We start from the raw sequence: 72,089 nt of genomic DNA, 5'->3' as shown, positions 1-72,089 counted from the left end.
TTACTTCATCTGCTGTCCTGATTCTCAGGCCTTCTGACTCAGATTGAAACTATACCATTGGGTCTTTTGGGTTTGCAGGTTGCAGACTGCAGATCTTGGATTCTCACTCTCCAAAATCATGTGAGCCAATTCCTTATAGTAAATCTCCTTATTTATATAAGTATGAATATACACATATATTTATATTCATATTTACATATGCAATGAATTTAAATATATCTCCTTTCTGTTTCTACAGAGAACCCAGACTAAAATAGGCACAAAGACAGGATATAGGAAAATTCTTAGTAGGCTATTTTAGGACTTCATTTATGAGATGATGGTGACGTGGATTAGATGATGGTGACGTGGATATGAAGAGACATGTACAAATTGAGGAAATAGTTAAAAGGTGTAATTGACAGGATTTGATGATGAACTGGATTTAGATGTAATGGAAAGGAAGGTGTCAGCGTTGGTTCGTGGGATGCTAACACTGGGACCTGAAAGGATGGGTATCACTGGTTAGGTCTGATGGTGAAGATCTCAGCACAGTTTGAGGTATTGAGATACCAAATGAAGATGTCTAAAAAATAGATCTGGCCTGGACATATAAACTTGTGAATCTTTACAGATGTCAATTGAAACTTAAATGATATTTTTAGAGAGAGAAAATAGAATTTAAAAAAAAGAGCACTAAGACTGAGACTTGAGGAATTCCTACATTTAATAACCGAGCAGAAAATCGGAAGCTAAGAAAAGAGAATGACAAGGAGTAGCCAGAGAGATATGAGAAAGACGAGCAACGTTTGCCACCACAAAAGAAAGAAGTGTTTTGGATGATGAGAGAATGTTGCCGGAACAAACTATGCTGAAAAGTTAGGTGAAGACAAAGATTTATTTTGATATTAAGGTTATTGTTATTCTCAGGTAGATCTTAGAAAGAGATATTTTGCTGAAGGGAGAGGTCAGGTTTCAGAGGGCTTTTGAGTCAAAGGGGACCAGAAATAGTGTCAGTTGGGAGTTTCGTTGTAAAGAGTGTTAGGGTCCTACTAGGAGGGGGATGTGTGTCATAAGAAATTTATTAAAAATTAGGCTAAAGACAGTGTGGCAATTCCTTAAAGATCTAGATCCAGAAATACCATTTGACCCAGCAATCCCATTACTGGGTGTATACCCAAAGGATTATAAATCATTCTACTATAAAGACACATGCACACATATGTTTATTGAGGCACTATTCACAATAGCAAAAACTTGGAACCAACCCAAATACCCATCAATAATAGACTGGATAAAGAAAATATGGTACATATACACCATGGAATACTATACAACCATAAAAAAGGATGAGTTCATGTCCTTTGCAGGGACATGGATGAAGCTGGAAACCATCATTTTCAGCAAACTAGCACGAGAACAGAAAACCAAACACTGCATGTTCTCACTCATAAGAGGGAGTTGAACAATGAGAACACATGGACACAGGGAGGGGAACACCACACATCAGGGTCTATCATGGGGTGGGGAGCTAGGGGAGGGATAACATTAGGAGAAATACCTAATGTAGATGACAGGTTGATGGGTGCAGCAAACCACCACGGTACATGTATACCTATGTAACAAATCTGCACATTCTGCACATGTACCCCAGAACTTAAAGTATAATAACATGAAGAAGAAGAAGAAGAAGAAGAAGAAGAAGAAGAAGAAAAGAAGAAGAAGAAGCAGTAGTAGTTAGACTAAAAGAGGCTTGAGTACATTTAAATATGAATAGAAAAGACTTGCTTTCAAGGAAAAGCTAGGATATGAGAAGAATGTCACTGAGAATAGAGAATTGCTTAGGATGTTCCTGGAGGATCTTTTGGAATCAGAAGTAGATTACTGAGATGCTGTTGAAGCTTGCATGCAGGTATATTTTTGGCCAGCTTTTGAAAATTTTAAACTCGTCGTTGTAATTTCGTTTCTCATTATTCATAAATATACAGCAATTTTAAATTTTGTATTCAAAAGTTTGTGTGATTATTCTTAAAGAGGATCTCCCTAATTATATAATCGTTAGACCACACATATGCTGGATCCACCCTTTTTGGCAATTCAATTTTTGATTACCTTAATCATGCTTTTCCCCAGAACTTACTAAAATAGCAGAGTTTACAGTCTGAATGTGTTTCCTCTGCTTTGATTTCTAGAATCTACTTTCCTCATTCTAATGGTCTGTTATTTTTGCTTGGGTTACCTTCCCTTTAAGTAGAACTAATTACAGTATTTTACAGGAATCCTCCAGAGAACAGTTTTCCTGGAAATTTTCTTTAACATGCATTGACAATTCTGTAAGCTCAGCTAGAGCTTTGAAAGTGAAAGATCTTGGGCCCCAGTTCAGTAGTTTCAGAAGAAAGGCATCCATATAGTGTCATAATTTGCTGGTGTCTGAGCAGCAAATGGAATGGAAAGAGAAAGAACACTGGATGGGTTCATCATGTAGGGAGGAGGAACCTGTAAGTCCAATCCAAAATGCTAGCTGATGTTTTCAAAGTGACATGGCAGCAAAGAGATCTGCTTTATCATTGACACCTACTACTTTATTTGTAAATCTGATACTCTTATATTGAGAACTGAGATCAACAATCTGCAGAGTAATGTTAGCAAGTCCTTTAGCCCTTTATAAAGGACACAACATGCATTTCCAGAAACTTCAGACATCACAGAGGAATATTACTTCTATCTCCAGGTGCCTTTCAGAATTGTGACAGTTCTTCCATGCAAACAGCAGCTGAGAATGGCCCAGGAAAACTTCCAGGTCCACCTACCTCTCCGCAGCTTCCCTTTCTCTATTCCTTATTCATCTGAGACCTTTCCTTTATCCAGTCAAAAAGAAGGAGCAAATAAAGAGTGTTTTTCATGGGAACTTCACTTTGGAATGTTACAGTATTTGAAAACAACTAAAAGCTCCACGTAAAGTACTATATATTTTAAAAAATACTTTTGAAGTGGAAAGAATTATTACTGGACTATCTAGGAGGGCAAACAGCAATGTATTTAAAAATTTATGTGTCAAATGGACATAGCTATTGTTTAAATCTATTTGGCTATAATCTATCTTTTGATTTAATCTTTCTATCTATCTTTCTATCTTCCTATCTATCATAAGCAAGATGCCTGTTAGGTCACGGTGTCAGATTTTGGGTGAGACTTCCTTATTCTTTGACCTTTCCTTCCTTGTTTCTACCCCTCTAGGCTGCACTTCTTCCTGTGCTGTCAAGTCTCTAATTTATCCTTGTACCTTCTGTGTCTACAGTGTCTGTCATACAGTAAATGTTCAGTACATTGACTAAGTAAATTGATTTTTTTTTTTTGACGTAGTCTTGCTCTGTTGCTAGGCTGGAGTACAGTGGCACAATCTCGCCTCACTGCAACCTCCGCCTCCTGGGTTCAAGTGATTCACCTGTCTCAGTCTCCCGAGTAACTGGGACTACAGGTACATGCCGCCATGCCCAGCTAATTTTTATATTTTTAGTAGAGACGAGGTTTCACCGTGTTGTCCAGGATGGTCTTGATCTGTTGACCTCATGATCCACCCACTTTGGCCTCCCAAAGTGTTGGGATTATAGGCGTGAGCCATGGTGCCAATCCAAATTGATGATTTCTAAACTTTTTAAAATATCTAATGAACAACACTACTACATAAAATGCTTCTATTATATTTTTGATTAATCATTAAACATGTTCTTTAATATAATCCTAAAAATATTGACTATATCTTCTTTCATTTTGTTAAATGAAATAAATTCATTTTTTCCTCTATAAGATGTACATACACACTGGAATCTCAAGACATTGTGCAAGCATGAATGCCCATGGTTTAAATTTTGAAGTATTGCATAGTTTATTTCTTTAGTTAATTATCTATTCACTGAGGTAATGTCAGATGTATTAGTAAGGACTCTTTGGGGTCCTTAAATCAACTTAAGAAAACAAAACAAAATAAAAAAAGACTTACAGTTTCACGTAATTAAAATTCTAGGAGTAAATCAGGCATACTTCAGACACACTTGGATCCATGGTGTCAAATTGTATCATTTACAATCACTTCTCACCATCCTGCCAACCCAACTTTTCTCTCTCTTTTTCTCCTCTTATCCCATTCCTTGTTCCTCAGCCTTTTGTATGTTGGTCTTGCTTCTCCTACTGAGTATTTCCTTTAGGTATATAGTAATATGGAGTATTGTCTTGGAATCATAATATGTATATGAAATTTCTACTCAATCTAACATTTTATTGTGAGCACAATTTAGTTAAAATTACATTATGAGAATTTCTTAATATCACTAAATATTCTGTAAAACATTTTAAATTCAACTTTTATAAATTATTGCCTTTTACATTTAATCGTTTAAAAAAACTCTTCTTTTTATATTGAAGAAGCATTACTTTTTAAATAGAAATATACTGATTAATTTTTGGCTTCTTGTTGACTTATACACATTTTTTTTTCAATGAGGTAATTTGAGAAGAATATAAAAGCTGAAGAGTCATAATATGCTATTCTTTGTATATGAAAATGGCAGTCCTGACCTACCATTAGTCGGGGCACTTATGGCTGTGATAGATTTTTCTGGGTCCATCTGCCTTTCCTTCCAGCCACCCCAGGCTTCTCAGGACGAAAAGTGTAATCGGTGACCTCAGAACAGAGCAACGCTAATGAGGATGACCCTGACCTCGGGAGAATAGTGTTCTGACCCTCTGACCCAAACAAAAATAGAAAAGCTTGGGCAGTACATTCAAGAGTAACTTTGGGATTAGTTCTACGAGTATAAAGATAAATGAAAAAATAAATTCTACTCACAAGTAGAAAGACTAAGGTAATTGTGTAATATTTGAAACATAAAACTTAAACTGAAAACTATTACACTGGTAAATTGAATTACATTATCATTCCTTTTAACTAACATGACAATTACCTTCCCTTTAATGTTTCCTTAGTTAATAAGAACCAAATCTTATAATATTTAAAGCTACTAGAAAATGCTTTAAGCCTTTTTCTTTTTCAAAGATGCATCTATTAGGTCTATTTGAAGAATATACTGAAATTGTACTCTCTTTAGACATTTTGAAATATCATTTTTATCAATTGATGTATATTTAGATTATAACTGAGTAGAATCAAATAATTATTTTTACTACATGTTATGAAGAAGACCCTCTTCAATCTGTAATTAGACACCTATCATACAGCTTCTCTACTAATGTTGGTAATTCTGAATTTCTATGTTGAATTTGTATTACTACAATGCTTGCATAATAAATTCATTAATATATTAATTATTTGATGGTGTATGGAAGGAGAATTATTAGCAGAAATTAAAAATGTGCTATACCTAGATACAAATTTTGTGAAAACACACAGAATAAAGTTATTGCTCAAGTTTGTTTTTGCTTCGGTAAGAGGTAGGGTTAATTTTCATGATAAATCATAGGCATTTACATGCAACATATTTTTTGACCTTTGAGGTAAGAAACGGAGCTGTGAGTTGGTCTGCGGTGAAGAATCATGATCTGTATTTTTCTCTCGTAAAAAATAAAACAGGCCAGACGTGGTGACTCATGCCTGCAATCCCAGCACTTTGGGAAGCTGAGATGGGTAGATCACCTGAGGTCAGGAGTTCAAGACCAGCCTGGGCAACATGCTGAAACCCCATCTCTACTAAAAATACAAAATTAGCCAGGTGTGGTGGTGTGTACCTGTAGTCCTAGCTACTTGGGAGGCTGAGGTAGGAGAATTGCTTGAACCCGGGGGGCGGAGGTTGCAGTGAGCCAAGGTTGGGCCATTGCACTCCAGCCTGGGCAATAAGAGTGAAACACCATCTCAAAAAAAAAAAAAATTAAATTAACAAATTAATAAAAAAATATAGGGGTGGTGGAGATGGTTAATGGGTACAAAATATAGTTAGAAAGAATGAATAGGACTTGCAAATTTCATAGCACAATACGGTGACTATTGTCAATAATAACTTAATTTTACATTTTAAAGTAACTTGAAGACTGTAATTGCATTGTTTGTAACTCAAAGGATAAATGCTTGAGGGGATGGATACTCCATTCACCATAACATGCTTATTTCACATTGCATGCCTGTATCAAAACGTCTCATGTACCCCATAAATATATATACCTGCTACGTACCCACAGAAATTTTAAAAATGAAATTAAATAAATAAATTAAGCAACTGTCCCAATGAATCCTGGTTGCACGATCCACTACTTGTACAGATTTTTTTTTTCCCCCAAAAAATGGTCGCTTCAGTTCTGGGTTGCCTAACAGTATATGGATGCAAGGCACTTTTTGACAGTAGGCATCAACTTTCAGACAAGACATAAAACCAGAGTTCTGGTGCTTTCTGGAAGAGTGAAGATGCTAGCTCAAGTGTCCTGGACAAATTTCAATTTGGGTAATTGCATTCTGCTTCCTTTAAAGGCCCCTGGTTGGTTCAGTTCGATGAGGAGGCCTTCGCTTCCTGCCTGAACAGTTAAAGAATGTGGTTCTGCTCTGGGAAATGGTTGCAGGGTGTGTTCTTTAGATGAGTGAATGTCAACAATGCAACACACACACGCGCGCACACACACACACACAATATATGAGTGGTGAATTGAAATCTCCATATGAAAGACATGCTTCTGCACACTTTTACATTTTCATAAAACTAGATCCCATTGTATCACTGATACTATGGAAAAGGATCTTTTTTTGTTAGTATGCAAAAATATTCCAGTTATTGAAGTCAATAATTTTTTAATTTTTAAGGTTAAATTATAACTAAAGTCATAATACACAAAATAAAAGAATAACTTATTAGGAGAGAAGAAATGTGTTGGCTGCTCCATCTTGTGGCTTTAGCAGTAGCTCAATTGATAAACACATTACTGTGACTTACATTAAGAAAGCTTCAACATATGTGCAGAAATTTTTAAAGGAGATTTCCAGTGACCTCTAACTACTCCAGGTTACTATTGACAATAAGAAGAGTAGGATTTTAGAAGTCTCCCTAAAGAAAGTAATAGCAGGATTTAGTTCCTAGTGGATTACAGCCCACATTATGAAACTGCTGCACATTTGGCACAATTATGCACCACTGGCAGCCTTTTCTCAAAGGAAGCCTCATGTTAAATGAACACTTAGAATCATTTTGGAACTCATGCATCTTGCAGCTAATACTGTGCGAAGTTAAGCAGATAACACTGTGCCCATCTGGAAGAGAGAGAATATCAGGGCTGCAATGTCATCAGTCCTTTCCCCTTAAAAGCTTTGATTTCATTAAAAATGACCTGTCAAAGTGCTTTAGAAAATGACATACTCTAAAAAATGTGCTGAAAAGGACAGAGGAGCATTCAGTACATAAATTACTGTCTTTCCTATTGTTGTTTTTAGAATTTCCCAGGATTATGCAGGTGGGCCATTTCTCTCTTTTGGTGTACTATGAAGCCAGTCTAGAAGATATTCAGTGGTCACCAAAGGGTTGAGTGATAAGATGTACTGGCCATTACTCTCCAGTGTGTGGTTGGATGGTATATTACCAGAGGAGAATTCAGAAACCTTAAAAACAAAATTCAGGCCTCAATTCTATTCTAGAACTAAACATTTGGGAAACTGAATTTCAAAAAATAAGCACAGTTTTATTTCATAGTGTCACCACTCTCACCACATAAAGGTGCTTTAAAAACTGTGTCACAAATATTTTACAAAAAAAAAAAAATGCAATCACACAACCATATGTCATGAATTCTAACCTCAGCCACTTCACAATAATACCTGTTTGGAATATGGCACAAAATGTGAATCAAGCAAGTAAGACTCCTCCAAAGAAAACCAATTAGGAAAAGTTCAAATTGACTATTTCTTATCAAAAAGCCTCTGGAGTTACTGCTCAGGCATGATTTATTTAAGTTATTTTTTAAAATAATTTATTTTTACTTAATTCACTGTGCCCCGAACTCAATTATCCATGAGAAAAATTTAGAAAGAGCAAATGACAACAAGGGCTGCCAGCACTGAGCCTATGAATATTAGTGAAAAATTATAGCTTTCAAAATTTCAAAAACCACAGCCGCCTTTAAAATTTTATTTATTTTGCCATCAGTAGATTTCAGAATTTATTTTGTTTTATAAAGTAAAATAATGTTGACCACCATAGTTTGTTTTTTCCTTATGTTTGTGTATTAGTTTTAGAAATAGAGTTGGAATTGTCATGTAGGTTTAGGTATGTTATACTCACAAGTTTCAAATATCCATGTAGACTATCAGTCTGTTCCTCAGTATACTTAATCATTCAATAAGAATAGTGTTATTTCACAGGCATTGATAAAAAGCAAAGTTGAATTTCATACTTTGACAGATTCTGAGTGTATCACTATTGTTATTATTATTTTTCTGAGACAGTTGCTCTCTGTCACTCAGGCTGCAGTGCAGTGGCATGATCACTGCAGTCTCAATCTCTAAGGCTCAAGTGATTATCCCAGCTCAGTCTTCTGAGTAGCTGGAACCACAGTTACTTTTATTTTATATATATATTTGTAGAGATGAGATCTCCCTGTGTTGCCCAGGTTGGTCTCGAACTCCTGAGCTCAAGAGATCTTTTTGTCTTAGTTTCCCAAAGTGCTGGGATTATAAGCCTAAGCCACTGTGTCTGTCCTTACAATTTTTGTGTAATAATACTTATTTTTATGTAACTGAGTAAAATAAAACAAATAATCTTGACTGAGCAAGACTATGTTTAGAAAGTCAAGGATGGTTTTTATTTTTAAAAGGTTTTCATTTGAATTAATTAAACTTTAAACTGTTAACTTTATGGTGATTTTTCTGCTGTTCTGAAAATGAAACTACCAAGAACTTCACAATCAAGGGTTCTAGGTAGCTTATATCATACTCCACAAAATATTTTTGCTATTTTATTTCTTTTAATAGAACCCAAGATAGTATAAAGTTACCAAAAAAAAAAAAAAAAGCCATGACCACCATAGTTATTTGCTTTTCTCTTATAGTCTATTAATTTTTAAAATACAGACTGAAACCTATAAGCAGGTTTATGTTTTTATATTTTTCATAACTTATGAATCTGTTCTGTTCTTTTCATCATTTTGATTTGAAACCTTTATTTGTGTTTTAACTATCAATTTTTTTTCTGATGCTTTCTTCATATAACCTCTTTCCAAATTATAAAACACAAATTTATATTATTGTAATTACAAAATTATTTCACAAATGCATGCTCATTGTAAACACTCTGAATATTAAGAAGTTAGTAAAATAATAAACAAAAGTTTTTTGTTTTTTTTTTTGAGACAAGGCTGCAGTGAACTGGGCTGGCACCACTGCATTCCAACTTCACTGTGCCACACAGGTTGGAATGCAGTGGTGCAAACACAGTTCACTGCAACCTTGATCTCCTGAGCTCAAGTGAGCCTCCTGCCTCAGCCTCCCAAGTAGCTGGGACCACAGATGCATGCCACTATGCCTGGCTAATTTTTAAATTTTTTGTGGAGACAGGGTTTCACCATGTTGCCTAGGCTGGTCTTGAACTCCTGGGCTCAAGCAATCCTACTGCCTCAGCCTCCCAAAGTTTGGGATTACAGGTATGAGCCACTGTGCCTGGCCCAAAAGTCCATTTTTAATCCTTTTTATCCCCATTAAGTAACCACATTGAATTTTAAAGCTTACATATATTTTCATGTGTGTTTTATATATTTAATTTACATGCATGCATATACATTTTTATATAAATGGACTTACACTGTACTTAAGATTTTACAACTATAAATATGTTTTGAAGATTCTATATTATTGTATGGATACATAATTTATTTTTAAAACCATTGACTAGTATTAGGTTATAGTTACAGTATAGGTGTAAATGTAATATTTATTTTCAGTTACTTCACCATAGACATTTAAACTTTTGATAGTTACTAAATTGCCCTCTCCAAATCTGTGTCAATTAGTATTTCCATTCTCCAGTATATAAAAACGCAAAATTTTTCATCAATTACCACACTGAATAATATTAATCTTTTATATTTTCTCTAAACTCATAAGCAAAAAATGATTATGTTTTTGTTTTACTTCTTAAGTTTTTATTGCTAATAGTGAAGATATTTTTATATGTCATTTATATGATCCATATATGTCTGAGCTGCTTATTCACATACATTTAAACATACATTTTTAAAACCATTAAAAATTAATCTATCTATCTATATGTATACAATTTCACCCTCTAAACAAGACAATACTTAGTGTACCTTTACTCCTTCTGTTCCTTAATTTAATTTCTATTAAGAAAGAAGTTTTCTTAAAATATAGGTAAATTTTTCCTTGGGAAAAGATTTATGACAATGTTTAAGTATAGTAACTACTCAATCAATTATTGTGGCTTCAATGATCAATCAGCAACTTGTAAGTTAATGCTTTAGATAATATACTATATCTATGCACACAATTAAACCAATTAGAATACCATTCACTGACTTAACTTTAAATTTTGCATTTTTATTAATCTAAAAAGTTTTCCTCATCTGAGAAGAGAAAGTAGAAATGCAGGCTAGGATACAAGACGATGTTGAGAAGTGAAAGAAGAAAAAGGCAATGGAGAAAGAAGAATTAAAGGGAACAGAAGGAAAAGGGAGAATAAGGTGAACAAAATATTGAAGGAAGATAGAACATACTTATTGTTTCCTTAAAAATTAGGTTAAGAATTGGAAAATGTGGTGCAAAAATGTGTTTTTGACTGAGGTTGGATTCTGTGGTAGATTTTATTTTCCAAATATGGCTCCCAAAATATTTGCAGTTCCACTTGCTCTTCTAGAACCTCTCAACTCCCTACTAAGAGGTAGATTCTGTTTTCCCTCCCCTTGAAATGGAGCATGTCTTTGTGACTGCCTCAATGAATAGAATACAGCAGAAGTAACAAGGTGTGACTTGCAATGCTAGGTTGAAAAAGGTAATTTAACTTCTGCTTGGTCTCTCTCAGGAACTTCAAGTCAGTAAGTAAGAAATCAGGATACCCTGAAGCCATCATCCCTAAATACTACATTGAATTAGAAGAAGATAACCAAGGAATCTTAGCTATTTTAGACCCCAGAAAACGGACATATGAGTGGGTGATCTTAAATAAAGCTACCCTAGCTGAAGTTGAGTGGAACAAAACTGCTTTCTCCACAGATTTCTGCCGAAATTACAGATTATGAGTAAATTAAATGGTGCTAAATCCGTAAATTTAAGGGTGGTTTGTCATGTAGAAATGCATAAAACAAATAGATATCATAGGCCAGATGTGAGATATTGCTATAACAACAACAAGAACAAAAAACCCTAAAACATGTGGGAGGGACTTTGGAACAATGCAGTGGTTAGAAGCTAGAAGAAACTTAAGGAAAGCGCTATTGAAAGAGTAAAAGGCCACCAGGGAATGGTTAGCAGAAAGCTAACCAACAAGATGGCTATCAGTGAGAGTCTAAAGAAGAATGAGAAAAATATAATCCAAAATCTAGAAAAAGCACTTCTGTGATTATGTAGTGACAGAAAATTTAGCAACACCATCACCTGAGGAAATATTGCAGATAGAAAATATACCTAATGAACTGTATTGTTTATCTAAGGAGATTTCCTAGCAGAGTGTCAATGAGATCCTTGGGTTCAACTAAGTGCCTATAGGTAAAATGTGAGAAAGTAATTTTCAACCCAGAATTTCATATCCAGCCAAACTAAGTTTCATCAATGAAGGAGAAATAAAATCCTTTACAGACAAGCAAATGCTGAGTGATTTTGTCACCACCAGGCCTGCCCTACAAGAGCTCCTCAAGGAAGCACTAAACATGGAGTGGAATAACCAGTACCAGCCACTGCAAAAACATACCAAATTGTAAAAACCATCAATGCTAGGAAGAAACTGCATCAAGTAACGAGCAAAATAACCAGCTAACATCACAATGACAAGATCAAGTTCACACATAACAATATTAACCTTGAATGTAAATGGGCTAAATGCTCCAATTAAAAGACACAGACTGGCAAATTGGATAAAGAGTCAAGACCCATCAGTCGGCTGTATTCAGGAGACCCATCTCACGCGCAGAGACACATATAGGCTCACAATAAAGGGATGGAGGAAGATCTACCAAGCAAATGGAAAACAAAAAAAGGCAGGGGTTGCAATCCTAGTCTCTGATAAAACAGACTTTAAACCAACAAAGATCAAAAGAGAGAAAGAAGGTCATTACATAATGGTAAAGGGATCAATTCAACAAGAAGAATGAACTATCCTAAACATATATGCACCCAATACAGGAGCACCCAGATTCATAAAGCAAGTCCTTAGAGACCTACAAAGAGACTTAGATTCCCACACAATAATAATGGGAGACTTTAACACCCCACTGTCAACATTGGACAGATCAACGAGACAGATAGTTAACAAGGATATCCAGGAATTGAACTCAGCTCTGCACCAAGCAGATCTAATAGACATCTACAGAACTCTCCACCCCCAAATCAACAGAATATACATTCTTCTCAGCACCACATCGCACTTATTCCAAAATTGACCACATAATTGGAAGTAAAGCACTCCTCAGCAAATGTAAAAGAACAGAAATTATAGCAAACTGTCTCTCAGAACACAGTGCAATCAAACTAGAACTCAGGATTAAGAAACTCAGTCAAAACCACTCAACTACATGGAAACTGAACAACTTGCTCCTGAATGACTACTGGGTGCATAACGAAATGAAGACAGAAATAAAGATGTTCTTTGAAAACAATGAGAACAAAGATACAACATGCCAGAATCTCTGGGACACATTTAAAGCAGTGTTTAGAGAAGAAGGCTTAGGAAAATTCTTCCATATAATAAAGTCCAAATTTACTGGAATTGAAAATAAAAGTTTTCCTCAATTCCCATACTCTGCAGAGGGCAGACACAGAGATCAAATCCAAGCAGCTGTCAGAAAAACCAGGATCTAAATATGAAGCTAAAGTGTCACTGCAAAACTCGTTGCTAACACCTCAGAAAGATTTGAGATAGCATATCAAACAGAATAAACTTCCTCTAAGGATCTTAAAGGTGTGCTCCATAGCCACTCCTTATCAAATGACAGGGCTTTTAAGAATTTTAAAGGTCTTGTCCCACAGCAGCCTTACAGAAATGACAAAGTTGAAAGGAGCCTATATTAAAGAAATGTGTGTATGAGGCTTTTCTTTAATGGAACAAACCCAGTGAGATTTGTAGAAAACCCACACAAATGTTAAGGAAATTCTACTGTTGGAAACCTTGTCTGCTTGAATAAAAGAGATAAAACTACAGATTGAAAAGACTATGGAACCTTAAATCACTATGGCAGGCTGAAAAAAACTACTCTTCCATTCATTATGAAAAATGATGATGATCTAGATGGTGAAAACAAGAGCCCAAAGTAATAGAGAATCATTTTAAGAAAGTGGGTTAATCATAGTTAAGAGACTGTCAACGTGTCCTCCAAGATTTCAGAGTTGCCAAAATAAATCTCAAACTATTTGTAAATAGCTGATTTGAGAAGAATGAAAATAAACCGGAGCAAACATGTCATGATTTGAAAGACAAATCATGTTACTTATATGTTCTATAAATATTAATAACCTAGGTTGGGGGATATTAGACTACTATATTTGGTCCTTTCCTTGAGGTCATAAGACCAGAGTAGACAACAAATCTGCGTGTGTGTGTATGTTTGTGTGTGTGTGTGTTTGTGTTTAAGAAATTTCTCCCACATGAAATGTATATTCTTACTTTAAACCATATTATGAAGAGATAAATCCTGAGGCAAGAAATCAAGACTCAAGAAGTACATGAATAAGTTAATGCATAGAGAGGAGATTCTCTTCCCTTGGTCAGGAGTTACTTTGACCTAGACTGAAGCACAGAGGTGCCCGAAGTCCTAACAGTGGTAGTATTCTTGGGAATGAGTTGCTCCTTCAGGTAATGAAGTTGAGCTTTCACTTTTGGTAGTGAGAGCAATATGACTCAGGCTCCTTGGAGTCAGGGATCATTCTACAGAGAGCCCTGAACTTCACACACGGGGACCTGCTGGGGGCTGGGGGGCTAGGGGAGGGATAGCATTGGGAGAAATACCTAATGTAGATGATGGGTGGATAGGTGCAGCAAACCACCATGGAACATGTATAGCTATGTAACAAAACTGCATGTTCTGCACATGTACCCCAGAATTTAAAATATAATAAAAAATTTCAGAAAAATTGAAATAGTATCAAGCATCTTTGTTGACCACAATGGAATAAAACTAGAAATCAATAATAAGGAATTTTGGAAACTATACCAACACATGGAAATTAAACAATATGTGCTAAATGACCAGTAGGTCAATAAAGAAATTAAAAAGAAAACTTAAAATTATCTTGAAAGGAATTATAATGTAAATATAAAATATTGAAAATGATGGGCTACAGAGAGAGTAATACTAAGACAGACATATATAGCTATAAAGCATCTACATCAGAAAAGAATAAATAAATAAATAACCTAATGATACATATGGAAGGATGAGAAAAGCAAGAGCAAACCGAACGCAAAATGTGTAGAAGAAAAGAAATGAAGATCAGAGAAGAAATAAATGAAATTCAAATGAAGAAAATGGTTCAAAAGATAAATGAAACAAAAAGCTGGTGAGAAAGGATACACTACAGCAGATAGTGCAGAAATTCAAAGCATCATTAGTGGCTACTGTTAGCAACTATATGCCAGTAAATTGGAAAATCTACAAGAAATAAGTAAGTTCCTAGACACATACAACCTACCAACATTGAACTATAAAAAAAGAAAAAAAACCAAAACTGTAACAGACCAAAGACAAATAATGATATCAAAGTCATAATTTAAAATATTTCACTAAAGAAAAGCCTGAGACCTGATAGATTCACTATTAAATTCTACCAAATATTTAAACAAGAACTAATACCAATCACACTCAAACTGTTCCAAAAACCAGAGGAGGAGGAAATACTTTCAAATGTATTCTATGAGGTCAGTATTACCCTGATACCAAAATCAGACAAAGACACATAAAAAAAAAAAAAAAAAAGCATGACAATATCTATGATGAATATTGATGCAAAAATTCTCAACAAAGTACTAGCAAATTAAATCCAACAATACATTAGAAAGATCATTTCTCATGACCAAGTGGGATTTATCCCAGGGATGATTCAACATATGCAAATCAATCAATATGATATATCAACAGGATGAACGACAAAAACTATATGATCATTTCAATTGATAGTGAAAGCATTTGATAAAATTCAACATTATTTCATGATTAAAAAAACTCTCAAAAATTAGGTTTAGAAGGAACATACCTCAACATAACAAAAGCCATCTTTGACAAACCAACACCTAGTATCATATGGAATGGCGAAAAACTGAAAGCCTTTCCTCTAAGATCTGGAACATTGCAAGGATGCTCACTTTTATCACTGTTATTCAACATAGCTCGGAAGTCCTAGCTAGAGCAATCAGAACAACAACAACAACAACAAAAACAAAAACAAACAAAAACAAAAACAAAAACACGTGAGGACATCCAGATTGAAAAGGAAGAAGTCAAAATATCTTTGTTTGCAGATAATATGATCTTATATTTGGAGAAACCTAAAGACTTCACACACACCAAAAAAAAACCTGTTAGAATTAATAAACAACTTCAGTACAGTTGCAACATACAAATCAACACACAAAAGTCACTAACATTTGTATATGCCAATAGTGAACAATTGTAAAAGAAATTTAAAAAGTAATCCCATTTATAATAGCCACAAATAAACACCTAGAAACTAACCAAAAATGAAAGATCTCTACACTTAAAACTATAAAGCATTGATAAAAGAAATTGAAGAGGACACAAAAAAATTAAATGAAATTCCATGTTCATGGATTAGAATAATCAATTCTGTTAAAATGTTCATGCTACCCAAAGCAACCTACAGATTTTGTGCAATCCTTGTCAAAATACCATTGACATTCTTCATGAAAATCGAGAACACAATCCTAAAATTTACATGGATTATAAAACACCCCAAATAACCAAAACTATCCAGCGCAAAAAGAACAAAACTAGAAGAATCACATTACCTGACCTCAAATTATACTACAGAGCGATAGCAACCCAAACTCCATGGTATTGGCATAAAATCAGACACATAGACCAATGGAACAGAATAGAGAATCCAGACACAAATCCACAAACCTATGATAAACTTATTTTTGAGAGAGGTACCAAGAACATATATCAGGGAAAAAACAGTATCTTCAATAAATGGTACTGTGAAAACTGGACATACAAATGCAGAAGAATGAAGCTTGACCCCTATCTCTTGACTTATACAAAAATCAAATTGAAATGGATAAAAGACTTAAATCTAAGACCTCAAACTATGAAACTACTACCAGAAAACATCGGAGAAATTCTCCAGGACATTGGGCTGGGCAAAAATTTATTTAATAATACCCAACAAACACAGGCAACCAAAACAAAAATGAACAACTGGGATCACATCAAGTTAAAAGCTTCTGCAGAGCAAAGGATACAATCAACAAAGTGAAGCTACAACCGACAGAATGGGAGAAAATATTCGTAAACTATTCATTTGACAAGGGATTAATAACCAGAATATGGAAGAAGTTCAAACAACTCTATAGGAAAAAAAATCTAGTGATATGATTTAAAAATGGGCAAAGGATCTCCATAGGCATTTCTCAAAATGAGACATACAAATGGCAAACAAGCATATGAAAAGGTGCTCACCATCATTGTACATCAGAGAAATGAAAATCAAAACTACAATGAGATCTCATCTCACCCCAGTTAAAACGGCTTTTATTCAAAAGTCAGGCAATAACAAATGCTGATAAGAGTGTGAAGAAAAGGAAATCCTCACACACTGTTGGTGGAAACGTAAATTAGTACAACTGCTATGGAGAACAGTTTGAAAGTTCCTCAGAAAACTAAAAATAGAGCTACCACACATTCCAACCATCTCACTATGGATATATACCCAAAGTAAAGGAAATCAGTATATTGAAAAAATATCTGTACTTCCATGTTTGTTGCAGCAGTGTTCATAATAGCTAAGATTTGGAAGCAACCTAACTGTCCATCAACAGATGAATGGATAAAGAAAATCTTATACACATGCACAATGGAGTATTATTTGCCATAAAAATGAATGAGTTTCTGTCATTTGCTACAACGTGGATGGAACTGGAGTCATTACGTTAAGTGAAATAAGCCAGGCACAGAAAGACAAACATCACATGTTCTCACTTATTTGTGGAATCTAAAAATCAAAACAATTTAACTCATGGAGATACAGAATAGAAGGAGGGTTATCAGAGGCTGGGAAGATTAGTATCGGGGGAGGGGGAGGAGGATGACTGATGGGTAAAAAAATATAGTTAGAAAGAATGAATAAGATCTAATATTTGATAACACAACAGGGGGATTGTAGATAATAATAATTTAATTGTACATTTTAAAATAATAAAAAAAGTGCAATTGGATTGTTTGTAACACAAAGGATAATTGCTTTAGGGGATAGATACTCAATTTTCTATGATGTGATTATTACACATTGCATGCCTGTACCAAAATATCTATTACTCCATAAATATACACACTTACTATGTACCCACGAAAAAATAAAAATTTTAAAATAAAAAAAGATTGTATGTATGTCATGGAATTCGTGTGGTTGTTAAATAAAATTCTGTAAATGTACTGGTCCAGTGGAGGCCTTCTTTTCTAACTGGGCATTAAAATAAGTCTCATTAGAAGTTAAATGTAACAAAATCAGAGCACTCAGAAGAAAATATAGGTAAGGGTTTTTTGTGATTTTTTTTTTCTATTATTAGGTTTTAAAAGAATTCTCAAAGTGCAAAGGTGACATGACACTAGCAAAGGGGGAAGATTAATTTGACTTCCACCAGATTAAAAAAAAGTTTAATATTAGAAATTGAAAAAATAATATTAAAATAGAAAACATTAACAAAAAAGTGGATAAGGGCTAGGTATACACAATTAACATAAACATCAACATAAATATTTAATAACATATAAAAAACTTTAACCTCACTAATCAAGTGAATATCAAAATGCTCTCACTGAAACTATTGTATTGGAAAATTCCAACATTGAATAGAGTTTGAAGATACAGAAGCTTCCTTATTTTCATGGAATAAGCACAAATTGGTGAAAACGTTCCAGACTCTAAAGATATTCTAGAATATAAAGAATAATTTGATGATATGTAAGAAAAACTGAAAAATAGCATATGATTGATCCAACATTCCACTTGAAAGAATGTACTTTTATGGAATAATCAGAGACAGAAAATGATTTATATACAATGATTTAAAATTAAAAATAGTACAATAGTGCATATTAATAGTACATTAATTCAAATATATCACAAGTACATCAGTTATACTGATGTAACATTACATTGCCATTACATAATAGTATAGTGACATAATAAATCATTAAGCAGCAGATTTCTGAGAGGCAGAATAAGGAGTAAAAGAAGGAATAATAGGACACCGTCCCAAAATATGCAAGACAAAAGAGACTGAAACAAAATATTACAAAATAATTGAGTGATTGATTTTTAGATCATTTTTATTTTCTTTTTTAACTTTTTTTTTTTTTTTTTTGAGACGGAGTCTCGCTCTGTCGCCCAAGCTGGAGTGCAGTGGCCGGATCTCAGCTCACTGCAAACTCCGCCTCCCGGGTTTAAGCCGTTCTCCTGCCTCAGTCTCCCGAGTGGCTAGGACTACAGGCTTCTCGCCACCTCGCCCGGCTAGTTTTTTGTATTTTTTTTAGTAGAGACGGGGTTTCCCCGTGTCAACCAGGATGATTTCGATCTCCTGACCTCGTGATCCGCCCATCTCGGCCTCCCAAAGTGCTGGGATTACAGGCTTGAGCCACGGCGCCTGGCCCTCTTTTAACTTCTTTATAGTTGACAAACTTTTTACAAATAACATATTCATCAAGTCAGAAAAAGATTTAAATATTAGAATTTATAAACATGTTGGATTAGAACACAGGAGATAAAAATTTTAAGCTTTCTATTTCAAACCATCCTTCTATTCTGTATCTCCATGAGTTCAATTGTTTTGATTTTTAGATTCCACAAATAAGCGTGAACAAGTGGTGCTTGTCTTTCTGTGCCTGGCTTATTTCACTTAACATAATGACTCCAGTTCCAACCATGTTGTAGCAAATGACAGAAACTCATTCTTTTTTATGGTAAATGATACTCCACTGTGCATTTTCTAACACTTTGATTTACAGATTAAGTTGTAATTTAAGTGTATTGAAAATTCTCAGCTGTGATAATTGAAAGTTTTGTTGTATGGTCCAAGTACCACAAGTAAAATTACAAGTTGAGGAACCAGCTCTTAAACAAAAAATAAAAGGGGCATCAGCTGATAAATTTCTGCTGGCAATAAGAGAGAGTCCTGACTTTTATTATCAAAGTATATCTGAAAACTGCGGAACTAAATGGTTACCTGAGTGGAAGTCAGAGTTTGAGAGCATTAATTTTGTTCCAGTTGCCAAGACAATCTTTTCTTTTCACTATATGCTCAGATGATGGCTCATGTAGAACCTGCCTTTTAGTATGTCTGGACTCCACTCCCACTTTCTAACACCCAATGGACGGAGGAATGGACAAAAAAGAGCAACAAAAATGGCAAATACAGCTATGTATATTTAACTGTAACCTCAACAAATTATAATATGGTAGAATATTGACATGTATCTTCAAATCCGTATTAAATAGCAGTATGTTAAAATTTATGTATATAAAGTAGAAGCTTTAATATTTACCTTTATATATGCAAAATCAAATTTTAAAATATATTTTAAATCAAATTGTTATTTAAAGCACATGTATTTTAAATTTCCAAAATATCTTTTAGAAGATATTTCATTTAAAATGGTAAATGCATTTCATTAAAAATATTCCATATAGTTTCATATCTCATGGTCACCAAATAAAAACCTGAAATTAAACTTTTTAGAAATTTGAAGGTGAACACATTAATGTGGTCTGGATTACCTCAAAATGCATTTTACAATCGCAGATAGTCTTAGTTACCTATCTAATCTATCTCTCTCTAGGCACAAAGCTGTAGTTTTTACTTTCTCACTTATGAGATTTTTACGTGTGAGGTATCCAAGATATTACAGAATGTATAGAAAAATGTATTTGCAGGCTGGGCACAGTGGCTTATGGCTGTAATCCCAGCACTTTGGGTGGCGGGCAGATCATCTGAAGTCAGGAGTTCGAGACTAGCCTGCCCAATATGGTGAAGCCTCGTCTCAAATAAACACAAAAAATTAGCCGGCTGTGGTGGTGGGTGCCTGTAATCCCAGCTATTCAGGAAGCTGAGGCAGGAGAATCGCTTGAACCGGGAGGCGCAGCTTGCTGTGAGCCAAGATCGCGCCACTGCACTCCAGCTTGGGCTGTAAGAGTAAAACTTCATCAAAAAAAAAAAAAAAAAAAAGAAAGAAAGAAAGAAAGAAAGAAAAATGTATTTGCGAATAAATATTGATACTGCAACTTTGATGTGAGATCAATACAATGTTATTTTGGGTTCCATTTATTGGAATTGTGATTCAGAAAAGTCCTCAGGATTGCTGGTATCTTTAGGAAGTCAGTAATTTTTCCTTATCCAACTTGACCAGAAAGGGAAAGCTAAGGCCAATTAGAGACCTTTATTATTTATATACATAATATTAGAGAATGGAGTTTCTGTCTGTAGGCAAATGAAATACCTAATGTCATACTCCAGAATTACACATATTTATCCATCCAAAGACATAATTAGTTCAAGGATAACTCTGCCTTATCTAAAATATATGGCTTAGAAGAGCAGAGCTAAGTTTATTCTTACTGTGGGAAACTTCTCACCTTTCCAAACTTGTTAATTTGGTAAGTCATTCCTTTATAAGAAGGGGAAGTGAATGGCAAGGAGTGGGGGATATGGCCAGTGCTGTCACTTTAGTAGGCCCTCTTCCCCATGGATGAAAACATCAGGAGTGGGAAACAAGTCACCCTCCCTAACACCCCATAATATGAGTCTCAAAGGATGAGGTTTAAACCCAGTTTTTCTACTTCCTCCTGAGAGAACATGGAAAAAATTTTTTTTCTTTCTATGCCTTATTTTTACATTCATATTGTAGAAATAAGAACAGTTCCAACTGTTATTAGAACAATTAATTAAGGTTTCATAAAAATGTTTAGCGTTACTTGACACTGGTATATTTAAAAGCTTTTATCTGTTTTATTAGAACTACCACTACTAATGAGTAATTAAAAGCATTAGGTGAATTAATGTAGTTACAGATATTTTTTATCTACTGTTCAAAGACTTTAGTAGCATGTATTTTAAATAATTAATAGAATAGTAATAAATGGTCCATATCTATTTATTATGTCCCATGGGGGAAAAACTGATTCTTAAGTGCACTTCATTAAAACTAGTTTGTATATCTAGAGTAGGAGGATTTTAGCTGAAGTAGAAAAATATGTTCAAGGTCTTTAAAAAAGACAGGCTCATAACTGTGAGATATCACGTTTCTGATACAGGGGGTCCACGTTGTCTGTGTGTTGAGTTTACTACCATACTGATTTAAACACCTACTTCTGAAAAAAAATACCGAAACAAATGTTTTAAACAGCAATTTTGGCAGTTACAGAAAACAGTAGATTAAAAAAGTGATAAAATAGAGGTGTGATTGAACCTAGTAAAATGATTAAAGAGATTTAGGGGTCTTTTAATGCAATAATTCTGAGGGATTCTAGATTCTGTATTGATCACATAGTCTATATTGACCTTCTAGAACCCATGACCTCTGCTTTCTAAGAGAATTTCCTTTTCATCCTCCCTGTTCAGTGCACCAGGTGTTCATCAACATTGATTTAACACACCACCATCTAAAGGATGTGATAAGTTCGTGTTTATACCTGTCAAGGGACCAAGGAGATAAAAACTAGGCACCACCAAAAGGTGTAATTTTAGGTTGTTGGATACCCCTGCATTTTTCTTAATTATTTCTGACATTTTATCTATTTCACCACGAGCTTCCTTGGAGGATACAGATAAAGAAAAAATGTTCTTCATGACCTAGAAGAAGAAATACATCTTCTCTTAATAAATCCCACCTGAAATCATGTAGGGGAAGGAAAGAAGGAACAACAGTTAACATTTATCACTTGTACTGTTTCATTTGCTAAACTCTTCTTGGAAACTGAAAGATGGTTTCTTTTCAGCCTGAAGGAGATTTCAGATAAAATGTGAGGGTTTGAGAAAAAGAGTTTTGGATAGCTGTATGAGAATATGTGCAAGGGGATATTGAAATGTGGAAGCTGCATGCTCTGCCTGTCCTCATTCTAAGCTCTCTGAAGATAGAATAGTCTTATGTTAATTGGTGTATCTTTAGCACTTAGCGTGGTTTCTGACACATATTAACTATTCAGAAAGTATACCTTGAAATACAGAGTTTCAAATGACATTTTAATTAAGACACCATGAATTCTTCCAAATATTAATGTACTGAACAAAAAGAACAATCAGCATAAATTAGGCATAAAGAGAGGGTCTCTATTGCATACCACTCATTTTTGTGCCTGGTGTGAAAGTTACTCTTTGTGACATGCAATAGAGAATGTTGTTGAAGCTGGTTCAAAAATTAAAAGTGTTAAGAAAATACTCAAAGACAAAGGCAGGCAGAGTGCAGTGGTTTATGCCTTAATCCTACTGCTCTGGGAGGCCAAGCTGAGAGGATCACTTGAGGCCAGAAATTCAAGATCAGCCTGGCAACATAGCAAGATCCCATCTCTACAAAAAAATTAAAAAATTAGATGGGCATGGTGGTGTACACCTGTAGTCCTAGCTACTCAGGAGGCTGAGGCAGGAGGATCCCTTGAGTCCAGGAGTTTGAGGCTATAGTGAACTATGATTACACCACTGCACTCCAGCCTGGGTAGCAGAGTGAGAACCTGTCTCCAAAAACAAACAAACAAACAAACAAAAAAGAGGCAAAGGCAAAATACATGTCTTGTAGATTGTGTTTGTTTTTCTCGGCTTGAGAGGGTATGAAAGATGGCATAAACTTTTCAAAAGTGGCCTCCAGAGAACCATGGCTCCTGGTACTAATATATTTGTGTAGTCTCCTCCTTCATTGCATCTAGGCAGACCAAATAAAATAAACAAAAGGCAGTAAAACGTACTTGATGTGACTTTAAGGGTGGATCATAAGAAGCCTAGCAGTTTCCTTCTTGCTCTCTTAGAAGCAGCACTCTTGGGGAACCAGTCACAGGCAAGAAGGTTCACTATCTAAGGCTGCCATACTGTAAATAAGTCCAAGCTAGCCACATGAAAAACTCACATGGGAAGACAGAGATGCCCAGTCTGTCTCCTAGCACTCTAGCCTTCTCAACTGAAGCACTAGGCATGTGAGAGAAGAAACTATCTCAGATATGCAGCCCAGTCAAGCTTTCAGATGACTCCTGTGCTGCCATCTGACTGTAACCACATGAGAGACCAAAAGCAAGATCCACATACTGAACTCAGTCAATTCGTAGAATTGATTTTGGGATGAGTTGTTATGTGCAACAGAAACTACAGTAATTTCTTATAAAATCATCAGAGTATAGTAGAGTTCAACCATATTCATGGGTTACCATTTATTAGAAAGAATTACAGATGATTGTAAAATAATCTTCCGAATTAAAACATAATGAATTGAACCGAATAATGAATAGTCATGCTCAAGCTTGGAAACCTTCTGCTGGGACTTGAAATGGGAAGGGTGAGTAGTAAAGGGATAGTTTAAGGAAATTTCAATTACCATTAATCAGAACACATTCATACTATGCTTCTCAGGCCCAGTAGTACATAGAGGTACAATAGATCAGCAGATTTTCAGAAGCATAGGTTATAAGTGTAGGTGTAGGCCGGGCGCGGTGGCTCAAGCCTGTAATCCCAGCACTTTGGGAGGCCGAGGCGGGCGGATCACGAGGTCAGGAGATCGAGACCATCCTGGCTAACATGGTGAAACCCCGTCTCTACTAAAAAATACAAAAAAACTAGCCGGGCGAGGTGGCGGGCGCCTGTAGTCCCAGCTACTCGGGAGGCTGAGGCAGGAGAATGGCGTGAACCCGAGAGGCGGAGCTTGCAGTGAGCTGAGATCTGGCCAGTGCACTCCAGCTTGGGTGACAGAACGAGACTCCGTCTCCAAAAAAAAAAAAAAAAAAAAAAATAAGTGTAGGTGTAACTAAGGAAGTTTTATCTAATATTTAATTATATTTAATATCAGGATTATGTTTAATATTAAACTGATATTAATTAAATACCTTAATTATAATTATTTTCTATTTCTAGATGGCATCTGGAGATTTCTGTATGTTCTACTGTTTTCAATTAATATGATTTTACATAGGTTTATGTTAAGAGTAGATGTCTGCTATTAAATACGATTATTTTCCTTTTCCTAGTATGTATTGGGGAACACAGATCAATTGAAGGTAAAACTTCCCCTGCTCTGTCTGACAGGTTACATGAAGCAAGGAGACGAAAATGATGTCTTATGTGTGAACAAATATTGTACTAATTACTTGTTTTATAGAGGTCAGTACTAAACATGATGGCAAGTAGTCTCAGTCACAGATTCGAAATCATGCAAGAACAAGAAGAAAAGTGAATACCTATTGGAGAATATATTGTCCCGACTAATTAATTTTGCTAACTGATTCGTTTAAACAATGGATACTTATCCATTAGGCATGGTGCAGAGTGCAGAAAGAAGACAAAGAAAGAAGACAAAGGAAGCCTTTTTCCTCAAGAAGATTGTGGTCTAGTGTTGGAGCTGGAAAATACAGGTAAATAAACAAGCAGAAAGTCAACATAAATCTCCTTCAAGATGTCTAATTCTACAGCATGTTAGAAATTCTAGGTAATTCTCTCATACCTGTGGAGAATATAATCCTGGAAAAAATAGTGGAGAATATAATCCTGGAAAAAATATTCCATATCGGTTGAGTTGTGAAGACAATTCGTTCTTAGACACTTTGGCATATATGTATATTTGCCTCCAAAATGCACACATATGCATATACAGGCATGTAATGTTTATGTATGCATATGTTCATACATGCTTATTTGATTCATGAATAATATCACACCTTTTCTAAGGCTTGATCTTCAGTTTGAATCTAGATTTTAGCTTAATTTTACTCATCCAGAAATACAGATACCAAAAGGTAATAGTTTTGCTATTCATTTCTAATTTGCAAATTGACTTTTTAAGTCTTTACTAGTAAATCCTAAAAGTCATTTTATAAAATATTGTACCTTATTCTCTATTTTAGTTTCTTTCATTGCCAGTTGTCCTTGTGACTCCCACTCTTTTCTCTAAATATTTAAAAATTCATCTGGATATCTCTAGATGGTACCACACTTTTAGGTTGTCCTAATCAATTTTAGTTTTAAATTAAATGCTCATAGTGATTTCTCTCTTTTAGTGAAAGTGGCACTAAGGCCCCAGTCTCATAGATTTAAAAACTTCAAAGCTTTCTTTAATATTTTGTTCTTACATAAAATCACTTGCTAACTCCCAGGCACAATCACCCTCTGTCTCTTGAAGTTATGTAGTTCTTTCTGTGCTTAACACTATTTCCTAAATTCTAGGTTCATAATTATTCATCTGCACCCACCACCATTTTCCTGATACACTCCCAATTACTTTTACCTATACTATTTCTGTTTCAATTGCAGTCATCAGCTTCTAACATATGAGAATATCCATTCATATCTCATCAAATATGGGTTATTTGATGTCTTTCCCTGCTAGAATATAAATTCTATAAAGGTGAGATCTTTAAAGTATCCCAAACACTTAGGACATTACCTAGCACATAGTAGATCTCAATAAGCAGTAGTTGAATCAATACAAAATATTGTACCTAAGTCATGTTGCTTTCTGTAAGAATTTAAAAAATACTTTTAATATTTAATACTTCCTTCTTTTCCTTTCTCTCTCACAACATCTACAAAAGGATTTGTGCCCATCATGTGTTCAAGATATTTGCTTGAAATTAAAAGTGTATACTTAGGCCTCTGGTTCATAGACGTGCAAAGAATTAATAGTTTTAATCTAAAAATGCAACTGTCTCCAGCTTTATTTCTTGTGTAAAAGACATCATTACAAATAACATATCAGAGTTACCTTCTTATCTGAAAATTGTTTTTGTTAACATATCTTACAGGTTCTGTGTCTCACACAATTCTTAGGTTTATCTAGCAGGTATTTCATTTAGCTATGATATTCTGACTTGGTCTCAGTTCTTGGTATTGCATTTTTAAAAATCCTTACACCTCTTAGTGTGTGCCTGTACTTAAGCCAGTAATCATATTACATTTGTTGTATTTTTTTCTTGAGTTGTATTACATTGTTCTTTGACCATGGAAGCCATTTGGCAATGGACAGTGAGGTAATTTTAAAATTGTAATAGCTTCAATAATTGGCCAAATAAAAACAAATTGGTATAAGAGAACATTGATTAAATCTGGCAATTTTTTGTATTTGTAGTCATTAATACAGCAGTGCATTATTTATTTTGTAGCTCAAATTGCTTCCGTTTTGACCACTAGGAATTCTTATCAATCAGCCCCTGTGTGCCCTTTATATGCTCTCTTTCTCTGGTTTTTGAACACTTTCTCACTTTCTGGCAAAGCAAGGTGCTCCACACTCAATATTCCCTGGCTCAGTCATGGAATCAGACATTTCTCTAAGAAGCTCTAGTTCCTATTATTGGAAAATGATATTTAGAACTAGTGCGGAGTGTGCTCTTTGCTACTCTTTTATTCATTTTATTTTTAATTCGTGTGGCAATCTTTGGCTTGGAAATGGAAAATGTAGTTTATTTTCACTAAAATTATTATTAAATTTGGATTTAAATCTACTATTTGAATATTTATTTTATATTTGTTCAACTTATTCTGTTTCTTTAATTTCTTATGTTATTTTCATCTGATTAAATCCTTATGATTCTGAGTCTCATTTATTTGTAAGAAATACACTACTTAGACAATATTGGTGTTTACACTAGAATTAAAGCATTCATTCTTGACTTATCAAAGTCTAATAAAACTTTACTCTCTTTATGGACAATGCAGAAACCTTATATCCCTTTCACTCTATTTACTTCATGTAAGTTTAAAAAGAAGTAGAAAAATAAAAAGAAACTCAATTATTCCTATTACTGTTCATATTTAATTGTATTTCTTTTAGTTTTAGTTTTCATTCTTCTGTAGTTTTTTAAAAATAGCAGCTTGATTGAACATAATAAATCTCTTTCTGGACATTGTGAAAACCTTATAAACCTTTCACTCCATTTATTTTTCTCCTAACTTGCATACTATTTTTGTCATTTATTTTGACATTCTCTACAAGCTGTATATGTTTTAGACACTGTTTCAATTATTTTATATAGTTTGTATTAATTTAGGTTTGTCCATACTTTTACCTCTTTGTTCTTTATTCCTTTCTGCATATCTAAGTTGCATCTGGAATGAAATGATTACCTTCAATGAAGCTCTATTGGTGATGAATTTTTTCATTTTTTTTATGACAATGTCTATAATTTGTATTTTTAAAGAATATTTTCCACAGAAATAGAATTCTTGGCACATAGGTATTTTCATTAGTACTTTAAAAGTATTTTAATATCGTCTGGCTTTATTGAGAAGTCAGGTGTCAGTCTAATTGTTGCTCCTTCTTAGATATTATTTCATCCCTCCTCCTTTCCCCCAGATAATTTGAATATTTTCTTTCTGTCATTGGTTTTCAGAACATTTAATATAATTATCCAAATCTCTGTGTGTGCGTGTGTGTGTGTGTGTGTGTGTGTATGTTTGTCTGTGCTCACATGCTGTTCTAGCTTTTTGGAGTTTGTATTTGTAAAGCTTTTTGAATCTGTGACTTGATTTTTTTGGTCAATTTTTTTGAAAATTCCCAATACCTGTAATTATCTTTTAAGTGTTGCTTCCTCCTGTCTAGGTCTCTCTGTTTTCCTTTTCTCTTTCTTTTTATCTATTCATATCTATATTTACATCTTCTTTCAGTTTTTTGTTCTCTTTCTGTTACGACTTCATTCCAGGTATTTTCTTTTGATTTACCTTCCAGTTTATAAACACTCTGCAGTTTTGTTTTAGCCACTAATAAAACTTTCATTGAGTTCCTAGTATAATTTAATTACTATAATTTTTACATCTAAAATTTCAGTTTTGTTATTTGTTGTGGTTTTAAGTTCCCTAACAAGCTTTTCAATTTTCTTGTTTACCTTCTTACGTTTAGTTGTGTTTCTTGTTTATATTAAGAAGATAAACAAGAAAATTGAAAATGATTTCAATTTTGTTTTTTTCTCTGTATTCCATTATCTTGACATCCTGTAAAACTGTTTCTACTCACTCTTTTTTCTCTTGGTTTTCATTCATTTGTTTTATCTCAGAGTATGTAATTTAGTTTTCATTGAGAGTCAATCACTTATATGAAACACTGTAGTGTTAATTGAATCTTCTAAAAAGAATTTACTCTTGCTACTAGTGAGTGGTTAGGATATTTAAAATTCCAGATAACTGAATTACGTTCAGAGTGTTTGATGCTTCCAAGCTAGGCTTTAGCAGCTCCCATAGAAAGCCTACTTTGAGTTTCTCTTCATTCTTAGATAATAGCCTTGCAGGGTCCTATTTCAGAAGGCATTTATGAGAATGTTTACCAAAATATTCTCTCTTGGTAGACACTGGAATTCATCTTCCTAGTTTGGAAACTAGTCAAAGTATTGATTAGGTTATTAACTTGTCAGTCATCAGCAGATGTCTCTAATGGAAAAGTGACATCACCTCAACACAATGCTTATCAATCTGGGAATCCTTCTTTTCTTGAATTGAAGTTTTGTGAACCTTCACTATCTTCTTAGTTCTCTGATGTATTCAGCAGATTTTTAAAAAGTGTTTTATCTAGTCTTTCTTGTGCTTCTCAGTAGGAAATGGGTTCAAAATGCTCATTCTAATATTATCAGAAGCAGAAGTTTGCCATCCATATTTCCTTGTGGTCTTATGAAACTTTAAAGAAAACCCAAAATTTGGATAGATCATCACTCAAAATTTTTTCAAATATATATATGTGTATTAGTTTTTATAAACTACATATATAACTTTCTTTTTCATAAGAAAAATGTTTTTTTTAACCTGATTGTCTACAGGTTTTGTGTCCAGATCCCAAAGACACAGACTACATTCAGAGGGACGCAACTTTAATGTGCAATAATCTGGTCTTTCTTGTGTGTAAATTATTAGTTAGGTACAGAGTAAAATTATTTACAGAATTTTTTTCTTAGTAAATTATAATTTAAAATTAAAGTTCAAGGTTCTTTGGTAACACACAACAGAAACGAACTTTGATTGTTAAGAGCCTTGAGTAGTTGTAAGGATTTTAGAAGTAGGAGCTAATAGATAGACTTTTCAGAGGCATGCTTTGGGTTGAATAAACTCCAAACATTTTTATGCATTGGATCTCTGCTCAAAACACTTGTTTTGCCTTGGATTCCTATTAACAAGGAAAAGTACCACTCAACATTTAAAAAATATAACCATTTACAGAAAAATTTGTTTTTTCCAGACACTGTTATAGATCTCATTTTATTGCATATTCATAACAACTTTGCAAGATAAATATTACAATTATCATAGTATGCAAATTTTAAATAACTTGCTTATTTATTTTCCTGGAGTCAGATAATTATGAGTAATGCAGATCTCACTTTGGAGGAAAAAATAGGCTTAAAGAGTTTAAATGATGTTCTTAAAAATATAGGATCAGTAAGTGACAAACCAGGATTTCCACTTTGATTTCAGTCTTTCTTCTGTACTACATTATATCTTTATATCTGAAAACTGCTCATTTTTATGAAATTCATAAAGAAAAGTTATGACAGAAAATTGACTTTCTTTGCTGACCTTAAGAGAGTGACAGAAATTACAAAATAATTTCTGTCACTCTCTTAAGGTCAGCAAGAAAGCTGTGTGTTCATTTTGTCACTTCATCTTCAAGACTATAATCTATATTGGGGTATAACTACCCTACAACAATTACAATGTTTTAAAAAGATGACAAAAATAAAATAGTATAAAATATGTATATTCCAGAATGGAGCTGGACATCATATTGCTGGACGTCAAGAGAACAGGATCCGGTACTGATATGGAACAATATTACCATTGATTAGTTAATGTTAGTCATTAGAAACTCATTAATAAAATCAGGCTTTTCTATACTAGAACAGGTCCCTTTAGAGAAATTTCTAGATTAAAAATGTATTTTATTATTTTAGCTGAGAGTAAGCCTTTTGAAAGTCACAGGAATTATATAGCTTGTCAATAGTGCTAGAAATCCTCAAAATCCAAACTAATTTTCTCTGGCAAAACTTATAAGAATTTGAAGTACACTTGAAATCTAATTTTCTCTATGCCCAACTCCCAAACATTCTTTGAAAGCCGTCTTATCCAGTAGCTTAGTATTCTTTTTATTTCACATAATTTTTTTCTACATTTATGATAAAGTAAAAATTGGTTACCTATGACTGAGCCATAATGTCAATAATTCATGTGTCACCTTATTTGTGTGACATCCCATTTGTAAACTGATGCCTGAAAATCTCCACCTACTCAAAATCCTGAGCATGGTAACCTGATTTGTTTTAGTTCCCTCCATGAAATTATACACACAAAACTTTTTTAAAAAGTTTCTAAGTCAGATGCTTTCTTTTGTCGTGGTATCAAATTATAATAATTTAACTTTAGCATATCTTTATTCATATTTTAAGGTCTCCCATGCTAATAGAATATTATTATATATTAAAATTATTAAAATTAAAATATTATTTACAGCACAGTGAGACTCTGTTGGATATTTATATTCATTAAATCCATTTTCAGAATTTGCAAGTATAAATTATAATGTCAGTGTATAATTAGATGTAAGTACTTTTTTCACTAATGTAAATAACAAAATATGCCTAGATAGTTAAGGATGTAAAACTAAACTATTGAATCTAGTAATTTGATAACAATGTATTACTTTAAATATTATTAATGAGGTTATTTTTATTGTTATTAAAATGAAAGAACTGCTAGAAATGAAGACTAATTGCTATGAAAAGATGAGATTGTACTTAACCAGAAGGCTCTCCTGGCAGGCTTGGTGCATCTTGGTGCATATTTCTGGTACGGATAGGTTCAGGATGGAAGTCAGCACAAGCAATAGATCCCAGAGAAAGAGGAACAAAATAGTATACAATGACCTTCCATGCCAGCTGGGAGGAATGCAACCTACAGATACTAGCATAAAATACAGGGACTTTATATGCTGACATAGCCTAGAATTCTCACTTTCTAAATATAATACAAACACAATATATTCGTTCTTTGTGCTATATAGTGTTGCACATTCATTAAAGTTTCTTTTATGTTGTTATTACATCTTGCTCAGAGAGGTATTTTTCTGTATTTTGAAGGTAGCAATTTTGCTATTTAGCAATATTATACAAAACTAATTACATGAAAATGTTAAGGCTTTGTTTCCCTGAGATAGCTATTTTATAATGCTATTACACTTAGGTTATCTTCTCACAACTGCTCCTCTAGGAATGTATTATTATCCTTCTTGTAAAGACTCCTGTTTGGTCGGGTGAAGTTCTCTCAGCCAATGCATTAGCAGAACCATTTTCTAAACCCAGATTTTTCTGGCTAACCCTTAATGCTTTCTGCAGTCCAGAATGATGCAAAAATTACTGTTTCCCAAAAACCGAGACTATGTATACTTTCAACTAATATATTCTTTTCTGTATATAGAGGTTGTGTAACAAATCCATCATCATTATAAAGTGAATTCATCTGCAATTTTGTTTCTGTTTTCTCCTCCAGTGATGGTTATAGATTCCTTCTATTTTGTTTTAAATTTTTTATTGCTTATGCATTTGCAAAATGGCTGAGTAGGCAGTTACACATGAGTGAAATTGTATATCTTATAAAAGATCAAATCTGTAAGCTTAACATCAAATAATACCATGCTCTGATCTTCGTAGTGATATTTTTGCACCAAAAAATCATTACACATATTTTTGACTATCATAGGATTGACTGAGTTTGAACAGCCCTTGCAAAAATATATCTTTAGACTACCATGTATATTTTCAGTATTTTCTATACAGCTTTCTGTCTTTTTCACTCTTTTTCTCAGTCCACTTTACTTCATTTTGTATTTTTTCATAGGCTGGTTATCATTTTTTAAATATGTTAGCTGATCATATTTAAAATAAAATATGGTTTCACATAAAGTTCTGAAGAATGGAACTATAACACTAAAATACCAAATTATAGAGTTTCTATTTTAGATGTCTTCCTTTATGTCCTCCTCAAAGCACAATATATGTGGTTGGCCAATCTACTAAACTGTAAATTGAAAAAAAAAAGAAAGAAAGAAAGAAAGAAAATTATGTGTATTTGTTTTTGTACAAATCTCTATGTGTGTGTGTACTCATATATGCATGAATAAATACTCAGAAAACTACCTTTATGCATATATATACATATATATAATATACTAACAGGTGCTGGTAAATGTTTCTGCATAAAAATATAATCTATTTCCTCTGACCATTCATAAGACAAGTTCTAATTTGAAATAATTTAAGAAAGACTTTGAGAATAGTTAAATATTTAATCATTTAAATACACAAAAAGTAAAGGTAATTGAGGCAGAGAAACGTCAGAATAAAACTTACAGGAAAATATAACCATAAGATCTTTCAGCCAGTTCCACACTAAAATGCCAGAAAAAAAAAAAAAACAAAAACTAGATTTTACTCAGGCATTGTATTTTACTCAGGCATTGTTTTCTTGATATTATATCCAGTGTTAGTTGCAACATCTACATTAAAAATAATTAATTTTTTAACAATACTAATTTGTTAATAGCACTTATGAGTCAAAAAATTATGCTATTAGGTTGGTGCAAAAGTAATTGTCACTGAAAGTAATGGCAAAAACAACAATTACTTTTGCATCAACTGAATACACAAAAGTCAATGCTTTTTCTTCTTTTGAAGTTATTTGCCAACAGGAGATTAAATAACACATGCAAATGGGAAAACTAAGCCAACTAACCACTATTTTTAAATGATTATATTTAAACAACCACTCTATTTACCTTTAATCTAGTCTGAATAGATGCTTTTTAATTACTGCTAATTATTTAAGATGTCTTTACATCCCCCAGAAGATTTAACCTAAATAAATTTAATGTATTTAAAATCTCCTCCAGTTATAGGCAAATACAGTAAGAAACCCCACAGGTATGGCAGTGATACAGTCATAAAGACAGACACATTTAAATGAGTAGTGCAAGGAAGTCTTCCCCGAAAGAGGGGAAAAAAAAAAAGCTGTATGGTTGGAGATGCAAGAAGCAAACATGAAGCACACAGTTGAAACACTTAAGATGACTGTGAAAAAGGTCTATGTTCACTTGTTAAAGAATGTGCTAGGGCAGACTAAAGCATGTGAATAGTTCTTTCACAGGTCACAGCATCCATTCAGCCCATGGACATTGTTATTACCCGACAGGAATAGATGGGCCTAATTAATATTCTGAACATACCTGAGAGAACATTCTCAAGGAAATCATCCTCTGGTGGTTTGGAAATTTAAAAAAAGAAAGAAAGAAAAAATAAGAAGAGAAAAGGAAAGAAAAGAAAAAAAGAAAGAGAAAGAAAAGAAAGAAAAAGAAAGAAAGCAAATAAAAGGAAAGAAAGAAAGAAAGAAAGAAAGAGAAAGAAAGAAAGAAAAACTTAACAGTAAGCATTAAAAATTGGATCAAGATAACAAAGTCAACAGCTCTAGATGTTTAATGCCAGCTATGAACAGGAGTCTTGTTTGTGTACATTTCTTAGTATTAAGGGTTGTGCTTTGTAAATTAAAGTTGAACAGTAGTTTAAATTTACTAGTAATTATATTCTTGACATTTTTTTGAATAACAGGCAAAAATCAGCTGCAGAACATTTCTCATAGGAAACTTGCAAATTGATATAGTAATGAATAATGAAGCAATTAATTAGTTACATACTTATTAATATAAAATGTACACACTGAAAATGCAATATCAGAACACACATTTGGCATTTAAATGGAAAAGTGGGAATGTCATTGGAGAAAAACTGCTTACAATGAATATTTTAAATATTTCAAAATGTTTTCTAGATAAATTGTTAAATATTAATTTCAGTATTTGATTAAATCCACATTTCTCATATGCAACTAGTATATAATCAGCAATGAACTTTTCAGTTTTTTTATTTTGAACATTTATAATAGAATATCATTTATGCAAGATTACCTTTAATTGTACTTATAAAAATATCACTGTTGTTAACAGTGATTTAAAAGTGTAACAAATTTATAAATACAATAAAAATAAGAATATTTGACTTAAAATAGAAGTCGAAATGCATGCATATTTAGATATTAATGAAATAAAAGGATATCACCATAAAATATTTTATACAATAAGATGAAAGTACTCACTGAAGAAATTCATTGTTAGAGTTTCCATTCTATTTAAATACCTGCATTTAACAAACTAATTCATTCTGAAATGGGAGTCAAGTGTTTAGTGCCCAAACCCAATACAGTACATATAAAACAAAATCCCTTTTGAAATGAATGGAGCCATTCATTTCCAACACACAAAAAGCTGCACTTCCTTTGTCGTGCTTCTCTAAAGCCCCTTGATAGCATTATTCCTTTTTATGGTGCTTTAGTTATAGATGTTTCTCTGCTCGAAAATCACAAAAAACCGACAAGTAGCAAATACCTAAATATGTAACAGATGTATAAGTGTTCCTTGGGATAAATAGATTATGGACAATTAACTGTCATCATATCCCTGTCTCTGTTTCTACATGCTCCTGTAGTGTACACCTGTGGCTTATTAGGAATATCACCAAAGTGGTAACACAAATTCCAGGTTCAAAGGTAACCTAGGAAAATCTGCTTTCTTACTCCTTGAGTGTTTCTTATAAAAAGAACAATAAACAGTGTAGAAACAAAGCAACGTATGAATATCTTTTATATTTGTCTGATTGTAAGTATATTTCAAATTGGCTAATCAAAGGAGGATTTGACACTATTTTAAAAGGTGCTAAATGCAATTGATGGTCTATTTTGCATTCTAACAAACCAAACCAATTGTTAAACATTTTATGAAACAAAACAGAGAAATTTGAATATTGGTTAGGTTTTTGATGACACTGAGGAATAATTACTTTTTTCATGATTTTGAGACACACATGGTGAAGTATTCATGGGTGAAATAGTGTGCTTACCAGAATATTCTTCAAAATAGTTGGAATGGTGACAGGTAAGTGGATGAAAGTATTGTGTTGATTTAAAAATTTGTCTAAAACTTATTTGATAATCCTCTTTTCAACAAGTGGAGACTGATTCCTCTCTTCTTGAATGTGAGCAATGTTTAGTGACTTACTCCTAATAAGTAGAATGTGACAGAAGTGACAATGTGTGATTTCCAACACTAAGTCCTTAAAAAGCTTGGGACCTTCCTCTTTGTCTTCTCTCTTGTCTCTCTTGCTCTTGCTCATGTATATCACAAAGATATTGCAGTAACCCTGTGTGGTAAGGAACTGAGTCAGCCTGCCAACAACCACTGATAAACTGAGCCTTCCTGCTGACAGCCATGTGAGAGAAACACCTTGGAAGTGGATCCTCCAGGCCTGGTCATCCTACAGATGACTGTAGCCCAAACTAACATCTTGAGTGGAGCCTCATGAGTGACTCCGCCAAAACCACACAGCTGAGATATTTCCAACCCACAGATACTGAAATAATAAATGTTTATTGTTTTAAACTACTAGGTTTCCTTTCTCTTCTCTTCTCTTCTCTTCTCCCGTCCTCTCCTCTCCCCTCGTCTCCCCTCCTCCCTTCCCCTCTCCTCCCCTCCCCTCTTCTCTCTCCTTCCTTCCTACCTTCCTTCCTTCCTTCCTTCCTTCCTTCCTTTCTCTTCTTCTCCTCCTCTTCCTGCTTCTTCTTCTTCTTTTCTTCTTCTTTTTCTTCTTCCTCTTCTTCTTACTCTTCCTCTTCTTCCTCTTCCCTTTCCCTTTCCCCTTCTTCTTTCTTTCTTTCTTTCCTTCTTTCTTTCTTTCTTTCTTTCTTTCTCTCTCTCTCTCTCTTTTTCTCTATGAAAATATCAGGTGTACTATATTTTACCTGCCATGATATATATTTGAATAATTCCATAATAAAACTTTTTAAAATTCACTTGCATTTTCCTTTATTTTTCTAAGGATTTAATTCAAATAATAACTATTAATAATTTCGTTAAAATTTAATTTCTTTAAAAAGAGTCATTTTGAGCCGCTTTACAATTTTCCCCAATAATATTTACATACATTTGAATTTTCCTTACCATCATCCAGCAACTTTCTAAAAAAATAAATCTTAATAGAAAAGTCACACTAATAAAAACATGTGGGATTATAAAATAGATGACACTATAAAGGAACTTGGAGAAGTGATTTGATTACCTCCCCACAGCATAATATTTATCATTCTCCCACAGATAAACATATTCTGTAAGTAAGACTGTTTTCTTGGCAAGCACAGCTTGCAGATAAAATCCTTGAGCTCACTGTAGCAAAAAGCAAACAAGAAATTACAAATATGAAAAAATATTAGCTATAAAGATTTACTTAGTAGTCTTGAACTAAGTGCTAAATGAAATTGAAATACATTTTATTCTTAAGGAAAACGAAGCTTTTGTTTTTTAATTTTCTTGTAGCGTGAATTCCAAAGAAATTAATTTTTAAAATTTTGAGTCTTTGGTTCCTGAAAATGCAAATTCTGCATATCATATTATATAGAAAGTATATGTAAATACATTTTGCTATCAATTATAATTAAACATTGATAAAGGAAAAAAAATGTGTATTAGGCACATATGTCCCAAGCATATATTGAGTTCTCCTATTTTCCCATGATGCATTCTTTTATTTTTTTACACATTTATAGAGAATGAAAAATTTAGAGAGGCAAATTTTCTTGTTTAGAATTACACAATAAGAAATTAGTGGCTCCTGATTTCAGATTTGAATTTGCCTGAATCTAATTCCCCAAATCATATGGAGCACCACTGTGTGCTTCGCACAGTACCCCGTTGTGTGTAGACAGAAAAAAGGATTACAACATAGCCCCTGCCCTCAATACACATTTAAATTTTGAGAAAATAAAACATTAAATAAGAAATATTGGCAGGGCACGGTGGCTCACACCTGTAATCCCAGCACTTTGGGAGGCCATGCTGGGCAGATCACTTGAGGTCAGGAGTTGGAGACCAGCCTGGCCAGCATATTAAAACCCTGTCTCTACGGAAAATACAAAAATAAAAATTAAAATTAAAAAATAGGAGGGCACGGCAGCACATGCCTGTAGTCCCAGATACTTGGGAGGCTGAGGCAGGAGAATCACCAGAACTGGGGAGGGAGAGGTTGTAGTGAGCCGAGATCATGCCATTGCACTCCTGAGTGACAGAAGGAGACTATCTCCCAAAAATTTTTTTAAATAATAATAAAAAAATTGGGGCACAAAAATATTGGTGGTATATTGTATGGGACTTTTGTAGTTGAAATGAAAATCTACAAGGACTAGAGATATGTGTGGTCAGCTGCATTGGAGAAGTTTTCATAGAGGAGGTGAGATTTTAGGTAAGCTTTTTTTTTTTTTTTTTTTTTTGAGACAGAGTCTCGCTCTGTCGCCCAGGCTGGAGTGCAGTGGCCGGATCTCAGCTCACTGCAAGCTCCACCTCCCGGGTTCACGCCATTCTCCTGCCTCAGCCTCCCGAGTAGCTGGGACTACAGGCGCCCGCCACCTCGCCCGGCTAATTTTCTGTATTTTTTTAGTAGAGACGGGGTTTCATCATGTTAGCCAGGATGGTCTCGATCTCCTGACCTCGTGATCCGCCCGTCTCAGCCTCCCAAAGTGCTGGGATTACAGGCTTGAGCCACCGCGCCCGGCCTAGGTAAGCTTTGAACAATCAGTAATATTCAGATATACAGAAAGAACAATATGGATATGTTTGGTTGACTTAAGCTTCATTTCCAGACAACTTCCAGTTGGAGAAACTTCACAGAAGAGTTCTGAATGATGACATGGCAGTGAAAGTCAGCTCTGTGATTCCTGGGAAGCCTGTTGCTTTCCTGATACAGCACCCCCACCCACTGTTTTTGCTGCTTCTTGTTGGAATGCAGATGTGATAACTGGAGCCTGCCAAGAGAACATCTGAAGGCTGGGGGTCACTTCACTATGTCACTCAACCAGCGCCAGAAACTGCTCTTCTCCAGACTTCTCATTATGCAACAAAAACAAATCCTTATTTGTTTAAGGCTCCCTAACTGGGTAGTTTATTACATGTGGAACGAAATTTCCTAATAGATAAGGAAAAAACATACAATACTGCAAGTAAGAGAAATACAACAGAAAATGCACTCATCTTGGGAGTAAGAAAGTTTAAGCTTCCATAACTGATAATACTTAGATATAATTTAGTCTGATACCAAAGTTCAGTCTTTGACCAACAAATCATGATGGGTGCCTGAGACAATCAAGGTTATTGTTTCTTTTATGGTTCCATCTTTTAATCTTCTTCCTATAGTGGTATCTGAGATCATTCACTAAAAAAAAGGGTAAAATGAAGATTATGAAATTGTATGGAGAGAAAAAAATCTGAATAAACTATATGGGAATATGACTAGAACTCCTATAAAATGAAATAAAGGAGTAACTTAGTAAACTAGTCTTTATTACGTTTGGGAAGTTCTGTGCTCAGCTGTGGTGGTTTGGTTTAAATTAGGTTGTGTGAATTTTCTTATTTCTGATATATTTGAATAGAATAGATGTCAATATTAAATTTAGTTTTAAATGAGAGATTTTAAAAAATGATTTGGGCTTTCTATTTTTAAGAGATTGATAATGCTAATACCTTTGACTGAAATGAAGCTGTCTGAAACAAGTGTATGTTTTGGAAGGAAAGTAGCAGTTTCTCTGAGGGATACATTGAGTATGAGCTTCCTTTACATAGACTTGTTTTGTAAGCTGCTGAGAAGAGGCACGGAGACAAAGCCAATGGGTCATAAACGGAGTTTTACAGTTAGAAATAATCAGAAAAAGAAGTAAAGTCCATGAAAATGGATGATTTAATAAAACTGCTAAGCTAAAATTGTAGGTATCAAGAACAAAAATGTGAGCTTCCATAATGGGAAGGCAGCAGTCTAAGAAACACAAGAAGAGAGAGAAGATAGTTACGAAAGTGAAATATCAAGAAAGTTACGGTAGACTGCTTTGAAATTCAGGAAGTCAACAAAGTGTAAGGTTAGGATTCTGGAAAGACCTTCATATAAAAACGCTCTGGTGAGTAGTTCTGGTAGTGCTGAGGTGGTGAAGAGCTTGCATTGCAGGAGTTGGGTAATAAAGGGAAAGAGAGAAAACAGAGAATGCTTAGCAGAAGTAGTGTGAATGAAAACTTTTAGCTCTGTTCCAAATAAAGAGCTCACCCTCCAAGAGCATGTGAGAGACTTATGTCAAGTTTTAGGAGAGTGGAAGAAGCTTTATTGTTATTTTGGTAGTTTTTGGAGAATACAAATATTGGAAGCATAAACTTTTTTGGCTTAACAATTTAAAATGATATCTTTAAAATTCTTTGTTATATTATGATAATTGCTTTTAAACTTCTGAAAAAAATTATGTGAACATTTTGAGTTGTGCAAACATTATAAAAATGTTTCTCCATTTTATAATAATTGACTTAAATGTGCTAACACAAAAAGTTGCAAGTGTTCAGATCTTAATGAAAAAGTTTATTTCTACTTTTAAAAATCAAAGAGTTTGTATAATACGTTTAGACAGAAAAATGTCTTTTGTTCATAGAAAAACTTTAAGTGAATTTCACTTATGCTTTTGTATTCCTTTTTTTATAAAATGTAATTTTTCCTTGATATATGCACTTTAATCATTATTGTATGGCATCAGAAAGCTACAAACCTACACCTTATTATCATGGCTCCCCACAAAATTGCCTTTATAGGATGATATACAACAATTTAGGATAATTTTTAAATTATGCCATTACTTTTATCTAGGAGCTATGTAGAAAATATGAACAAAATATCTACATTAAAAAATAAAATAAAAATGAACAAAAATGACTATAAAAAGATGGCATGCCTTATGTTATTCATTTTCTTATATTTATGTGATTAATTATTTTTATGAGGATCATGCTAAACATAAAGAAAAAAAGAAAAAGTAAAATCTTGAAAACATCGGTAAAACTTGTATGTTTTGGATTTGAGTTTCCCAAGACAAAACAAAAAGAGTTGTACTCTCTTTTGGTCAAATGAGAATTCTATGAACCATCACGTTTCTTGTTTCCTCTTGGCTCTCAGGAAGCTCAAATTAATATTTTGCTCAAATAACCTTAAACAAAGTAGTTTATTCCAGTATAATTATTTTTATATTTATCTTTAGTACTTGGACTTTCTGTTGTTTCTTGGAACTTACTGGTTTTACATTCCATGATACGTGTTTTAAATGCCATCAATTTTGTTATGATTTTTTTGGAAGTAGGCAGAACACAGATAATAAATAATAAAAAGTTATGTCATTATCAAATCCCACTAAAGGTCAACAAATAAATGCATTTTAGGCAAAATAGTAAGATAAATTGAAAAAGAATCAACTTGCCTTAACTTAAAAGGACATGTTAAGTATCAAAAATGTTGAAAATCAGCTTTATTAATGGAATTGTTATCACCATTAAAATAATCAATAAACAAAAAGAGGACAATAGAATAAACTACTAACTTGAAATGTTCTAGAGTGTATAGGACATAAAATAAAAAATAATAATATTGATTAAGGATAGCAAAAATCTCCCTGGTCTGGGGAACCTAAAATCCACTTCTTATCCTGACTATGTCATTTACAATTTGGCTGAACTTGACTAAGTATTTACCTTTTGGTACTTCAGTTGTCTCACTGATAAAATAAATAAATTTGACTTACTAATCAGTAAGCCTCCTTCTAACTGTAAAATTTATTTCCTAGAACGTTTTTTGAAGTATTTATATTGTAGATGCCCTATTTATTTTTTGTTTTGTCTCATTTTACTGGTTATAACAATGGATTAAGGGAGGCAAAAAAATAAATATAAAAACCACACAGGAATAAAAGAACATAAATTTATCTGCTTTTCCTACTTTTCTTTTGAAAGAGTACGCTTATTACACTTTAGTAAACTTAAATTCTAAATATTTAACTTCCAAAAGTTTGTAACATTGTAACCAACAGTAAATAATACTTAAAACCAGTTGCATTTTGTCATAAAAGATGGAGACTGGGAGTTTTTTAAGAGGGTGTATGATTTTGACATCTTCCAAAGTTGCATTTTGGCTTGGAGAATTATGCCAACAATGTGTCATAAGAACACACTTTCTTTTAGAATTTCAACAAATCTATCCCAGCAAGAATTAGAAAAATAGAGTTCCATAGAAATGAAAACTATATATTTCAGTATAACCCTTCACTTTTCCTCTCTCAGTTTTCAAAAATGTTTTATTCTAATTTGATTTACATTTGAAGTAATTTGGGAAGTAGTTTACTGGATTGTCCACCCTGTTTCAGATTGACAGCAGGACAGCATTTAACAACCACAGATCTAAGGCTGCAAAATGAGCTATAATTGGAAGAAAACCAAGGATCTGCATCAGCAAAATTTCCATTTTGCTTTACTAGCTGCCTTGGCTTCTTGTTTATGTCCTTTTTAAAGTGTTTGAGTGGTTTTTCTCCTTTGCATTTTATAACTTTTGTACATATTTATAATAATTTTGTCTACCTCTGGAAAAGGAATGGAATCCAAAAGAGCAAGACCATTTTGACCGAATCACCAGAGAGCTGACAAAAATCACCAGCTTTTATATCTAACACAGTAATAATGTACATCTAGTTATAATATCTCAGCTTCATTAACATTTTTAACTATCCTCTAACCTATTGATATAACAGTAAAGAGGCTGATGGGTACTTATATAGAAAAAGAAAATTACTGCTTACAAGCACCAAGATGTTAGACCAGTTATTGAAGCAATTGATTTGGTCTCTACAGCTGCAAAATTGATAGTTTCCAAGTGTTAGATTAATTTATGTAACAGTTGTACAAAAGTTCCTCTTGAGTTTTTCTTATTTTTCTAAGGAAAATATTTAATACCACCAGCATCCCAGAGATAATTGTTTAATAGACTCAACAAAACCAAAATTCAAAGATCAACAAATTTGATGAGCCTATAGTTAAACTAGGAAAAAAAGAGAGAAGATGAAAATTATTAAATTCAGAAATGAAAGTGGCACTTTACTACAAATATTACATAAACTAAAATAATGTTAATTGTACACTGACAAATTTCACAACCCTAATAAAATGGACAAATTTCTAGAAACACACAAATTACCAAACTAACTCAAGAGCAAATAGAAAACTTAACAGACATATAACATTTACAGAGGTTAAAGCAGTAACCAAAAACTTCTTAACAAAGAAAAATCCAAGATCAGAGGATTACACTGGTGACTTCTAACAAACATTTACAAAAGAATTTACACCAACCCTCTTCAATTTCTTGCATACAATAGAAGAGGAAGAGACACTTCCTAATATATTCCATGAAACCAGCATTACCCTGTTACTAACAGACAAATGTACCAAAATAAAAGAAAACTACAAACCAATATTGACTGTGAATATTGATGCAAAAGTCCTCAATAAAATGCTAGCAAACCAAACCCAACAGCATATTAAAAGGATTATACACCATGACCAAATGGGACTTATCCTAGAAATGCAAAGATAAGAAAACATAAGAACATAAGAAAACAAACTAATAAGAAACAAACATAAGAAAACAAATTAATACATCATACAGATAGAACAATAACAACAAAAAAGATAGAACAATAGCAACAAAAAAACACATGATCATCTCAATAGACACAGAAAAATCATTTGAAAAATTGTAATACACTTTTATGATAAAAGTATTCAACAAACTGGGCATAGAAGGGAATTTTTCAACATTGTGAAAAACTAACAGCTAGCATTATACTTAACAGTGAAAGGCAAAAAGCTTTTCCTCTAAAATGAAAAACAAGACGAGGATGCCTGATTTTTGCCACCACTATTAAACATTGTGCTGGAATATCTGGCCAGATCACTTAGAAAATAAAAATAATAATATCCAAATTTGCCCCACTCAATAGCAGGACTGCAGCATTCTGCCTTGGGTCTGGAGATCAACTATCCCTGCCTACCATGGCCAGCCCCCTAATACACCACCAGGGACCCTGAGGACAGGTCCACCAACCTGGATGTTTTCCCCTCCCCACCCCAGTGCTAGAGCACACTATCTAAGGGCCTGAGAACCACTGTGCCTAGTGCACAACCATTGGCACCTAAGCACTCCTCTCAGGAGCCAAAGGTTGGGTCCATTTGACCTTCTGCTACCACCACAATGGGCACCCACCTAGATGTGCTGCCTCTGGGCCTGCAGACTGGTCTACCTAGCCCATCATAGCAACTACCAACACCAACATGAACCACTTGAAACCCAGAGGCTAGTCCTACTGCTGCTACTGCTATCAACCACACCATGCCCACTGCCCAGAACACTAAGAACATGCCCACTCACCCACTCCACTGCTGCCACTTCCAGCACCTGAGAAAGGCACCTGGAAGCCATGAATTGGCCCATCTGAACCTGCTAACACCAATGACAGTGTACACTTTCCTGGGACCCAACAACAGACACACTTGGTCCACCACTCCCACCATTGAGACACGAGGACAAGTAGACCTGGCATCTCCATCCTAAGAAAAACTTCACTACACCCTCCACTAACAACCACACTCAAAGCCATTGAGAAAATCATAGAGACCACTGAGACAGTTTACAGTCAAATAATTCATATGGAGACCACACTACTGCACACATTTGTAATCACAGCCAAAGTGCTCTATTTACCCAACACCACAGATATATCTTCAGGAAAAGGTTCTCCCCTACAAAAGCAAATTCAAAAAAATGGAAAAAATAACTATTACACCAAATATGCACATATTATCATCAGAATACAAGAAACATGACAAGACAAAGAAATATAACACTTCGAAAGAGACACTTTTGAAAGAAATTTGTTGTTTGTTCTTCATCAACAAATTTCAATCAAAAACAGAGTCATGAAATCCTGAATAAATCATTCAGAATAATGAAACATAAAAATCTCTGACACAAGACAACAAACATAAAAAATAAAAAGAAATCAGAAAAATAATTCAAGATATGAATGAGAAACTTAGCAAAAAGATATTATGAAAAATAACCAGATCAAGTGCAGTGGCTCATGCCTGTAATACCAACACTTTGGGAGGCCACGTGGGTGAATCATGAACAGGAGTTTGAGACCAGCATGGCCAACATGGTGAAACCCCATCACTACTAAAAATACAAAAAATTAGCTGGGCATGGTGGCAGACACCTGTAATCCCAGCTATTCGGGAGGCTGAGGCAGGAGAATCGCTTGAACCTGGGAAGCAAAGGTTGCACTTAGCTGACATCGCACCACTGCACTCCAGCCTGGGTGTTAGTGTGAGACCCCATCTTAAAAGCAAGCAAACAAACAAACAATAAAACACAACCAAAAAGAAATTCTGGAACTGGAGAATTCATTAAATGAAATACAAATTACATTTGGAAGCTTTAGAAATAAATTAGATCAAGCAGAAGAAAGAATTTCAGAACTTAAAAACAAGTCTTTTGAAATAACTCAGCCTCATAAAAAGAAAATAATGAAAAAGAATGAACAAAGCTTACATTGCACATGAGATGCCATAAGCAACCAAATATTCAAATTTTCAGTGTCCCTGAAGGTGAAGAGGAAACAAAAAGTTTAGAAAATCTATTTAACAAAATAATAGCTGAAAACTTTCCAAGTCTAGCAAGAGATTTAGGCTTCCAGATGCAGGAATCTGACAGATCTTCAAACAGATACAATGCAAAAAAACCTCTTCTGCACAGCACATTGTAGTCAAACTGTCAAAAGTCAAAGACAAAGTGAAAATTCTGAAAACAGCAAGAGAAAAGCATCTAGTCACTTACAAGGGATGCTCCATCTGTAGAGAATGAAATTATGTATTTGAAGTGCTGAAAGATAAAACAAATTGCCAGGTAAGGATAATCAACCCAGCAAAGTTATTTTCCAAAAATAAAGGAGAAATAAAGGCTTTCCAGGACAAGTAAAAGTTGAGGAAATTTATCAGCACTAGACTTGTCTTACAAAAAATGCTTAGGGTCCTTGCTCGGGGTTGGCCTGTAAAAAAAAAAAGAAAGAAAGAAAAGAAAAGAAAAAGAAAAAAAAAAAAAACTGCTTAGAGAAGTCCTGTACCTGGAAGCAAAGGAACACAATCTACCATTATGAAAACTCACAAATGTATAAAACCCACTTGTACAGCAAATACACAAAAGACAAAGAACTCAAATTATACCACTACAGAAAACCACCAAATCACAATGATAAACGATAAGAGAGAAAAAAAATGACCAATGGATACATGAAATAATCAGCAATCATTTAATAAAACAACATAAATAAGACTTGCATATCAACAACAATCTTGAATGCAAATGGATTAAACTTTCCACTTAAAGATATAGGCTGGCTTAATGGATTAAAAAATGTGACCAACTATATGTTGCTTATATGACACCCATTTCAACTGTAAAGACACATATACGCTGAAAGTAAAAGTATTTTTTAAAAGATAATCTATGAAAATGGAAATTAAACATGGGCAGGAGTAGCTATACTAATATCAGATAAAAGAAACTTTAAGTCAAAGACAATGAAAAGAGACAAAGAAGGTCATTATATAATGACAAAGAGATCAATTCAGCAAGGGGATATAATAATTCTAAACATACATGTACCCAACACTGGAGCATTCAGATATATAAAAAAAGATTAGATCTAAAGGAAGAGATATACTTCAAAACAATAATAGTTGAGGCCTTCAAAACCCCACTTTCACCATTAGACAGATCATCTACATGGAAAATTAGCAAAGAAACATTGGATTTGAACTTCATGTTAGACCAAATGGACTTAATAGACATTTACAGAACATTTTAACTAATAGCTGCATAATACACATTCTTCTCATCAGCATATAGAACATTTTCCAGAATAGACCATATGTTAGAAAATAAAACATGTCTCAACAAAATTTTAAAAAATGAAATAATATAAATATATTTTCAGACTATAACAGAATAAAACTAGAAATCAATAATAAGAGCAACAGGAAACTATAAAAATACATGGAAATTAAAAAAAAAAGTTTCTAAATGACCATAGTGTCAAGGAAGAAATTTAGGAGAAAATAAAAATTTATTGAAACAAATGAAAATGGAAACCCAGCATACCAAAATCTATGGGAAACAGAAAAAGCAGTGCTAAGAGGAAAGTTTATCGGGATAAATGTCTACATCAAAAAAGTAGAAAAATTTCAAACAAACAATATAACCGTGCACCTCAAAGGACCAGAAAAGCAAGAACAAACCAAACCCAAGAGTAGTGGAAGGAAAGAAATAATAAAGATTAGAGCAGAACTAAATGAAATAAAGACTTAAAAAAATGCAATGGATCAACAAAATGAAGTCTGATCTTTAAAAAAATAAACAAAATTGATAAACCACTACCTAGGCTAACAACAAGAAATAGAGAGAAGACCTAGAAAAACAAAATCAGAAATGAAAGAGAAGGCATTACAACATAGAAACACAAAAGATCTTCAGAGAGTATGAAGAACACCAATACACTAACAAACTAAAAAATCTAGAATAAGTGGATAAACTAATGGACTTATACAACCAATAAAGATTAAGTCAGGAAGAAATAAAAAACCTGAACAGATCAATAATAAGTAATAAGATTGAATCAATAATGAAGAATTTCTCAACAATGAAAAGTCGAGAACTGGATGTCTTCACTGCCAAATTCTATCACACTTTTAAAGAACTAACATCAATTCTCCTTAAACTAGTTCAAAAAATTGAAAAGAAAAGAATTCTCCCTAACTCATTCTATGAGGCTAGCATTATCCTGAAAGCAAAGTCAGACAAGAACACAATAGAAGAAGAAAACTGCAGACCAATATCCACAATAAACATAGATGCAAAAATCTTCAAAAAAGTCACTAGGAAACTGAATCCAGCAGCACATCAAAAAGAAAATACACCATGATCAAGTGGGATTTATCCCAGGGATGCAAGGATGGTTCAATATATGCAAATCAATGTCTATGATATATTACTTTGACAGAATGAAGGACTAAACCATACGATCATCTCAATAGATGCAGAAAAAGCTTTTGATAAAGTTCAACATTCCTTCCTGATAAAAACTTTCAATAAACTAAGCATTGAGGAAACATACCTGCTTTTTTTTTTGTTTTCCATTTGCTTGGTAGATCTTCCTCCATCCCTTTATTTTGAGCCTATGTGTGTCTCTGCATGTGAGACGGGTCTCCTGAATACAGCAGACTGATGGGTCTTGACTCTTTATCCAGTTTGCCAGTCTGTGTCTTTTAATTGGAGCATTTAGTCTATTTACATTTAAGGTTAATATTGTTATGTGTGAACTTGATCCTGTCATTATGATATTAGCTGGTTATTTTGCTTGCTAGTTGATGCAGTTTCTTCCTAGCATCGATGAACTTTACATTTTGGCATGTTTTTGCAATGGCTGGTACCGGTTGTTCCTTTCCATGTTTAGAGCTTTCTTCAGGATCTCTTGTAGAGCAGGCCTGGTGGTGTCAAAATCTCTAAGTATATTCTTGTCTGTAAAGGATTTTATTTCTCCTTCACTTATGAAACTTAGTTTGGCTGGATATGAAATTCTGGGTTGAAAATTCTTTTCTTTAAGAATGTTGAATATTGGCCTCCACTCTCTTCTGGCTTGGAGAGTTTCTGCCGAGAGATCTGCTATTAGTCTGATGGGCTTCCCTTTGTGGGTAACCCAACCTTTCTCTCTGGCTGCCCTTAACAGTTTTTCCTTCATTTCAACTTTGGTGAATCTGACAATTATGTGTCTTGGAGTTATTCTTCTCGAGGAGTATCTTTGTGGCATTCTCTGTATTTCCTGAATTTGAATGTTGGCCTGCCTTACTAGGTTGGGGCAGTTCTCCTGGATGATATCCTGAAGAGTGTTTTCCAACTTGGTTCCATTTTCCCCATCACTTTCAGGCACACCAATCAGACGTAGATTTGACCTTTTCACATAATCCCATATTTCTTGGAGGCTTTGTTGATTTCTTTTTACTCTTTTTTCTCCACACTTCTCTTCTCACTTCATTTCATTCATTTGATCTTCAATCGCTGATACTCTTTCTTCAAGTTGATCAAGTCTATTACTGAAGCTTGTGCATTTGTCATGTAGTTCTCGTGTTATGGTTTTTCTCTCTATCAGTTCTTTTATGGTCTTCTTTGCATTGATTATTCTAGTTATCCATTCATCCATTCTTTTTTCAAGGTTTTCAGTTTCTTTGCACTGGTTACAAAGTTCCTCCTTTAGCTCTGAGAAGTTTGATCAACTGAAGCCTTCTTCTCTCAACTCGTCAAAGTCATTCTCCATCCAGCTTTGTTCAGTTGCTGGCAATGAGCTGCATTCCTTTGGAGGGGGAGATGCACTCTGATTTTTTTAATTTCCAGGTTTTCTGCACTGCTTTTTTCCCATCTTTGTGGTTTTATCTGTCTTTGGTCTTTGATGATGGTGAAGTACTGATGGGGTTTTGGTGTGGGTATCCTTTCTGTTTGTTAGTTTTCCTTCTAACAGTCAGGACCCTCAGCTGTAGGTCTGTTGGAGTTTGCTTGAGGTCCACTCCAGACCGTGTTTGACTGGGTATCAGCAGCGGAGGCTGCAGAAGATAGAATATTGCTTAACAGTGAGTGTTGCTGTCTGATTCTTGCTCTGTAAACTTCGTCTCAGGAGTGTAACCTGCTGTGTGAGGTATGAGGTGTCAGTCTGCACCTAGTGGGGGATGTCTCCCAGTTAGGCTACTCAGGGGTCAGGGACCCACTTAAGCAGGCAGTCTGTCCGTTCTCAGATCTCAAACTCCATGCTGCGAGATCCACTGCTCTCTTCAAAGCTGTCAGACAGGGGTATTTACCTCTGCTGAGGATTCTGCTGCTTTTTGTTTGGCTATGCCCTGTCCCCAGAGGAGGAGTCTACAGAGGCAGGCAGGCCTCCTTGAGCTGTGGTGGGCTTCACCCAGTTTGAGCTTCCTGGAGGCTTTGTTTACCCACTTAAGCCTCAGCAATGGCGGGTGCCCCTCCCCAGCCTCACTGCCTTCTTGCAGTTAGATCTCAGACTGCTGTGTTAGCAATGAGGGAGGCTCCGTGGGCATGGGACCCTCTAGGCCAGGTGTGGGATATAATCTCCTGGTGTGCCGCTTGCTAAGACCCTTGGTAAAGAGCAGTTTTAGAGTTGAGAGTTACCCGATTTTCCAAGTGTTGTGTGTCTCAATTTCCTTTGGCTTGGAAAGAGAATTCCCTTCCCCCTTGTGCTTCCCAGGTGAGGTGATGCCTCACCCTGTTTCAGCTCTCACTGGTTGGGCTGCAGCTACAGACCAGTGCCAAGTGTCCGACATGCCCCAGTGAGATGAACCCAGTACCTCAGTTGGAAATGCAATAATCACCTGTCTTCTGTGTTGCTCACACTGGGAGCTGGAGGCTGGAGCTCTTCCTATTCCTTTGTTGTTTTAATACAATAGGTTCTTAAATCCCGATTTTTTTCATTCTTTTCCATATATATGACTTTCATCCTCTATTCTGGACAAGTGGTGATGGGTAGATAAAGTCTCTATGACAAATAATTTTTATATACCAGCACCTGCCACAATGACTGGGGCATGATTAGTATCCAAAACATATTAAGGAACCATTATTAAATATTAGATAGTTGTCTTGAACACATTCTCTTTTTTTAAGAATTGATTTCCAGACATATTACTAGTCCACAAATTCATGACTGTGCATACTGAATGAGATGTTCAGTTGATGCTGTATTTCAAAGTCATGCTTTCTCTTTCTTTAAGGAAATTGTTTAAAACAATACAGTTAAATAAAGAGATACAATTTCATTTTCATTGCTGCCATGGCTTAATGCATTAAAACACAAACTGGGCCAATGCTGAAAAATATTGCATGAGGCCATTGTAGAATATAAGTAAAGTTCAAAAGTGAAGGAGCACTATTTTAGTTGTTATGTAATATGATTTAAGTGTGTAGTTAGTTAATAGTTATTGGAAGTACAAGAAGGGAAATTAGAGTTACAGGGACACTTCAAAGAGAACACCTGAGGCTTAAAAGATTGGTATGTATAACATAAAATTGCAGAATTGGCAGAGCATTCCAGGTGAGTGAATGAACAAAAGTTCTGAAGAGGTAATATATATAATGTATGCTCAGAAAATAGGACATAACAGAACAAATAAAGGATTCCTCAGAAGTCTATAATTTAGAAACATCAACTTGTTTGATTTCATTATGACAAAAATGGATGTATCAAGAGTTTGTGCATAGGATGAGACCTTACCCTGACCTTTCTTGTTGAGAAATGAGTGACTAGTCAATTCAGACCAATGGGGAAAATAAAGAAAGACAGCTTCCTCAATCTTTTTCCTTGTGGGAAGAGAACTTACTATAGTGGTTGAATGAAGAAGGCAAGTTGTCCTCTTCATGGAAATCTTTCCACAGTGAGAGTGGGTTATGGAGGAGGGGTTGGACCCACAAAAATGGCTCACACCAGTGATGGACACTCTTTCTTTACGGCCCCAAAGAATCAATGATGGTTCCAGCTGATGCTTGGGGTGTAGTGAGGAGAGAGAAGTGCCCTGGAGGGAGGACACAAACTGTCTAAACAACCAGTCTGTGTTAGTCCATTTTGCATTGCTATAACGGAATACTAGAGGCTGAGTAATTCATAAAGAGTTTTATTTAGCTCATGATATTGCAGGCTGCACAAGAAGCATGACACCAGCATCTGCATCTGGTCAGGATCTCGGGAAGCTATTATTCATAGTGGAAGGCAAGGCAGTAGCAAGCGTGTCACACAATGAGAGAGGGGGCAAGAGAGAAGGGGGAGAGATGCCAGGCTCTTTAAACAATCAACTTTCACATAAACTAAGAGTGAGAGCTCACTCGTTCCTTCAGGAAAAGAACCAAGCCGTTCTTGAGGGACCTGCCCCTAAGACCCAAATACCTAATATCCGGCCCCACCTTCAACACTGGGGATCACATTTCATCATAAGATTTGGAGAGGACAAGCATCCAAACCATATCACAGGCAAGCAAGAAAGCCAGTGTTTTTGGATGAATTGTGTCCCACAGAATCTATATTTTAAAGTCCTAACCCCTAGTAGCTCAGAATATAAATGGATTCGAAAATAGGGTATGTAAAGAGGTAATCGAGTTAAAATGAGGTCATTAGGGTGGACCCTAATCCAATATGACTGGTATCCTTATAAGAAGAGAAAATTAGAACTAACTGTCTGTATGACAGTGGAAGACTATATGAAGACAGAGAGAGAAGATATCCATCCATCGATAAGCCAAGGAAAGAGGCCTCATAAGAAATTAACCCTATTAACACTTTGATCTTGGACTTCTAGCCTTTAGAACTGGGGGAAAACACGTTCTGTTGTTAAGACTTCTAGTCGATTGTACTTTGTTTTGGCAATCCAAGCAAACTAATTCAGTAGGAACCCAAAAAAGGCCTTAGAATAGAGCTTCACTAAACCCACTAGGAGAAAAGGAGATTGGTTGATCCATGATTAATAAGGCCAGGTGCCCCCTAGGAGTGATTTTGTCGAGCTACATTTACTGAAAGATTTTTGTGGAACAGTGGCAGATAATTTTCTAAGGGCAAACACTGCCCTTTAAGAAGGATAAGTTCTAGTGTCTTCTAATATTGGGTGTATAAAGAGTAGCAGATATACAACTTTGGAGGCAAAAGTTAGGTGGAAGCTAAATTGCTTTATATAACAAAGAAATGAGCTATGAGAGGCCAGAAGACAAATTTTAATAGAGAGAGCCAGACATCTTGGGAGAGATAGGCCAAAGGGAGGAGGGTGAGAAAGAGAAGACCCACTGGTGAGAGGAGAGGAAGAGAGGTGGGAGGCAACTGCTAGGATCTGCAGTTGACACTGCCCGTAGTGTTTGTCCTAAGACATTTACGTACTTGCCTTGAGGTGAGTGGGTTTATTTTTGAGACTACAGAGAAGTATTGGACCAGTTGGAAAGTTTGATGCAGGCAAAAACAGAGTTCTTTAGGGAATGGCTTACAACTGAACCTCCACGGTCAGGATCACCTGGGAAGGAGAAAGGGATTATATAGGAGTTTAATGAAGCATTGGGTTGAACAGATGGGACTGACCAGAATTGTGGATGTCAGTTGAAAAGTAGACTTCACTGTGTAGTGAGGTAAGATTCAGACTTGGGCTCTCTAGATGAGATTCAGACTCTGGCTTTAGATGTTGACAACGTAAACTGAAGAACTTCTGCAAAGAACTCATTTTGCAGTGTGAATCTTGCTAGTGGGAGCATCTTAGTTAACAGAGGCAGTGGGACGCCACTCCTAGAGCAGGTCTCAGAACTCATAGGCTAGTATCATTGGGAAATAGCAGTTGATTAATGTAAAACAAATGTTTTCCCCTCTTCCCAGCTTTCCTGCCCTAAAAAATAAAAAGAAACTGAAAAAAGAAAGAAAGAAAACTTTGTACAACATTGGCAAAAAGGCAGTATTGCCAATAGCCCATACAGGGCTAAATACTACATGCTGTTCTTTACTGTAAACCCCTCCACAGCCTTGGGCTAATGGCAGATGTAGGACATTGGTGGCAGTATCCAAAAAAGCAGCGTCCAGCAGAGTAATGGTGGCATATGAACATCAGCAGTGTCTTCCTCCATAGCAGAAACGTCCATGTCCTTCAAAGCAGAAGTGGCCCCAGCATGAGAATAAGATGACAGGGCAGAGATGAGAGAGCAGGGCTAATTTGAGAATGGGACTGTGGTTTACAGTCACAGCATCTGGCTTCATGCGGTGCATAGAGGAAGAATGAGCTGGCCCTGCCTGTAGAGCCTGGGGGAAACAAGAGTAGTAGAATGGGAGAAATACAAATCCAAGCAGGAGAGCAGCCATGCTCAGTGGGAGTTTTCTTGTTTTGAGCAAGAGTGAAACACTCTCTGGGAACTCCTGAAACTACCTGGGTGGGGTGTATGCTTTCCAAGAGGGTTAGTCCTGTGTAGTGTTTGTGAGGGCACAAGGCATTGTGATTCCAGTTATTAACGTTAATGTGATCTCATTTGCTTCCATAGGGTGGTGTGGCCTGGGGAAATTTTGGTTCTATTGTGTGTAATGGGGAGCTTCTACTGACTTTTAAAAGAGGAGTGACATAATGAAAGTAATGTTTTAGAAAGATTAAATTCAAATTTATGGGGAAAGAGAAATGACTTTAGCAGTAGGAAAACATTAGTTTCATTGCTTTAAAAATTGAGAAAATTTCACTGTAGGTTTTAAACAAAGCTATTCCATTTAACATGATGATTTACATACATACCTCAAAGAAAAAAATACCTCAAACTTTGGAGTAACTCACAGAGGTCTACAAAAACTACTGCTAATTATGTATGATCCTCAAAATGTCTTTAGCTTGAAACAAAGCTAACATCACTTGATTTTTAGTACAGGCTGCCTAACACCTTTGAATAATTGTTAATATCTTATTTTCAGGTAGATTTTCAACATCGTGGTCCCTGAGTTGATTCTGAAGCTGTTTACATAAAACTTAAAAGGCTTCTCTATGGGCTATGTGAGTAGAGAATAAAAAATCATTGGACTTTCTTTGGATAGTACAGGACAAATATAACGAATGGTGACTAAATTATTTATCAGGCCTCAATACTTCTGTAAAACTATCATAGATAAGTTACTAATGCTCTTTCTCAACTCTATAGTTGCTCAGAAATAGCTTTATCTTCTCATGTTGACTAAACCTTTATTGACATTTCTATTGGTCAAGATTAAAAAGATTCAGATTTTAATTTAATCTAAGCAAAATTATACACTTCTGGCAAATTGGCAGACACCAGCCTTAGCTCTTAGAAAAGGGAGCAGGAAGGGGATGAGGAGGAGTAACTTCCACTTAAATGAAAGCTTCACCAAGAAAAATATAATAGTGTCTTCTGAGGAAAATTCATCTGTTCAGAAGGGCATAGCCTCTGCTGCTACACATACATAACATAATTTATATTATGAAAATTACTATATAAATATATGTACATAACATTATATTGTATATGTAGAACACAGCTAATGGACCATATTTTACTACTTAGTATCATTTCTATCAGGGATAATGGAGACAGCTATTGTATATTACATTTGAATACAAATGAGATAAAATATTCCAGCCAATAGTATCTGTATTGCAGTACTGGGCATATGAAGCAAACATGTTGAATAGAACCTTCTGCAAAGTTCTACATTCAGTACAAAGTTGAAAGACTAGTTTAAATTTCATCCAAGAGTAGTATTTGTGTTTTTAAAATATTGACAAGACTTTCATTCTTAATTTAGACATACCAGTGAAAAATTCAGAACACAGAAATACTAATTTGAAATATTTATGTATAATTATTCTTTCATCAAATACAAAAAAATCAAATCTAAACAGCAGAGGATTGCACAGAGTCTCAGAGCATTTTTTTTAATAAGAAAGAAAGAGAGAAATGGGAAAAGGAAAGAAAAAAAGACGAGCAATTATGAAAGATGTGGCTACAAAGAAACGTCCCAGAGTGGTGATATAAAAGAGACAAAACAGCTTAAAAAGGTGATAGCATTTATTAAATGAAGAAAATAATTTTAAAGTGATTTCCTAACATTTTAAGGTAAAGGAGAAAAGGAAGCAAAAGAGTGCTAGTATTTAACGAAATCCACTAAGGACTTGGCTCTGTTTATTTAACCTTCACAATCACCTAATGCCATCGGCATTATATTTGCATTTAAAATGAAACACAATAAAAAATTACATGAGATAAAAATTCTAGAGAACCACACCTTAGGACCAGGGAGAGACACATACATATGTACATAAGTAAAGAGCAAATTGCTTATAAATCATTGAAAAAAATTAAAATCTTAGGTAAGATATTTTTTCTCCCATAATATTAAGAAGTAATATAATATTATAGACAACTAAAAGCAAGCGAAAGAGGACAATGTTAAAAAACATTTTTTGAAACAGTACTAAGCTATTACTAAAGAGAGAATATAATAAAATATCTGGAAAAAGATCATGCAAATATCATTCAGAGAAAAGAGGCGGATTAATTTCCTCTTAATGTTTTATATTCTCTTTTATTATTTTCTCTTTCTTTATTAAACATAATGTTTTCTTCTCTGGATAACTAAAGGAAAATCAATGCCAATGTGGAAGCCAATAAACCAGATGCAGTGTCATGAAATTAAAAAAGAAATCAGAAATTTGAAGAACTGCTTCAAAAATCTTTAAACAATATTAACGCAGCAAATGTTTAGAGGCAATTTTATCAATAATAGTGGAAGCAGAAACATGTAGTCAGTTTACATGGAACGTAGTGTTTATATTAAACACACACACACATACACACACAAAGAAAAAAGTAGAGGAGGAAATAAGAAGTGGTTTAATTTAACTCAAAAGTTTTTCTGATAATTAGATCATTTATTTTGTTACACTATATTAGAGTAACAATCTAGTTTATTCTTAATATTTCTGTACTGATAGTAAAATTATTTTCTTTTTTATAATATAAAATTGATTTTTGTTTTTTTATGGCAAATAGTCTGTAAAACAGATAAGCAAAATGGCTATGTTTTAATCAGACTAGGCTAGATTGTGCCATGGCAACAAAAAAAATCCCTAAATCTCGGGGGCTTAAAATAAACAAAAAAAGTTTATTTTTCTCACTCATGCAATATTACCAATTGTGAGTTGTTGCATTAGCCTGCTTGGACTACCAAAGCAAAACACCACTCGTTGAGTGGCTTAAGCAACAGATACTTATTTTCCCACAGTTCTGGGAGCTCAAAATCCAGGATGTTTTCAGTGTTGGTTTCTGGGAAGACCCCTCATTTGAATTTATAAACAGCTGACTTTGCATCCCGTCTTCAGATGCACCGCCTTTCTTCTGCACAGAGAGACAGAGAGAGAGAGAGAGATCTAGTGTCTCTTCCTCTTCCAAACTTCTAATAAGATAGAGAGGCACCTTGAAGATCTCATTTAATTATTATTACCTCTCTATATGCCTAATATCCAAATATAGTCACTTTGGGGATTAGGATTTCAACTTATGAATTTTGGAGAGACATAATTCAGTTCATTATAGTTGCTTTGAAAGTCACATGACCATAAGTAACTTCAAAGGAGAGATACAATCCTATATATCGTGATCCTATCTATCCTTTCATGATCCCTCAAAAGAGAGCTGCAATCCTGTCTATCATGATCCTGAAAAGAGAAAAACTGGAATATTGATCAATATCTCAAATGCCTATTACAATATGTATAATGTTCTATTGCATTATTGTTTTTTATAACTAATCAATGCCCTGATTATTATTTTCCCATTATGAATTCCACACAAAAATTGTTAGAAGTGGAATAGATATATTAAACTATTTGGAACATTTTGAGCCTTTTACTATGTCTTGACAATTTTGCTCCCCAAAAATATTGTGGAATCATCCTAATGTCTTAACTTCTTGCAAAAATTAGGCATTATTACTTAAGAAGAGGAGGAGGACAAGAAGAAAGGAGAAAGCCTTTGCCAAGCATAGTGTCAAAAACACCATTTAATTGCTTTAATAAACTTTAAAAATGTTATTACTATATAATCTTATTTTTATCTTTTTGTTTGCATATATTTTTGATGATATGAAAAATTTAGTCACTATTTAAATTTAGTAACTATTGGTTAATTTTTTTCTCAGAGAAACATTTGTCATTCAGTAATAGATATTTTACCTATCCTAAATTATTTATTACTTTGTAAAAGGACACTAAATTCTAATTATATGTAAAATATTTTACACACATACTGACCAAAAATTCCATATAAGGAATTGATGTTTAGCAAGATCTTATCCTGACAAAAATCTCAAACATAAAAGTTTGAAAGTAGCCGTAACTTTGCCTTTTGCTGAGCCTATTTTTATCATAAAGGCAGGAACTCATATGCCACATCTGAAAGGGCATATCAGTAATACCAGAAAGACGACCACCTTTTTCCAAGAATAATATTAGAATCTGACAGCTGAATAAAACATCTCTAATCTTCTCCATTGCCTCTTTATCTCTTTATCTCAGAGACCTGAATTAAAGGTTAGTGGCCCCTGAAGAAGATACAAGTCCACTGAATCCACTGAGTGCTGAACTTCCTCCTGGCCCTACTGAGCCTGGTAGTCTTTAGCAGGATGTGAGCTCTTGCCTCAAGCTATTTACACCATGATCAGGCTAGTAATTAGCAAAATGTTTAATATAATATAGAAGCAATTAGGAGGTGATAACATGCAATTAAGATGTGTTTTCAGATTAAAGATTTTATAGTGCTCTTTTTCTTGAAAAGATAAAGTGCCTATCTCAAAATGTCAAACTGCAGTGATTTAATCTGAATTATTTTCAATTAATATGCATGTATGCTAGTGATGTGTTCACCGTTGTTATTGACATTGATAAATTAAGCTCATCCCAGCTGAATTTATCCTTGAGTCACTCTATATTTCCTGAATGTCAGCTCTTCATTCGTATTTTTTTTTCTTTGCCTACAAGCTGTGCGTGATCCAACTCTAAGTCCCTCGATTCATCCCTGGGATTACAGTGATGTGTCAGTCTAGAGGAACAATAATCTGAAAGGGCATTGTTATAAATAGAGTGTTAGAATATAATTGTTTGTCATGTCATTTCTCCCCTTTAAATTCCCTTGAGTCCTGCTGAAGTAATTTAGACAGCTAAGATGACAAGAGTCTTGAGACTGTACTTATAGAGTTGTCCAACACATCTTTAGCCTATTCTGCCTTTTGAGACCATCTCATCTATAAAGTAGGAAATGCAAACATCAAATGAGTTTTGACTACAGTGTGGGTTTAATTTGAGAGTTTACACAGGCCACTCTCTGTACAATAAAATCATTATGTCTCCTAATTCATCTGTACTTGCTGGAACAATGGCTATTAAATGGCATCTAAAATTAATTAGAAATAATCATGAATAAGCACAGCAGCTATTGAAGATAACTTAGGGAAATAAAATATTTAATCTGTGGGGTACATTTTTTCACAAAGAAAATGTGTAAATGAATAAGTTAAGAGTAAAATATTTAACTTTTAACTAAAAGACCTGGGGAAAGCTATCATTTTATCTCAACTTCACTATTTGGAAATTAAGAATAATATTCCTAATAATAACTATAGCAATGATGTATATGCTATATAATAGTGATAAAATTAGAACAAGCTTACTATTTCTTTATAACCAAGATGTATAGAAATGCCCCAAATTTGAGAATTATTAAGCACTTCAATTTATAATCAATTTAGCCATTAAAATCCTATTTTTACAAACTGTAAGCAAGTGTAATTTAAGAAGTTAACAGTTCATGGGGAAATCAATATGTTTTATGCCATGGTGGATTTATACATACATTTATTGGGCATAGTAAATAAACACTTATTTTATTTTATTTTCTTATTCTTATTATACTTTTAGTTCTGGGATACATGTGCAGAACGTGAAGGTTTGCTACATAGTTGTTGTGTGCCATGGCGGTTTGCTGCACACGTCAACCGGTCATCCAGGTTTTAAGCCCGGCAGGTATTAGATATTTGTCCTAATGCTCTCCCTCTCTTTGCCTCCCACTCCCCACCAGGCCCCCATGTGTGATGTTCCCCTCCCTGAATAGACACTTACTTTAAAATTGAATGAATTTTTCAAGCCTATCCAAATTCACTAAAACGAAGAGAGTAAATGCCTTGAGAAAAATTAGTATTTATAAAGGAAGAATTAACTTTATTTGCTTGGTAGACTTTGTGAGTTTGCCATTATCAGTGATTGTGACCCATGGCCTTTCAAGTGGGTCATATGCACCTAGGTAAACTAGACAATTGCTTCAAGTATGAAAACAAAATATTTGGACTTTAAGTTACATATTGACATTTTTCCTGAAAAAGAAGTATATTATACTTTACTAATATTTAATATGTAACTGACATCCCTGTCCTCACACGGTCCTGTGTCAAGAGCCTACACAGAGGACATATGTTATATACAATGTACAGCGTGTCCTAGGGCAAGAGAGTAAGTTCACAGCATGAAAGTATCAATGGAAGAATCATGAAAGCATTTGTTTACTTTGGATGTATTTCCATATAGTGTATAGTTAAGTGGCTTTGTTAACTATGTTACTTAGTTTTAATTAAACTAACCATCACAAAATTGACAAGTGACTTTACAGGTTTCCTGCAAAGAAAATGCAGCTGAACATACTCATCGTGCAAATTCAAGTGAATTTCAACAAAAATCTTTGCATAATTGGAGAAGAGATTGAAAAATTAGCATTCTGATTGAATAAGAGAGACCAACAATACACTTCTTCCATTCGGGACTACTTGTCTTTGAGAAGTGTCTGTTTCAGTGGTGACAGTAAGCAGGTATCAGTACAAATTGAACTTAAAACTAGAACTTTGAATAAATGTCTACATTTCAAATTTTGAAAGTAGCACATTTAAATCGCAAATAATAACAAATGGCATTGCTTCCATCAAATATTGTTCGAGTGATGGAGTTGGTAACATTAATAAGTAAAGTAGATACTTTAACATTTTGTTTATTCTAGACTCATTTTATTCTAACTTTTGGAGTGTACTATATATATTAACAGAAATAATATATATATACATACCAATAGAATATATTAGTGTAATTAGAAATATATGCATTAAAACTAAAAATTGTCATTTTTGTAAGCATTTGGCTAACTCAAGCAAAGTTATCACCTGATCAAAAAATGCTGAGACCTCTGTGGTAGACAATGAGTTCTTTGGCACCCAAAATACTGAAGTTTATGAAGTGTATGTAAGTGTGACTATAAGCTGAAACACACACGTGGGTGTAAAAATGTATGCTCCTAACATATAAGCACGTGTAGACATATATGTTCATTCGATACTCCTGTTGTATAGCTTTGAAATGATTCCAAACACTTCTATATTTTGCTACATGAATGATACATGTTTTGTTGTAATAAAAATCTGGAGTTTATTTTTCCTTTTTTCGAGAGGGTGACATTAGATTCCATGTATGAGAACTTAGAGTGAACTCCCTCTTTCCTCAGGAATGTTACATCACAGTTTGTCAGATCCCATATGTTAGTTACTAGCCTCGACCCACTGGATTTCAAAACGCATATAGATTCAAGAACTTGGCCGGGCGCGGTGGCTCAAGCCTCTAATCCCAGCACTTTGGGAGGCCGAGACGGGCGGATCACGAGGTCAGGAGTTCGAGACCATCCTGGCTAACACGGTGAAACCCCGTCTCTACTAAAAATACAAAAAAACTAGCCGGGCGAGGTGGCGGGCGCCTGTAGTCCCAGCTACTCGGGAGGCTGAGGCCGGAGAATGGCGTAAACCCGGGAGGCGGAGCTTGCAGTGAGCTGAGATCCGGCCACTGCACTCCAGTCTGGGCGACAGAGCGAGACTCCGTCTCAAAAAAAAAAAAAAAAAAAGAACTTGACAGACACTTTGAGATTTTAAACTATGGCAGGCTACGCTCTGTCAGCCTTTGAGCCATTCTCAGAAATCTTGCTGGTTGATCCAGGCACTGGTTTCTAGCATGGAGAGACCTTATGTATCACAGATCTTCACTGTGTTGGAGAACTGCTCTACAAAGGTATACCTCAAACTTTAATCAGACTTTACTTCCCACAGAGGCCTGCTTCCATCCTAACTGAGCAGCTAGACTTTAATAATTTTGGAACTCACTCACTTTGTGGTTAATGTACCTCATTTATCTAATGTATTCCTTGTGAGGTTTGTTCTCATTATTTTCCCCTTGTGTAAGCATTGTGAATGCAAGAAAAAAAATCTGTATGACAATAAATTGTGTGATTTATGAAATCATATTTGATCATCTCCTTATTGTAACCATACAAAGCAACAACTTAATTAAACATTAAGATAGCATGCTAAGTACAGGATAAAATATATGTGGGGATTTTTGCCTTCAAAGGATCATAGTGTAAAATTCCCATGTTTGCCTTAAAATTATTTAAAAGGAGTATATAATGGAGAGATCAGTAGAATACATGGTAAAATTATGTGTTAGAAAAAAGCCTGCTAATTATCCTATGGTAAGAACTAAACACTTATTTTTCTGTGTAAATTATAAGTAATTATTTATAAGTATAAAATACTTTTATGTCATAAACATAAAAGTTTATGGGGTCAAAAGATGCCGTATATTGGAGATTTATCTCCACCAAACATTACAGGAAAAAAAATCTTGATTTTATGCAGTTCCCATTACTTTCTAAATCTGCAGATGCCTAAAGCAATGCCTGGTCCGTGGTAGATGTGCAGTAAATATTTGTTGAATAAACACTATTATTAGCACAGCATTTCTCACACATTATTGCCCACTCATGATAATAACCCTCTCCCCACTCTCAACCTCTTTCTCAAAGAATCTATTCCTTGCTGTCCACAGCTAATGAACAAATAATATGTTGAGCTAATCTAATTCTCTCTCCCCAAAATGAGAAACTGGAAATCCAGAGTAGGCAGAGGCAGAACATCTAAGTAAGTTGTTAAGGTTTCTTGGGACTCACAACAGGCCAAAGCTGTAAGGCACTTGGTAAATACAGAGCATTAGGATGACTAAAGATGCTTCTGTAAATGTCACTTAGCGTTCTGAAAAACAGTTGCCTGGGCAAACCAATTGACACAGACATTAGGTTCCTGTTTGCATTGGGCAACTGCAAGTCCAGAGATAGAGCCTAACAGACATTATAAATCTGGCTATTTGATTTTTAAATTTCAGTGAATGATGTTCTACTCTAAGGACAAATTTCTACATGGCTAACCAAATCAGACAATACCTAGAAATTTGATTGAGTTGTTTTTCTAGTTTCAGAAATTTTCTCAAATGATTTTTACTTCCTAAAGAAATGTGAATAAACACTGTGTTCAATATTAAATAAATCTATTTTTTCAGTGTTTTCTGATTCTACAATGTACTTAGAGGTAGTCTTAGAAAGATTAATTAACAAATCATGTTGGTAAAATAACAAAAAATAATGATCCATGTGGATGATATCACTTATGCAGATTTACTTACATATCAATGTTATTTAAAACAACTAATATTATTTTTTAAATGTTAAATTTTTGTGAATTTGATAAAATAATCTTTTGAAAGCAATCAGATCAAGGAATTTTTATTTTGGAAATGTTATTTTATTTTCAGAATTGGCAAAATAAAGTATTATTTTAAGTATATTTATGTCAATATAACTTAAACATTTTATCTACATGTCTGTAAACATGAATGCTTTATCTATACATCATTTCATACATTTAGATGTGTTTCATCTGATAGGGGCCTCAATAGAGTATGTTTTTTCATATTATTATAAAACAAGAAAGTTTATTTTAAGACTAATTTAAAAAAAATCCTACAAAGTTTATTTCTAATAATCCAAACACATGATATTATAGGGAAATTGCTATTACTTTTCTCAGAGAAATAACATCCATCAAAAACTAAAACCAAAGTTTCTAGTATGTGTATAATTTAAAGTTAATTTCTCAGCGACTCCCCTTTCTGGACATGATCATGTAAAAAACACTTATTTCTTAATTAGTATTCTAAATTTTATCAAAATTATAAATAATTTGCTGGTGTTCAGAACAAACTAGTGATTCTTATTTTATTTGTTTGTTAATTGCTCATAAGAAGTTAAGTTGCCTCCGCATTAGTCAGTGTTTGTAGGCTATTGTGGTCACACAGAAAAGATAGGACAATAAATACTCTCCTTGAAAAACACATTCCTCTCTCTCTTACTCTCTCTGTCTCTCTTCATATGTGTATATATGTATATGTGTATATATGTATATATATATACAACAAACTGGATGCTCATTCTCTCTCTATATATAGAGAGAGAGGGAGAGAGAAATGTATATCTTATAAACATTGAGAACATAAAATATATAATATATATAATACAAATTGAGAACATACAGGTTTTTTAACTTAATGAAATATTTCAGTTCATCATAACTAAGCTAAGAATCTGCAACATAGTTGTTTAAAATCTTCCTGATCAAATTTAATTTTACTGGGTGATATAAAGGATCTATTTACATTCCCAAATCATTAAGGAAAATTGTAAAAAGAGTTTTAACAACTGTGCAGTTTAGTTACAATTGTTTGCTAATAAAATACTAATTTTATTTCAGAGAAAGTAAAAATTACTGATAGTAGGAAAGCCCAAACTAACACACAGACTTCATTATGTTCCACCCAGACATATGCATGTGTTTATAAAATCTGGGCTCTCTGCTTTACAATACATAGAATAACTAACTAATTTTGAAAATCTAATCTTGAACCTAATTCAAAGGGAAAACCTCTCAACCTAACAAAAGGAATTATTGCCGGAGATTAAACTGCTTGATGTTCTTCATTGTTCTAGTTGAGTCAGGAGGGAATATTAATTGAGATGTGCCATAGATTCCGGTGTGTGTTCCACAGTGGTTCACAGGTTTCCTGGTGGTCCTTCCAACGGGTATAGCATAAATGAGTGGAATCAGAAGGATCATTCTGAACCACAGTAGTTAAACCATTGTTCTGTTTGGCACAAAGGTAATGGTTGGTTGATTTGCTTTATTTCTGTGCTGTTCTGATTTTTCCCCCCATACACCCTAATCTCTATCACTTCCTCTGAGTCATCAGCAGCTGGACCCAGAGAGACCACGGGAACTGGCTCCCGGAAAAGAGCTCTAATGGAGCTATTACTCAAGTTCAATTCTCTTTAAGTCTAGTAAGAGCTGTGAGTTATAAGGAGATAGAGAAAAGAATTATTTTGCATTTTACGCTTTGAAGAGACTCCAAATCATGCTGACCTATTTGTATTTCTATGCAGACACATGATACATATATTTATCTCAATAGTTCTTAACAAACAAAATAATTTAGATTTTAAAAAGTAAGTATTTTCATTGTTACTTACAATAATTTAATGATTTCTGCTGGAGTGTTTTGTTTATTTGTTTTGATTTGGAGTAGTTTTTTGTTTGTTTGTTTGTTTTTGTTTTTACAAATTTAAGAAGCAAAATATTAGCATTTTTTCCCACAGACAGTGTATCCACAATTCCTGCTAGTCTACATCTGGTACAGTCACCATTATAACCTCCTTTAGATATAAACATCCTCATTTTCTCACCACACAAGGGGATCTTGAATTGGATTCACAAAGAACAGCTTGATTTATAGTTGTTTTCTCTCCATTCTGTTTGGAAAAAAACCTTAGCATGGCATCAGGCTTTGATACGAGGGAGTTCCCACAGTCTGCTGGCAAAATCTCACAGGTTGCATATCAACACGAGAGATTAGGCTGGAGTTTATATTTACTAAAGAGGGGGATGTTGCCTGCACCTGAAATTGGCTATGGTGTTGACTATTTAACAAGACTCTGAATTGGGAGCCCAAATTTCAGGTTTCTCTGGTTATTTAATTCCTCATTTAGAACCTCTGATTACTTCAACTCAAACAAGATATTTTAAGATTGTAAAAATATTATTAAAGAAAGCTTATTGATTAGTACATGTCTCCTACAGGTGGTATAAAGGAACTTTACAGAAAAGTGTAATTACAGATCATAGCAACTCTTTGTTGACTAATAGTATGGAAAAATAAGATGAGATATCTGATAGCAATTATGCACATAGAGAGTTTGTGGTGTGCAAGTCACCCTTCCTCATACAGATGGTTTTTGTTTATTTGTTTGTTGTTTGTTTTAGCCCATTAACTGTCACCTTCCAGCACCCAGTGTCTCTTTGCTGTCACTTCTCCATATCTGTCTTCCTAGCATGTCATGTGTTGTCGAGGAGGCTCCAGCTTCCAAACCCAATCTGTGCTTCATCCCTCAAGGGACATGTCTCCGGAGACTCTTTAGGCATTCTTCCCTCCCATACATACTAAAATGCTGGAATGGTTAAAAAAGATCTAATGATTTGCCCTACTTAGAAATATTTTCAGCCAATTAAAGGCTTCAGAAAAAATTTAAAAGGCAGTACAAGTGTCTCATACATCTACATTTAAAGTCTATTTCCCCAGAAGGAGGTTAAGTCTAGATTATTGTGTCAGTAAGAAAATTACTTTTTTAGCCTTGGTTGTATTAGGAATTGGGAAGTTTTAAATATTGCATCTGCTAGTGTTCATTCATTCCAAAAATGTATTTTTAGTGTCACAGAAATGCCTGCCAAAAATGTAAAGTTACTTTTGTTAGAGAATTTTAATTATCTCTATCTGAATTTAAAGAAAATCTTCCAAGAGTTGAGAAATATTAGGAGATTTAGAGACTCACTGTTTGTAAATCCTACATAAGACTTCAGCAATAGATGGCTTTAAAAGTAACCACCTGAAGTCTGAAACTAGCTTTCTTTTACAAAAATTTGTATTGTATATTTCATGGCATTAAGAGATATTTTAAAGTCATGATTACATACCAGAAAATTTCAACACACCTATTTAACTAGTTTTTGCAAATGGGTAACACAGTAGAGAAGCAAAGTTCTACCAGTTCAAATGTAAATTAAGTTTTGGTTAAAAAAAATTAAGATTTACTCACTCATCTTTTGGATAAATTGAATTACTCATCTCATGTTTTGGAGAAATTCTCTAAATTTTATAGCATTCAGCTGCAAATTAATCCCTGATTAATGCTCATTTGCTTTCATGGGTGATCTCTGTTACTAGGAATGTAATACTTTCTCCATAGGTTTTAGCTTTTATTCATACAGCATGTATTAGTTTTACATAATAAGACATCTGACGGTTTTCTAATCTTTAGACATATAAAAGGTTGGGATAAACCTGAAGACCTCTTGGTTATACCCAGATGTAACACAGGTATTTGTTTTGGAATGAAAATGTGTTTCTTCTTTAAATTTTTTGAACTATTTACAACTGCTTATTTCCTTATGCTACCAACAATATTCAAGATGACACTTGAAATACTCTAAAAATATAAAGTAGCCTCAAGGACCTGTGTTGTATATAAAAAATAAAATAAATTCTAATGTGAAATTCCAAAACAGATATAGACAGATAGATAGATAGATAGATAGATAGATAGATAGATACATAGATGATAGACAGACAGATAGATAGATAGGTAGGTAGATAGATAGATAGATAGATAGGTAATGATCTGATGAGTCATGCTGATAGAAAACAACCTTGTATTGTATTGATTAATTTCCCCTTTATATTACTTTCTCATTTTCTCCTCAAAGATTTGTTAAGCATCATTTTTATATAAGGCATTGTGTTGAAAGTTCTTTTTATATATCACAAGTGTTACAAAGTCCTTCAGTGTTAAAAGAAAATTGATCAATAGTAAAAGTATAGTCACCTTGATACTCACTGCACAATTCTTTTAAAAATATCCTTTTTATCCTCTTGAATACGTTTGCAAATCCTTTATTTCATAAAGCCTCTGTATTCTAAGAAAACAGAAATGAAAACAACTCTTCTTCTCTAAGATTTTCCAACTCAAAGCTGTTGCCCATGCAAGTTTTCTAAACTAAAATGCCTTACCCTTCTATCCATTACTGTACATCCTAGCAACAGACAGCATGAGAGAAACAGGTTACAGTATCTCTAGTCAGTCATGATCAAAACCGTGCATCAACTAATAATAAAAAATAGAAAGAACTCTGAGAAGCCATCTCTTTCTCCTGACACTGTTGCAGATGAAGAGCTGCAGAGTGAGTTTTAGAATACATGCTCTTTAGAATCTATTCCCCTGAGAACCAGGTATTGGCTTCAGCCATAGGCACCTGGTTTGGGAATGGATTCAGTGATGACTTTAAGAGTAAGGTAGAAAACTAGAGTCGGAAAGTTGAATACTAGAAAGAAAAATGCTGCGAATCTTTCAGGTTACCACTAACAGGACATTCTTGCCATCATTGTCCCTAATGGCCCACTTTGCTTGGTACCAGTTGTATTTTTTGGATGCTCAGGCAGACTGTAGAAAATGTGACCTAAGGGATATTTCATCAAAAAGGGGTTTTGGGACTGTATAAATGTTGGAGGTCAGTCTTAAGGGAAATCTCAGGGCCAATAGCAACATGAGAATAAATTTGTGGGGAAATTATTTATTGCATCTTAGGAGAAATAAAGCATTTTTCCAAATACATTAAGATCTTTTGGTAGAAAGAAATCATTCCAGATTGTGAAAATGTTTCATTGCATTCACTGTACACTTGGAAACTAAATGAGAGAATTATATCTGAAGCACAGGTTGAGTATCCTTCATCCTAAATGCTTAGGATCAGAGGTGTTTTGGATTTGGGGATTTTTTTAATTTTGCAATATTTGCATATACATAATGAGAAATCTTTAGGATGGGATCCAAATCTAAACATAAAATCCATTTATGTTTCATATACATCTTATAAGCATAACCTTAAGTTAATGTTATATAATGTTTTTAGTACTTTTATGCATGAATCAATGTTTTGACTGTGTTTTGACTGTGACTTGTTGCATGAGGTCATGTATGGCATAATCCACTGTGGGGTCATGGTGGCACTCAAAAAGTTTCAAATTTCAAAGCATTTCAGATTTCAGGTTACTCAATCTGTACTATCTATTAATTTAAAAGTTTCAAGTTGTACCCATGTATAAAAATATCAGAGTGCATGAAATCATATCCTAAAATCAGAGAAATTAGAGAAAGATTTATTGAAAAAGGAGGAGTAAGATGTGGCTCAAAGCGTGAATGCTATAGTCAAGCAGATCTGGGTTCAAATTCTAACTCTACCTTCATTAGAAATGTTTTCTTGGGCAAGTTGCTTTGCTTCTGTAGATAGCCTCATCTGTGCAATGGAAACAATATTATTACCTGCCATATCAATGCATAGTGACTATTCAGTGGATCATCTCAGTGCCTTGAGTATAAAAAGATGTCACTACAGACGAATTGTTGTTATTTCATCTCAACATTCCTATAGTAATTTACCAGTGGCGTATCAACATCTACATTGGATTGTGATTATTTTTGCATTTAGCTATTGTTTCTATCAAGTTTTTGTTTCAGGTTTGATCTGCATCTATTTCTTTTTTGTACCACCACATTGCCTTTAAAATTATCTTCCAATGAAGATTTATTTGGCAATTTATTGAATTTTTAAATAATCTAACTCTTTTCAAAATGATTTGGAGATGACTCATGAAAAATGTTCACAATATGACTTAAAGAAAAATACATGTACTTATCATAAGGCCTAATCAATATTTATTTAATGAAATATTAATGAATTTTTGAATTAATGAAAAAACTGTTTATGTAATAAAATAAAAGGCTTAGATTAGAGCCAAGAACACCTAATTTTGGATGCAGGTGCTGCCCTTTACAACAATTTTGGGGGAAAGACTTTATACTTTCCCCCAAATGAAATGCCTTACGTGAAAAGACCATCTCATAGTGCTTGGTAAATGAATGACACTCAAGAAAGTTTTAATGACACTGCCTTTACATGGGCACACATACACAAATACGACTCAGAATTATTTTATTTTGCTCTTCAGATTTTTATGACTCCCTTACAAAATATGTATCCATGAAGTTATTTCATTTATGAAGCTGAATGCAAATAATTTGAGATTATTTACTGAAGCATTATAGGAAAATGAAAATTCCTCTAGACATAAATGAAATGAGATAGCCTGTTTTCTTAGATCCTTTCATTTCATACAAAGTAAATTTATTCTGTGTTTATTGATAACACTATTCTAATAAATTTTAAATGAAGGCTTAACATGAAAATGTAATTTACCTCATACTTTGCAAAACAACTATTTATTGGGAGATGTGTTAGTTTCCTAGGACTGTCATAGCAAAGTACAACTGCTTTTCCTTCTGAGTATGTGGGTTCCAAATCCATGGATTCAATCAACTGTAAATTGAAAACATTTGAAAGAAAAATGGATAGTTGCATCAGTACTAAACATGAACAGTTTTTTTTCTTGTCATTATTCTCCAAACCATATGGTGTAATAACTGTTCATATAGTATTTACATTTTGTTAGGTATTACAAGTAATGTAGAGATGATTTAAAGTGTGTGGTCGGATGAGCATAGGTTGTATGCAAATATTATATACACCATTTTATATGAAGGACTTAAGCATCTGTGGATTTTAATACCCGTGGTGCGTCCTGGAACCAATCCCCACAGATACTGAGGAACTACTGTAACACAAACTGGGGAGCTTAAAATAAGGGAAATTTATTCTCTCAGTTCTGGGGACTTGAAGTCTGAAATCAAGGGATCAGCAGGGCCATTTATCCCCTAGACCCTGGGTAGAATCCTTTCTTACCTATTCCTATTTCTAGTGATGGCCATCAATCCTTGGCATTCCTTGGCATCAAGCTGCACCTCTTGCATTTCTGTCGTTGTCACATGACGCTTCGTCGATGTGTTTCTGTCTTCTTTTCTTAAGAGGACTTCATCATCTTGGTTCAAGGCCCGCGATAATAAATCTCATCTGAACTTGGTTACAACTGCAAAAACTTTATTTTCAAATAATGTCACACTCACAGTTATCGGAATATGTTCAACATATGTTTTTCAGGGACACAGTTGAACTCATAATTGGCATCTATTGTATCACAGGCCTTATTCAAGGTGCTGAGGACACAGCAGTAAGAAAAACAAAGAAAGTAAACCTTGTAATAATAGACATAACATCCATCTTTGCTTTGAGAAATGTTTGGGCTTCATATCTACAAAGGAGTTTCTTCTTGCATAATTTTTCCAGCCCAACTATTTTACACTTTCCCAATCCATCAGTGCTGGACTCTTTACAAATTCAGTTTCTTACCAGATCTGTACACAGTTTGGAAAAATTGTTTTCATCTCATGTCCAGGCTAGTAGTTATTAATCCAATAGTAGATTAAAGCTAAACAGTATCAAGAAGACATATCCACAACATCCCCTTGTATCTGTTTAACAGATGTGGAAACCTGACCCATCTTATCACTCTGATTATATCGCAACATTTGCTAGGCAGCAATAATGATATGCACAGCCCTGCAATTACAGACTTAGACGTGGTCCTGACTCAGCTGGAATATTGTCAAATTGGACAAAGGCATGATGCAAACAAACATTAGGAGGAGGTGAGTAACAATGAACAAAAGTGAATGAGAGTTTTTGTTGCTCTTTTTTTTCTTTTATCATTTGTACTATAAATGTTGAAATTCTGAAAGCATTAAATAGGAAAAAATAGAAAATCGTATTTAACCTTTTGATGAAATTAAAACACGTTACTCGAACATTTCAGCAATTTGGAGGATACAGAGAGAACGTTAATTCTCCTTGACTGCATTTTATTTCTCTGTCCTTTTTAACGTATATGGTTTCATATGTGTATGTGAAGAAAAAATAGGACTGTTTATGCACATAGTTTGCAATTTACTTTTTTTCCCCCCAGGAACAGTTCTGCCACATACTGAGAGTGGAGTGCTGAAATATCCAGCAATTATGGATTTATCAATTTCTTCAATCAAAACTGTCGGTTTTTGTTTTTATACTTTGAGACTATGTTAGTAGGTACACGCATATTTAGGATTGTTATGCTTCTCAGTAGATTAACGCTTTTATCATATAAAATGTCTGTCTCTAGTTCTAATATGTCTTGCCTTAAAATTGACTTAAGGAAACCAAACCCATTTTCTTTTAGTTAGTGTTTCATGGTATAGCTTTTCTACCACGCTATTTCTTTCAAAAATTATGTTTTTTTCTCTATTTAAAGATGTCTATTGTAAGCAGTATATAAATTAGTTTTGCTCTTTATTTTATCCAGCTTTGTAGTCTTTGTTTTTTAAATGGAATATTATATATCAAATATAATGATTAATAATTTAGCATTAGTTCCACCATCTTAGTATTTGTTTTGCATTTGCTCCATCCACTTTTTTGAAGTCTGCAATACTTTTTACTTAAACTTTTCCTTTTGCAGTAACTGTAGATTGACATTCAGTGTAGGAAATAATAGAAAGTCCTCATACTTTTTACCCAGTTTGCCTCACAGGTAACGTCTTGCAAAACTGTAGTACAACATTACAGTCAAGATAGTGGCTTGACTGTGGATTGAGAGAGTCAAGACACAAAACATTTTTCTCACCACTAGGATCCCTTGTGTTGCCCCTTTAGAGTCACATCAACTTTCCTCATATTCCCACCCCTTCCCTAAACCTTGATATCCCTAATATGTTCTCTATTTTTATAGTTTTGTCATATCAAGAATTTTATGTAAATGGAATGATGTAATGTGATCATGTAATCTTCTAAGATTGGCTTTTTCCATTCAGCATAATTCTCCAGAGATTCATTCAGGTTAATGTGTTTATTTATAGTTTGCTCTTTATATTGCTGATTAATATTCCATGGTTG

The sequence above is a fragment of the Trachypithecus francoisi genome, unplaced genomic scaffold (assembly GCF_009764315.1).
Source record: "Trachypithecus francoisi isolate TF-2019V2 unplaced genomic scaffold, Tfra_2.0 Lachesis_group0, whole genome shotgun sequence".
Taxonomy (NCBI): domain Eukaryota; kingdom Metazoa; phylum Chordata; class Mammalia; order Primates; family Cercopithecidae; genus Trachypithecus; species Trachypithecus francoisi.
This window is presented reverse-complemented; position numbering follows the sequence as displayed.